The 68,164-nt window shown below is 33.3% G+C and overlaps 4 protein-coding genes and 1 pseudogene across 4 annotated transcripts; all 5 read right to left on the bottom strand.

Moving 5' to 3' along the window:
* Positions 1 to 16,712: 16,712 nt before the first annotated feature.
* On the bottom strand, positions 16,713 to 17,654 carry LOC101976717 (olfactory receptor 4K14). Its single transcript, XM_005342448.2, has one exon. The coding sequence runs from the start codon at positions 17,649 to 17,651 to the stop codon at positions 16,713 to 16,715; it is 939 nt and encodes a 312-aa protein (XP_005342505.2). The 5' UTR covers positions 17,652 to 17,654.
* A 10,434-nt stretch (positions 17,655 to 28,088) lies between these two features.
* Positions 28,089 to 29,030, bottom strand: LOC101956263 (olfactory receptor 4L1). Its single transcript, XM_005342455.2, has one exon. The coding sequence runs from the start codon at positions 29,028 to 29,030 to the stop codon at positions 28,089 to 28,091; it is 942 nt and encodes a 313-aa protein (XP_005342512.2).
* A 9,719-nt stretch (positions 29,031 to 38,749) lies between these two features.
* LOC101977264 (olfactory receptor 4K13) lies at positions 38,750 to 39,691 on the bottom strand. Its single transcript, XM_005342450.2, has one exon. It carries the CDS (start codon positions 39,689 to 39,691, stop codon positions 38,750 to 38,752), a length of 942 nt encoding a protein of 313 aa, XP_005342507.2.
* A 7,764-nt stretch (positions 39,692 to 47,455) lies between these two features.
* Positions 47,456 to 48,325, bottom strand: LOC101955663 (olfactory receptor 4N5). The gene has a single exon (XM_013366265.2). The coding sequence runs from the start codon at positions 48,323 to 48,325 to the stop codon at positions 47,456 to 47,458; it is 870 nt and encodes a 289-aa protein (XP_013221719.2).
* Positions 48,326 to 59,473: 11,148 nt separating this feature from the next.
* LOC101955369 (olfactory receptor 4K14-like) lies at positions 59,474 to 60,404 on the bottom strand (annotated as a pseudogene).
* Positions 60,405 to 68,164: the final 7,760 nt, after the last annotated feature.

Consider the following 68,164-nt stretch of genomic DNA (forward strand, 5'->3'; position numbering starts at 1 on the left):
ATTCTCATAAAATTGGTACTTTTCCTTCTGGAATCAATCAATTGAAACATTAGGGACATTGTATCACTCTTTTAGGAGTTCAAAAATAGACAAAAATGTTTCCCTTATAGATATAATGTCCTTCAATAAATATCACTTCCTATAATATTAACTCTGAAATTCTGTGAGGTACTCAGCATTTAATTTTTACAAAACGAACTTAGACCAGAAAATTTAATAAACTGCTTGAGGTAAATGTCAGATGTGATGCAAAGGGGTTGGGTTCCAGATCTTCCCATCATGCCTTCCTTTTCCTACATGTATGATTTTTAATCTTATTTCTGTAGTAACATCATTTATTTCTCAATATTATATATATAAAATATTATATATACATACATATATATGTATGTGTATATACATATATGTAAACTTCTTGCTCTATTTCAAATGTTCTCTTTCAGGCAATACTGACTTAGAAAGCATCTCTGAGACAGTGTATTACACTGGCTTGTAAACTGTTTTTGATGATAGAAATTCCAATAGAAATAAGAAAGGAAAAGGAGAAAAAAATTGTGAATCATTTTCTGAAAATGTTAGAAGCTCAACAAGTCATTCTTACTCAAATCATAGAGGGCATCTGTGAAACAGAATAATAGAAATATTTTTTAAATTATCTTAAAATAATCAGAAAAATGAAATAACTTACTAAATATTAATTATCCCCTCTCAGATTGTCTTTCTGATCATTCTTCTCTTCTGAAACATGTTTAAGGTGACATCAACGTTGTATAGCGACAGTATCTTTGGAAGTTCTTTTCCTCAGCCTGATATATATTTATTTACCTTCTGAAGTGGTCCCTTGGGCTTAATTTTCCTGTTCTACATCTGAACAGATCAGAACAGAACATAGAAATAATTTTCCTTGGACGTCTCTTGGGAACTTCTTTGTTAAGAATTTTCACTTGTTGCACATTCTGAAAATTTATAACAGGAAGTCAAGAAAATCTCATATAAGTTAACCCAGTGTTAAAAGTTAGTGGTTTTTAAAAATTATTATTTATCTAACTATAAGTGTTAAGAATACTTGTTAGGCAATATTAATTGCTTATTTTATCTTTATCTACAGATATGCTACACTGAAATTAATGTTTTAGTTTCTGTTTAGTACAAATCATAGCCTATGAGGTGTGATATATGCCCACCAACAAAAAACCCTCATATGGATCTGCATGTCATAGTCATCCAAATAGGTGGTTAGCCTTCATCAGCTTATTGATTTGTTTCCATGTTATCTGTGATTAATTGAGGTCCTGAATGGTTATGTACAAAATCTTAAGTTATTAAAATACTTTTATTTTTTTATGAGAATATGAATGTTAGTTTAAAATACATTTATTGAATTTTGACATCTCAGATTTTAATACGATTTTTGGGGGTGCAATTGAAATGTAATAAACTGCTCATATTTAAGTGTTCAGTTTAACAGGTTTGACACATGTATACAGCCATAAAATGATCATCACAGTAAAGATAAAGAATATGGGGGACTCAAAGATATTGGATTTATATTGGATTTGTGTGAGGAAGCATTTCTCTTGGCGGTAGAAAGTTAAACTCAAAGCAGCGGAAATACTACTTCTCCCTGAGGTTTAGAATGAAAAATCCTGACTGGAGGGGCAGTCTGACCTAGGTGAACAAGAGACAGTTTGACTGATTAATTGGACATAAATAAAACCTCTCCACATCAGTTTGTCTATTGTTCACCAAATGCGACTCAGGGGCCATCTTGGGACTGCCGCATTTTGGAGTCTACAGAATCTGGAAACCCAGATGTGAGTTTGCAGTTAGTTTGGTGTGGGTCTGTCTGAGCCTAGCAATCCACTGGAAAGTCAGAAATTAGGAGCATTTTGCCTAAGGGAACTAACACGGGTTAGAGAAACTGATGAGAACTGGCTTTCCTCAGCTTCAGGAGTCCTGAGACTTTCAGGGAATGACAGGCTGGCTATAGTGGATCAGAGTGAGAAGGTAGGAAGAGGGTGTGAGAGCATTTTGCTCTCTGCTTGACCAGATAGCAGGTCTGGGACCCACCAGCTTCCTGGGACCCACTCATGCAAGCACTAGCTGGGAGCACCAGCATAGTCTCTGACTTTCTCCCCAATTTGGCATCCTCTGATCCCCTGGTCCTGCTTCCAGCTCCAGGATCAATCTGGCACCCAACAGGTCCCTCTGGGTCTCCAGTTCCCAGTCTCCCAAACCCTCCTTAGTTCCTGACCTGGACCATTTCTTGCATCTTTACAGCTGGCCTACAGGTCATAACATCTGACTTTGATCTACCAGACAGTACAGGTAGACTTCTGTTGTGGCTGGGCTTCAACTCACCACACATGCTGCTTAGCTGCCAGACCCATCAGGTCCATCATATAACTCCATGATGAGTGCACAGGTCCTGGCCCCCAGCCCTCAGGACTGGCTGGGAGACAGGCACCTGAAAAGGAAATCAAAACGGTAGAAGAGGGAGAGACTGAGTTTGGAGACTGTATCAGAAACCAGGAATAATAGGGTCCACAGGCAACACAGGGAGCTATAGACAGGCTCCTACACTACCCAAGTGGAACCCAAAGAGATTCCTGGGATGCAATCTTCCAGTGTGGACCAGAAATTATTTGGTCCTGGAAGTACAATGACTTAAAATCTCCAGATCATTTGGCATTTAGAGAAGAGACTAGATCATACATATAGCCTACACCCTGTCTCCAGAGTTCCATCTATAGGATTAACCTTCTCATTCTAACAACCCCACCTACCCTGGGGGTGAAGCATCAAACTCAAGACATCCCCACCTAGATGCTGAGAAAAAAAGCTGAGAAACTTTTGAAATCCAATGAAAACAATTATCCAATTTTTCATTGAGTTTCTTTTTCTTTCATATTTGCACCATTTTTGAAACCAATTACTTTTCATGTATCAGTTTATTAAGGACTGAGATGTCTAAATTTCAGTTTTGTTTGTATTTTTTTATTTATACTTTTTCTTTCTATTTTAATTTTTTATTTTATTTTTAAAGTTTTCAATATATACTATATATATATATTCTCTTTCTCTCTCTCTCTCTCTCTCTCTCTCTCTCTCTCTCTATATATATATATATATATATATATATATATATATATATATATATATATATATTTGCTTCCTTCTCAGCAAAAGAAAATAACAATGTGGTAAACAAAGAACCTACATTTTTGCCACATGCATGTCAGAGCACTAATCTCCAGGATATATAAAGAACTTAAAAAACTTAACACCAAAAACAAAACCACCCCAATCAATAAAAGGGCTAAGGAGCTGATCAGACACTTTTCAGAGAAAGATATACAATCTGTCAAAAAATATGTGAAAAAATGTCCAACATCTCTAGTAATTAGAGAAATGCAAATCAAAACTACTTTAAAACTTTATCTCATACCTGTCCGAATGGAATTTATCAAGAATACAAACAATAAGTTTTGGCAAGGATTTGGGGAAAAGGCACACTCCATTGCCGGTGGGATTGCAAATTGATGCAACCAATCTGGAAAGTAATATGGAGATTCCTTAGAAAATTTGGAAAGGAACCACCATTTGATCCAGCTATCCAACTCCTCTGTCTGTACCCAAAGCACTTAAAAATAGCATACTACAATGACACAGCCACTTCATTGTTTATAGCAGCTCAATTCAAATAGCTAAACTATGGAACCAACCTAGATGCCCTTCAATAGATGAATGGATAAAGGAAATGTACTACATACACAATACAATATTACTCAGCATTAAAAGAGATTAAAATTACAGCATTTGCAAGTAAATTGATGGAGTTGGAGAATATCATGCTAAGTAAAGTAAGCCAATACTCAAAAACCAAAGAACAAATGTTTTTCTGATAATGGATGCTGATCCGTAATTCGGGGGAGGGGAGCATAGGAAAAGTAGAGGAAACATGAATGGGCAAAGCGGGGAAAGGGGGCAGAAAAGATGGTGGAATGAGATGGACATCATTACCCTAGATACATATATGACTGCACATATGGTGCAATGCTACATCATGTACAACCAGATAAATCAAAAGTTGTGTTGCAATTGTGTACAATGAATCAAACTGTATCTGCTATCATATATACCTAATTAGAATAAATAAATACATTTTAAAAATATGTATTTTACAAAATTATATATATAATTATATGTATAATTTTACTCTGTTTTCTTGATTCTTTTTCTATTTTCTCCTGCTAACAGCCAACTTCTATTATTCCTTTTTTCACTCTTCCTATAATTTTAACTATCTTTTCTCCTCCTTTCTCAAAAACATCATATCCTTCAATACTTATATTCTCTATTTGTCCACCATTTGAAATTATAAACACTTTTTCAAACTTTTGTTTTTATTTTAGGCAATAACTGAACATAATATTTTTGTTTATTGTGACAAAACTGTAGACATTGTAAGAGAAAATATTTCATTTAAGGCCATATATTATATGCATTGGATGCTGTTAATATTGGTCTCCCCCTTAAAGGCAAGGTACTGGAAACATTTAGGGACACTATAAGTCTACAGAGTAGAAACTGTACTGCCTCAGATTCACACTGCTAAATGGGTAAACATACAAACAGTATGAAAAAACAGGGGAATAAATCACCCCAAACAAACCAAGATAATTCTATTCTATTATTGGACAGAATCCATTGACACCACAGTGGAAGAAATGTCAGAGAAGGAGTTTAAAACGTACAGAGCTAAACTAGTCCATGAGATAAAGAATGATGTAAAGAGTGAAATCAGAGAAAAAATTCAGGAGGTGAAAGATCACTTCAGTAAAGAAATAGAGATTCTGAAGAGAAATCAGGCAGAAATGATTGAAATGAAGGAATCAATAAACCAAATTAAAAAGAGAATGGAAAGCATGAACAACAGACCAGACCATTTGGAAGACAGAATTTCAGGCAATGAAGACAAAATATATAACTTTGAAAATAAAATTGACCATGTAGCAAAGATGTTAAGAGAACATGAACAAAATTTCCAAGAAATATGGGATAACATGAAAAGACCAAATTTATGATTTATTAGGATAGTTGAAGGCATGGAGATACAAACCAAAGGAATGCATAATCTTTTAAGCAAGAGTACTGCTTCATAGCAAGGTGCTGAGAAACTATAGGGACACTACAAATTTATTGGGGAAGAAAAAATTTAAAAAAAGGAAAAGTGACAACCAGTACCCAAGTAGGACCAGCTAGAAATGAGCCCTTAGTTCTCACTCACAGACATCCACTCCTACAGAAAAAAGATAGAATTAAAACAAAGGCTATGGATACTTATGGATACTACAACTATGAAGGGGGTCTCAATCTAGATTGCCCTAGGATACTTTGGCAGGAGAAAGCCATGCCCTAAAAAGGTCTACATGTAAGAATAGAAGAGAAACCCATCTCAACAGATACATAAAACTCAACACAAGAATACAAAAAAAAAGGAAAATACAAGGTAACACAATGTCTTCTAAAGTTCACAATTCACCCATAACTTACTCCAAAGATATTGAAGTAATTGAAATATAACAGATAAAGAAATCAAAAGAATGATTATAAAAATAATCAATAGATTCCAAGAGATCACAGAAAAACAAATGAATGAATTAAGGAAGTTAGTACAGGATATGAATAAACACTTTGATAAGAGGATAGAGACACTGAAAAATAATCAAAGGGAAAATTGGAAATGAAAATACAATTAATCAAATAAATGTTCCATTGAATGCCCAAGAATAGATATCATGTTAAAACAGAATATAATAGAATCTCAGAGGGAAGACAAAGAGGCCAGCCTTGAACATTCAGGTAGTATTTAAGAAAATAAAATAAGTGATCATGATTAGAATATTTCAGAACTCTGGGACATCATTAAGAGGCTAAATTTAAAAATTGTCAGAATTCAAGAGCATTGTATGATGTAGCCTAATGGAAATGATAACTTTTTTATATAACTATTAGCAAAAAAGTTTTCAAAGGTTGAGAGTGAAATGTACATACAGATACAGAACACTTCAGAACTCCTAATATAAAGTTTTCAAAAAGAATCCTCCTGAGCTGGGCCTGGGGCTCAGTGGTAGAATGCTTTCCTAGCATGTGTGAGGCACTGGCTCAATTCTCAGTACCACATATAAATAAATAAAGTCCATTGACATCTAAAAAATATTAAAAATAACCCTCTGTGATACATTATAATAAAAATTACTAGCACACAGCACAAGTATAGAATTTTAAAAGTCTCAAGATAAAAAGTCAGATCACGTTTAAAAGCAAGCCAATTAGAATTACTTCTGATTTCTCAATATGAATCCTAGAAAACAGGAAGGATGTATTCCATGTCCTGAAAGAAAATAACTGAAAACCAGGATTGCTAAAATCAGAAATGATCCTTAAATATTAAAAAAGAAATAAAAACCTTCCAAGATAACTAGGAACAAATGTATTCTATGATTACTAAGCCGGCACTACAAAAATACTGAAAAAAACACTCCATGAAGAAGAAATAGAAAACAAACCCCAGAGCTCAGAATGGACAAATCTCATTTGAAGAGTAGCTAATCAAGTGAGAAACATGACCAAGTTACACATTAGAAATGAATTCAAATGGAAGAATAATAAACCTTTTGCTATAATAACATTGAATGTAAATGATTTCAACTATTTAATTAAAAGACAAGGGGTAGAAGGGATGGATTAATAAAACAAGACCCAACTATATGTTGTTTGCAGAAAACTCACCTTAGAGGCAAAGACAGCCAAAGACTGAAAGTGAATGAATGGAAATTGATTAATCATGTGAATGTAGCCCCAAAACAAGGAGGATTAACTATTCAAATATATGACAAAGCAGACTTCAAGACAAATTTAATTAGAAAAGACAAGGACAGTCACTTTGTACTGATAAAGAGAAAAATACAAAAATAAGATATAATATAGTAAATAATTATGCCCCAAATATTAGTTCATCTAATTATATAAAAGAGACACTATGCAAATTAAAGCCTCAGATAGACCCAAGTACAACACTACTATGTAGATTCAACTTGTCTCTCTTACAAATAGATATTGCATTCAGACATAATACCAGCAAGGGCTCTTTGGACCTGATAAATATTATAATCAAATGGACTTAAAAGATATCTATTGAACATTTCATGGAACAACACCCTAATATACTTTCTTCTCAGATGTTCATGGAAAACAGATACAATTCCTTGCCTCTTATCAGACCATAATGGAATGAAATTAGAAATTAAAACCAAAAAAACTCTAAAGAAACTATATAAACACATAGAGATTGAACAATACGCTTTGAAATAATGACTGACAATAGAAGTGACAAATTAAAAAAATTTTAGAATCAAATGAGAATAGCAATAAAATATATCAGAACCTCTGGTATACTATGAAGGCAATTCTGAAAGGAAAGCTTATAGTTATGATTTCTTACATAAAAAAATCAGAAAAAAATCTTAAATAACCTAATGATACATTTGAATGCTCTTGAAAAACAAGAACACACATATTGAAAGACCAGTAAAAAGAAGGAAATAATTGAGAGCTGAAATCAATGAAAATGAAACTAAAATAATACAAAAGATCAATTAAATGAAGACTTAGTTCCTTGAGAGAATACACAAAATTGATAAGTATTTAGCCAATCTAACTAAAAGAAAAAGAAAGAAGATCCAATTTAATAAAATTAGAGATTAAAAAGGAGAAATTGCCACAGTTATCACAGAAATCCAGAGGATCATCAGGAAACATTTCATAAACTTACACTCCAATAAATTGAAAAAACTAACAGAAATAATATATTTCTAGACAACACATAAAATCTGCCAAAATTGAATCAAGAGAATATAGATAATTTAAACAGACTAATATGTTATAATGAGATAGAAGCATTAATAAAAAGCCTTCAAGCAGATTACAAGGATTAAAGCCCAGGACCAGATGAATTCTCAGTTGAATTCTACCAGACCTTTATAGAACTAATGTCAATACTCCTCAATTTATTCTATGAAATAGAAAGAGATGGAACACTCCCAAATTAATTCTATAAATTCAGCATCATACTTATACTAAAACCAGATAGAAACACATCAAGAAAAGCAAATGATATATTAATATCCCTGAATAATTTGTATGTAAAAATCCTTAATATTAGCAAATATACTCAAGAACATATTAAGAAGATTGTATATCAAAAACAAGTAGTTTTATCACAGGAATTCAAAGTTGTCTTAATACACACACACACACACATATATAATTTATAAATTATCCCATTTGCATAAGTGGAATTAAGGACAAAAAATCACTTATTTATCCCAATGGATGTGGAGAAAGTCTTCATCAAAATTCAGCATCCTTTAATGGTAAAAATAGAAGAAACTGGGGATAAAAGAAACTACCTGGACATCATAAGGTGAGAGAGAGAGAGAGAGAGAGAGAGAGAGAGAGAGAGAGAGAGCGAGAAAAGTTAACCTTATAGTAAATGGGGGAAAAATAAAAACCTTTCTTCTAAACTCTGAGATAAGTCAAGCATGTCCACTCTCATCACTGCTATTTAATAAGTAGTATAAATTTGAGCCAGAACAATTAGGCAAGAGAAGGCAATAAAAGGGATAAAAATAGGAAAGGAAGAAGTATATTTGACATCTTTGCAGAAAATATGATCCTATACTAAGAAGATCCAAAAGACTCAATCTAATAGAGCTAATAAAAAATTTGGCAAAATAGCAGTTTACAAAATCAACATACAATAATCAATAGCTTTCCTATATACAAATAATGAATCTTATGAGAAAAAAAAAATCAGGGAAAGAATCCCATTCATGATGGTCTCAAAATATAAAATATCTAAGGAATAAACAATGAGGTGAAAAATCTCTACAAGAAAACTATAGAACATTGAAAAAAAATTGAAGTAGACACAAGATAATGGAAATATATGCCATTGTTCATAGATAGGCAGAATTAATATTGTTAAAATGGCCCACCATCAAAAGCAACACACAGATTCAATGCTACCTCCATCAAAATACCAATCACATTTCTCACAGAATTAGAAACCATAGTTCCAACATTCATTTGGAACAGTAAAAACTCAGTATAGTCACAATAATTCTAAGCCAGAAAAACTGATTTCCAGTTATTGCATAGAGCTTCAGTAACAAAATTGTATGGTATTGGCATAAAAGCTGTCACATAGACCAATAATACAGAGTAGAAGACAAATTCACACATCTATTAGCCATCTGATCCTTGACTAAATTGCCAAGAACAATTGAATAAAATAATCTTTTAACAAATAGTGCTAATAAAACTGTTTATCCCTATGTAGAAGAATGAAACTAGACCCATATCCCTCACTACACAGAAGTCAATTCAAAACATATTCAAGACCTAGAAATTAGAAATTATGCAAATCCTTGACAAAACTATAGGGTAAATACTCCAACATATAGGCACAGGCAAAAAAAAATGCCATAAGACTCTTAAAGATTAGGAAATAATGTCAAGAGTTAACATATGAGTTGGAATCAAATTATAAAACTTCTGCACAGCAAAGGTAATAATTAATTAAGAATGTGAAGAGAGAACCTACATAATGGGAGAAAATATTTGCTAACTATTCTTCTGACAGAGAAGTTATATTGAGAATACATAAAGAACTCAGAAAACTTCACACCAAAAATAATAATAATCTAGACTGAACAGACACTTCTCAAAAGGAAAAATGCAGATGGTCAACAAATATATGTAAAAAGTTTTCAACATCATTAACATTTCGGGAAATGCAAATCAAAACTACATTGAGATTTCATTTCCCTCATATTAGAATGGCAGTTATCAAGAATCCAAACGATAATAAAAGCTGGAAAGGATGTGGAGAAAAAGGAACACTTTTACACTGTTGGCAGGACTGTAAATTAGTACAAACACTATGAAAATCAGTATGGAGTTTCCTCAAAAGATGAGGAATGGACCCATCATAGGACCCAAGTATACCCCTCCTCAGTATTTATCCTAAAGAATTAAAGTCATCATACTATAGTATTTTATGCATACCCATGTTTACAGCAGCACAATTCACAATAGCTTAACTATGGAACCAGCATAGATGTCCATCAATAGATAACAAAAATGTGGTATTTATATATGAAAGAGTTTTACTCAGCCACAAAGAAATATGAAATTATGACATTTGCAGGAAATAGATAGAATTGAAGACATTATTTTAAGTGAAATAATCCAAACTCAGAGATGAAAATTTGTATGTGTCTTATATGTGAAAGTTAGGAAAAAGGAAAAAAAAATATGGATATTCCTGATGAAAGTCAATGGGAGACCAATAGAGTAGAAGAACAGGAATATGGGAAGAAAGGAAGGGTAGAAAAAGGGAAATACTGTGGAATAATATTGATTAAATTATACTAATATATTGCATGCTTGTACTAATATGTAACAATAAATCCCACCATTATGTACGAGACTACAATGCACCAATTAAAAAAAATAGCAGCCCTCTAAGTTTTCTTGTTCCTTGACAATCACTTTTTTCTTACCCTATTCACATCCACCCTCCATAGATGACCATAAATCTTTACCTATTACTAGTAATTTAGTTTGCACTTTTCAGTTTTTTATAAATAGAATAAAATCTTATGTACTCTTTTTGGGTATAGTATCTTTCACTCGGCATATTTACATTAATATTTACCATGTCATGTGAATATCAGCAGTTTGTTCCTTTTTAAATGTTGGGTAGTATTCCATTGTACCACAATTTGATCATTCATTCATCTGCGGAGGGGTATTTACATTGTTTCCAGTTTTGGGCTATTAAAAATAAAGCTGTAATGACTTTTGTACTAATTTCTTTGTAATTTGAACATTTAAATTTATTGAGTTTTTTATGACAGAAATTATGGTCTGGTCTATCAATTATTGAGAGCGGTGTATGGATGTCTCTGATCATAAACCCTCATCCAATCTTTCTTATAAACCTATCAGTCATTTTTTGTTTCACCTGTTTTAAATCTCTGTTATTAGTGATATTTATTCTATCTTTAAACCACTAGCTCATCTGTTGGAGATAATTTGAGTTGTTTCCTGTTATTGACTATTATGAATGAAGTTGAAATGTACATTTATGCACACATCTCTGTGTGACTTTAATACTAAAATTTAGTAAGTTTTTGTTTATAGCCCAGAACATGAGCTAACTTGCTGAATATTATTTGTGCATTTGAAAAAGATGGAGTAATCTGTGGGTTTTTGTAAAAACTTTCTACAATTTTCAGTTGCATCATATCGCCTCACATGTGTCTTCAGGTCTTCTGCATCTCTGGTTGTTGGAATAACTTTCAGTTTACAACTAACAGCTAGCAGCTATGGGCAGCTAGGAGGGCTTGAAGAATCTACACTTGTTCAGGCCTGATAGGAATGCCTATTCCTGTTAGGAACAGGATGGAATGCTCTGCTCTAGCGAGCCCTTAGTGAAACCACATCCTTAGCCCTTGTGGTTAGCGTTGCCAAGCTGCCAGGCCAGGTCAGGAGCTTCAGGAATGGAACTTCTAACTTAGAAATCCCCTCCCCTAGGGACAAAGACCCTTCCTGATGATAGCAATATTTAGAATATCCTCATAGTGTGCTTACATTAGGCATAAGATGATTGGCTTACGGATACTATCTTGCTTGAGAATGATTGATGGGCATGCCCCACTCGAACCCTGTAACAATTGTACGCATTCCAAAAATAAACTGAGCTCCTGAATACTGACCTGAGGTGGTCTTCAACCAGTTCTCTCACCAGCTTCCGGAGTCTGTGTGTTGATTCCGCGTCTCTACCCCATGTGACAAGGTAGCCCAGCAACTAGTTGACCAGAATCACAGCATCTGGCGAATTTTTGTTTACTTCTATTAATTATCAATAGAGGGATAGTACAGTCTTTTAGAATTAAAAGAAAATCTACCTCTTGTAGTTCTCTTAGTTTTTTTCCATGCATTTTAAAGCTCTGCTATGGAAGACATACATGATTAAAAATATTAAATCCTCTTGATTAGTTGACCCCTTTATATGGTATGACTGTAATATTCTTTTCTTGTGAAACATGATTTACTCATTATTGAAATTGAAGTCTTGATGTGTGTTAGCATCATAATTTTTTAAAAAAAGTTACAGACTGTTTTTGAGAGCAGCTTTACATTTCAGCAAACTTGGGTAGATAGTACAGAGAGTTCCATGTGTTTCTTCCTCAAATACAAGCCCCACTTCCTAATTATCAACAATCAACCCCATGATATTGCATTTATTACCGTACTTGAATTTACCCTAGCACATTATTCTCACCCAAAGTCTGTAATTGACTCTAGGGTTCAATTTTTAGATTACATATTATATAGGTTTGAACAAATACATAATCACATACATTTAATATTGTATTGTCACTCCAAATAATTTTCCTGCCCTTAAATTTCTCTGGACTCTGCCCATTCTTTTCTCATTCTTTCCAATCTAAATCCTGCTCCTGGAAAAGTGGATCTACTGTCTCAATGGTTTTGTCTTTTCTGAAATGTTGAATAATTAGACTCACAGTATACAGAGCCTATTTGGATTGGCACATGTGCTTATTAATACACGGTTTACGTTTTTCTGTGCCTTTTTATACCTGATAGCTCATTTGTTTTTAAGCCTGATTCTTTTTTATGAATGTGCCACACTTTATTTAACAATTCATATCCTGAAGAACATGTTGCTTATTTCTGTTTTATGGCAATTATGAAGAATACTACTGTAAATATCCAGGCTCAGATTTTTTATGGTGATAAGTATTCAGGCCATTTGGGTATACACGATGGAGCACAACTGCTAGATGGCACTTTGCCATCTTTGAAATGAAATAAAACATACTGATTCTTGTTATTTAGATCATTTGTATCCATTGACAGAATACACACAATTTTTTTCTGATTTCATTTTGTCTCTAACATACTGCTACCACTACTTGAAATGTTTTGTAAGACTTCAAAGTCTTCTTTAATAATTAAATTAACATCTTGATTATGATCAAAGGATATGCAAAAACAGAAAAAAGAGCTAAGATTAATATGTATTTATATTCTTTTGTTGTCAGTATTTCACTAAGACTACATTAAACTTATTAAATATGAAATAAATTTTTCCATAATCGCTAACATTTATGTCACACATCAAAGAAATGTATTATAGATGGAAATCAATAAAAAGTTGTCAATTAATATGGTAAAGGAACTAAAGAGAATCATGATTTATTAGTGGAATTAATAATGCTATGATGGTACTTTAATATTGTTAAAATAACTCCCTAGGAAACAATAATATATGTCATTTATTATTAAAGATAACATTTAAAAATCTACTTAACTGAAGGTAAAAATAAGTATCTTTACACAACATGTAAGCTTTTGGGGAGGGGTGATGGGAATAGAATCTTGTGCCAGATACATATTAGGCAAGTGATTTGCTCTACATTACCTTATTTTGGGGGTCATGAGCATAATTACCTGGTATTGGGATTTTGGGAACAGAAAGATGAGAGCAACATTTGATAATCTAGCACCCATAAGAACATCCTGAACAATTATGATTTGGAGGCAACAAGACACATGTGTTCTTTTTTTTATTCCCCCATTTTATTTTTTTATTTATTCTAATTATACATGAAAGCAGAATGCATTTCAACTCGTTGCATACAAATGGAGCACAACTTCTCATATCTCTGGCTGTACTCAATACAGAGTCACCCTGTTCATCCGTGCAGTCATACATGTACATAGGATAATAACATCTATCTCACTCCACCATCCTTCCCACTCCTCACCCCCTACCTGCTGCTCACTCCCCTCTGCCCAACCCAAAGTTTCTCCATCCTTCCCTAGCCCCCAGCTGCCTGCACCCCCTTATTGTGAATTAGCATCCACATAGCAGAGAAACCATTTGGTCTTTGGTTTTGGGAGACTGGCTTACTTTGCTTAGCATAATATTCTCCAACTCCATCCTTTTACTTTCAAATCCCATAATTTCATTTTTGAAGGTTGAGTAATATTCCATTGTGTCTATATTCCACATTTTTTCTTTATCCATTCATCTGTTGTGGGGTTGGTTCCATAGTTTAGCTATTGCAAATTGAGCTGCTATGAACACTGATGTGGTTGTGTCACTGTAGTATGCCGATTTTAAGTCATTTGGGTATAAATGGAGAGAGATAACTGGGTCAAGTGGTAGTTCCATCCCAAGTTTTCTAAGAAATCTCTGTACTGCTTTCCAGAAAGGTTGTACCAATTTGCAGTGCAGGTAGATCATGAAACACAAAGTTACTATTTTCTTAGGTGGTACCACATGTGTGTGCTGATGCAGGAATCAGTTTGCTGAAAAGATAGAAAGCCAACCTTGGGATCACAATAAGGGTCAAATCATTCTGCTTACACAGGAAAAAAAAAGTGCCAGACTTCCTAAAGTTGCAGTTTATTTTCCTTTAAATCAATGTCATTTCGATATCTTAAAATATACATGTACAAGCTTCTCTTAAAAATAGATTAATGGTGATTATACAGAACTCATCTTTCTGATTAATTTATATATACTAAGTTTGAATGGCATAGCAGGAAGTGACTAAAATATTTCAGTTTAGCATATGGACTACTTGAATATTGTTTTGCCAAGTCAGACTAAAGCATATTGTAAGCTGTGTTTTTTATTCTTATACCATTATTTCTAAAGATTCATGAAAGTATAAAAATTCCCACCTAAGGGCATACGGAGATATAAAGATACTCAGCATTCTAGATAGGAGCAAACTTATTTAAAATATATAATGATTATAACTAAGTGATTAAATTAGTATACTCATAGAAAATTTAAGATTATGAGTAAGCTAGAAAGTCAAATATTTCACTTCTAGCCCTTTAATGTTGTATGTGTACTGGCATACGCTCAGGCTTACAATTCAGTGAGCATGATCCAAATTGTTTACTACCCACACTCTATAATCAAACAATATTGTGAATTTTGACATTTCTAACAATTATCTTTTTATTTTGTGTGCTCAATAGGGACTTTTTGGAATTTTACTTTTTGCATGGGTTATTCTTTTATGTGCTTTGTGAAAATGTTTTATTGCACTCTGCAACGTCATTTAATAAATGAAGAGTCTTAAAATCAAGTTGTCTTCTGAAGCCTTATTTAAAGAAAATATGACTGTAGTTTTATGAGGAAATTTAATATTTATTTGACCTAAGTTGTGTTCAATAATTCACAATTTGAGGACAATAAGCAAAGTCTTTAAGATAATAATACATATAACATGATCAACAGAATAGGTAGTCAAGCTGATAAATGCATTAATTCTACCATTTTGTTATATTTTGCTCTCTTTTTAAAATAAAAATATAATTTGTTTATTCTCCATCTTTCTGCTTTAGGATTTTTATTATTTTTATAGCAATTTCAATCCATTTAATGTATAATTCTGGAAGAAATAAAATAACTATTGTATATACTTGACACTTTAAAAAATATTTTAAAGGCCAAAATGTATACTTCAATATTTATTGAGAAATAAATGACGTAAGTATTTGAATGGAACAACGGGACTGCATTGATTTTTTTGAAGTATATTTATTGTCTATTATGTATTAGCCAGTATGTTATATGTTGTATTTTAATAAGGTAACATGCTAAGCTCACTTTCCCTGAGATTATATTTTAGTATTTTACAGAAATGGTAAATAATAATTTAAAGAGTACATTTTAGTCCTTGGGACTGAGATAACTAAAAAAATAGCATTAGCTTTTATTTATGTATTCATCTATTTTATTTTAATTACATTAATGAAACCCAAACCAGTTATTCCCGGTGTAGTTGATGACTTTTATTTTATTCCCTCTTTATTTTTTCTGTTTTTTCCACCATTAATATTTTGATGGGAATCTAGAGTAAGGCAAAAATTACAACAGTGAAGTTAGCATTTGACAAAGTGTTAAAAGGAAGATTTGAGGGGAAGTGTTGAGGCACAGAATTTTTTGTGGTAGTGGGGGCAGGGTACTGGGGATTGAATTCAGGGACACTCAACCACTGAACCACATTTCCAGCCTTATTTCGTATTTTATTTAGAGACAGGGTCTCACTGAGTTGCTTACTGCCTCACTTTTGCTAAGGCTGGCTTTGAACTCATGATACTCCTAACTCAGCCTCCTGAGCTAATGGGATTATAGGAGTGCACCAGTGCACCTGCACAGAATAAATCTTAGAAAGTGAAGTTATGACAATATTCAAAGGAAGTTCCATGAAATTTACTCATTGGGATGGACATATGAGTTAGTTAAACCAATTTTAGGGTCTTCTTCACATTGTTAGTGATATAGGCAGATGAGTTCAATAATTTAACCCCCAAAGAAGGATCTTTCATATATGAATTTTATGGAAATATGTTACAGTGTTTCTGTTTGATCAGTAAATGTTAAATTCCTTGAATTACATTGAGTATATAATTGCATTTGGAGACTAGAAATAATTGTAGACATAAACTGAATTCCCTGAATTTAAGCCTATTTTATAGGATCAATGCATTGTCACCGTGAAGTACATGCAATGAGTTTTGGGGCATTAAGTCTTTCCCTGGGAACCCATGTAATAGCTCCAGAGTCTTTTCATAGCAATTTTCATCTCTTTATTTCTCATAGTATAAATAGCTGGATTGAGAAGAGGTGTATAAACAGAGTAAAACACAGCTAGAAATTTATCTAACCAGGTGATGTTGAGTGGACACACATAGATGAAGATGCAAGGTACAAAAAAGATCACCACTACTGAGATGTGGGCACTGCAGGTGGACAGGGCTTTAGATGCACCAGTTTTAGATTTCTGGTGAACACTGAGAAGAATATATGTGTAAGATATCAGCAAGAGAATAAAACAGGTTATGCCTACAAATCCACATTCAACATTCATTAAAAGGTCTAAATTATAGGAATCCATACATGCCAGCTTGATCACCAGAGGCAAATCACAGAAGAAGCTGTCAATTTCCCTGGGGCCACAGAAAGGCAGCCGCACAATTACAACTATGTGACTCATGGCATGTACAAAGCCAACTGTCCAGGAAGAAACCACCAACCCAATGCACTTTTGCAGGTTCATAATGGTGGAGTAGTGGAGTGGTTTGCAGATGGCCACATAGCGGTCATAGGCCATGACCACCAGGAGCACCATCTCACCTGCTGCAATGAAATGGGCAAAGAAGATTTGGCACATGCAACCTGCAAAGGAAATGGTTTTGTTCTCCCTGAGAAAGTCTGTGATCATCTTTGGAGTGGTGACTGAGGACAGCCACATATCAACAAAGGACAGGTTGGCCAAAAAGAAGTACATGGGGGAATGGAGATGAGGGTCAGTAATGATTAAGGTCATGATGACAATATTTCCAGTTACAATGACAAAATAAAGCATCAAAAATATCATGAAAAGTAACACCTTCATATTCCATGAGTGGCCAAGTCCCAGAAGTGCAAATTCTGACACTACAGACTGATTTTCTCCGTCCATTTCATTCAGTGTTCCCTCTGAAATAACCTAGAGAGGAGGATAGATTATTAAATAGTAGAATGAGAAAATGTATTTAACTTTCAGAATTTGATATGCACATTAAAATCTATCATCTATATCTGAAATTAGAAAGTCTGATTTCAGGAGAAATCTTGGTTAAATGTGAATTGTATTATGCCCTAAAGAGAAGCTAACATTCGAAGACATTAAGAGAGATTGTCTTGGAAATGATTTGCTGAGCAAGCACTTTCCCAAGAAGCCATTAAGGAAAGCAGAAAAGGATCATGAAAGCATTAAAAAATTATGGTAGTCACCTGGAAAATAGGTCTGAGTGTAGCACCAGCAATCATTATGCTATATAACAAAAATGAAATCATATACTTGGGAAGATGATGGGAAACACTTTGAAATTCAGTATAAATTATATGATAGAATCTTACACTTTCTTGTAATCTGTGTAACTACTTCAAGCCTCAATGGAACCTCTACTATATGACATCATAAAATTAAATTTTTAGTTGTTCCCTCAAAAATAAATGTTGGGACAACCTTTATGAGAGAAACTCATATAGTAAATATCTTCAAGGCCAAGTAATCAATATCCTGGCATAATGATCTGCATGCAAAACTGTGTGCATAATTTATCATTAATAAAAATTTTAAAATTGTTTATTTTGTGAACTGAATGGAATAGAAAAAATATTAATATAGAGTCACGTAGAAATGTTTTAACCAAAGTGAAGGCAATACAGACTTAGGTTCCATCTTTTTTTTTTTTAGTATTGCATTATTTTGCATTTTTCTTTTTTTTTAACTTTTATTGTTGGTTGTTCAAAACATTACATAGTTCTTGACATATCATATTTCCCACATTTGATTCAAGTGGGTTATGAACTCCCATTTTTACCCCATATACAGATTGCAGAATCACTCTGAAAGATACATATAATTCAAGATTATCAATAGAAAGTATTTGCCTTCAATTATATTAAAGTATTTAATGAAATATCTAGGCTTTGAAATATTAGTCTCCTGAACATGAAAGTTAAAAATGTCATGTATCTGGCTGTCTATCAACTATATATTATTCATAAGCTGAGAATAAATTACATACATATGTAAATTAAATACATTTTTGGTAATGCTGAGTATGAACGTGAAGTTAAACTTGTGAACACCAATATTTATCTCTAAATATTGCTAATATTGATGTCTTAAGTAAAATGACAATTTGTTTTTCAAGATTAATGGTAGAAAAATAATTGCCCATTTTCCTTCCTTACTTAAATCTGCTTGATATTATTTAACTTGTGTGTCTCATCTTCTTTTACCTCTGGAAATCACCAGGATGGGGTCAAGCATAGTATTAATAATAAAAACCATTACTGTTTTCTGAGTTAGTACCTCTTCCTCTTTTACTGAGGAGTTAGAAGAATAAGTATATAAGGAAGAAAGAAAAGGGGAAGATAGAAGAACAAACAGAAGGAATAAAGAACATTTCCTAAAGGATTAAGCAACACAAAGTTTGTGAGGGAAAAGGAGACACGGATTAATAGTCTCATAGCTTGTATTTACAATAAATATTTACACGTATTTTCAGCTCTATTTACTCAAATTATAAAGAAAATCAACTAATATTTCACCAAATAGATTCATTCCTCCTGCAAAATTTGAACAATCTGAACTTTTTATCAAAATTAATTTCTTGTAAACAATAAATTTTCAAATTTCATAAATTTCAACAAATTTCATTAGTATACTTTTCAAAACTAACTGTTTCTGTTGGAATAAGTTACATAGATAACAATAATGGAAAAAGCATAATTTCAAATGTGTTTGAGAGAATAATTTGCTAAAAGATGACTATGTATGTTTTTAAGATGTATTTTAAAGAAAATTAGTTTTATAACTGTTATATTCAAAATATTGATGGACAAATTATTAATATTACTATATTAATATTAGTCAATTGTGGTAGATATAATAGAATAATCTTAGATTTTAACATTATATACTACTGAAATCTCTGACCCTTTTGACCTTATAGCCTGTATTAAACCTACTTCTGTTTCCATTTCCTTATCCATAAAATGATCACAGTCAATCTAATACATTTCATAAATAAGTTAAAGAAAATATATACAGAAAACACATAATATCTTCAAGTACTGTGAGTATGTTAATAAATATTAGTTATTTCCTTTAACTTTTCTTTATAGTGGATCTCAAAACCATTCTGTTTCCAGAGCTATGGGCATCACTTTTACAACTCTGTTGAACTCTGTTAGCAAAATGTATACAATTCCGTTTCTTTAAAAGACTTATTGCTGATATTTTATCTAATGTCACATTATTCTATTCAGCAAGTGCAGGGTATTCAAATGTGATTGGTGTATTAGACATTCTGCTGGATTACCAAGAGCATAATCACTGTTTCACCTTTCACCTTTTTTTCTCCAGAAGGGGCTATTAATATTTTAGAGAAACTAGAGGCAATAGGACATTCTATTAAAACATCTTTGGAATTCTGATCTTTAATTTAGAAATAATTTTTATAAAAGGGGCTAATGTTACTTTTGGTACTAATAAAACTGAACATTGGAAAAGGAGACAGTTTGAGTTATTTTTTGAGGAGTATTTAAATATAGAAAAAAATTAATTCAGTAACAAAAGTATTTGTTTCTCTCTAGATGTAATAAAGTTTTTTTCTTGATCTGCAATTATTTTTTGACTATAAAATCTCTTAACTCTGTGATATTCTCAATATGTGTATTTTTGCAAGAATATATTAGGACTTAGAAAATATAATAGGTTGCCTGAAATACATGCTCACGAGATACACAGAACTAGTCTAGTAGCTCATAATACTTTTCTTTGTTCTAAGGTTATCCATTTTAATCTTATGACTTCAGTTTTATATCACTTCTCATTAGGTTTGCAATCCTTTCTACTTTTCTCTCTAAGCTAAATGTTATCTTATCTACTCTCTGATATTAAACAAACAGACAAAGGAAAACTTTTCTCTTTTAAAAGGCAGGGACCATTTGAGCGAGGGTAGCAGAAAGCTGCTCATGTTGATTAGAAAGCAGTAACTGTGATCTCCTGAGATAGATCTGACAACATCTCTGAAGCAGTACTTTTTATTGGTGTGTGCACTGTAAATACAAGTAGGAACAGAATAGTAGGAGAAAACCCATAAATAGTTTATTGAAAATGTCAAAAGATAAAAAAAAAGGTATTGTCAACTCCAAGTATATTGGACATTTTAAGATAAGGCATAAATTTGTTTTAAGAATTAGAAAACAAAATTAGAGAGATGAGATGACTTACTCAACCTTGTATTTTTGCTTAGATGAGATTCTCTTTTCTTCTCTTCTGATGTGTGCTTGTGATGACATCCATTGTTTGGTGGAGATAGTGTCTTGGAAATGCTCTCCCTCAACATGACCTATATTTACCACCTGAAGCCTTCCCTTGGGTGAAATTTATCTATTCTGTGCTCTGAACAAAACAAAATCATGGAAATAATTATCTTGAAATTCTCCTGGGGATTTCTTTGTTAAGAGTGATATTGAGTTTTGCATAATCTTGAACACTCAGGACAAGGAGTCAAGTTAAACCCCACGTAAATTAGTCCAATTTTTTAAAAAACATTAGTGAGGCTTTAAAAACTAAGCATTTGATCATAAATACTAAGGAGATATCTTCTGCAATTTTGATTTCTAAGTCTATCTGAATAATAACATTTAATTCAAATCTTATTTCCAATTTCAAGGGAGATCATATGCTGGACAGTGTGACATGTGACCACAAATAGAAAACCATGATATGGTTGAGTGTCCTAGTACATGCCAAGGTTTTCTAAGCAGGTAGGGAGTCTAGGTCAAATGTCCAGTATCTTTCAATTTATTCTGATAACATTAGATATTAATTGTTACAAACTGGATGTAAAATTATTAGGATATCTTAAGTTTTTTAAAAGGACATTAATGTGAGTTTAAAATACATTCAATTTAACCTATTAGGTATTAAAAACTCTTTATAATAGTACATTTACATATAACAAACTACTCATATTTAAAATGTTCAATTTGATAGGTGTGGATACATACGTACAACCATGAAAAAAATCATCATAGTCTAGATGGTGACATGTGCCTCAGCCCCCAAACCTCCCTTTCCAACTCCTCCACACATCCTATCTCCACAGACAACCACTCACCTGTACTCTATTACTAATTTTGCATATTTTGAAGTTTTATGTAAATGAAATCAAGTAGAATGTCCACTTTTTGAATCTTACTTCTTTAACCCATCATACTTATTTGAAAATTTGTCATGCTGTTATTTGTTTCAAAAGAATATATATGTTTTTAATTTGTATTGCTGAATGCTCTTGTACTTAAAAAACATAGTTTTGTTACCTGTTCACATACTGTGGGAAATTTATGTTATTCCCAGTTTGGAGATTTTGCAAATACAGTGCTATGTGTATTTGTGTACAAATCTGGGTAATTTAAATGCTTTTTAGAATTAATGAAGACTTGTTTATTTGACTATAATAATAATTTTCAAATGGCTGTGCCCTTCAAAGAGAATGAGTATTGTGACATTTTGGTCATATTTTCATGTATACATAGATTAGAGTGAATTAGTTGATCAAAGATGAATCTTTATTTAATTATATTAATTAGTGAGTGGTGATTATAATGCTTTTTAATACAAAATTTTGTGTGTGCCTCTTTCTCTTTGTAGTCCTATCAGTTTGTCACATAGTTTAAAACTCCATTAGAGACAAACATGATTATATCTGATATGTCATCCTGAATAAATGCAATTAGGCAAGAGAAAGAAGTGAGTGCTGTCTCTGTGAGATGAGCTTCTTTGTCTCTGGTAATGTTGTTTGTTCTGAAATATTCTTTGAGTGTTATTAAAATAGTCATGGGACTGGGGTTGTAGCTCAATGGTAGAGCGCTTGTCTAGCATGTGTGAGGCCCTGGGTTCAAGCCTCAGCACTACATAAAAAATAAATAAAAGTAAAATAAGGATATTATGTTCATCTACAACCAAAAAAAATTAAAAATCACTGACTTAAAATAATTTTAATATTATAGTTTTTTCATCCTTTCATGCATTCTCTTTTTTTTCCCTCAAAAGGCTATCTTTTCCCCATTGCTTGTTGTTGGCATCTTTGTTGAAAATAAATTGACCAAAAATGCATGAAATACTTCATGTGCTCATTATTCTGTTCTATTGATTCATGTGTATGTTTTTATGTCAGCACCATGCTTTTTTGATTACCACAGATTTTCAGTAGTGTGATACCTCCCGCTTTGCCAATTTGATTAAGATTTCCTTGGTTCTTCAAGGTCTTTTTGGATCCAAATAAATTTTAGGAAGGTTTTTTCCATTTCTTTGAAAAAACATTTTTGGAATTTTGATGGGGGTTGCCGCAGTCTGGCTGGACACAATTCACTCAGGAGCCACTTGTCAAGCAGAAACAAACTTTATTTTTAGAACACACCTGTACACTTGAGCTCTTCAGGAATTTCCTCAGAGCCCAACTGCCACCACTGGCTTCTGGGAGCATCTCAACACCTGACTCCTCCTGCTCTTGAGGCTGATTGGCTGGATCACATGGGCGGAGCCAAAAGAGTCCCCCAAATGAGCAGCTCCGTGGTCTGAAAGGGCGGGGAAACAGCCCAATGATCATCACCGCAGAGGAACCAATCAGCTGGAAGTTTGCTGGGGCCGCTGTGAGCCAATCAGCTGGAAGTTTGCTGGGGCCGCTTCACCTGTGGCTCTCAACAGGAGTTACATTTAACCTGTAGGTTTCTATGATGAATGTGGACATTTTAATAAGATTATTGTTTAAATGTATGAATTTTAGATATCTTTATATTTATTTGTATTTTCAACACAATCTTTAGTCCCTTAGTTAAATCTATTCCCTAAGTATTTTATTTTGTAGCTATTAAAATTGAGATTATTTCTTGACTTCCTTTCCAATTTATGTGGTTAGTATATATAAATAATACTGATATATATTGATTTTTGTATCCTGCAAGTTTATTAAATTCAGTTGTAATATCAATGAATTCTGTAGGATTTTATATATGGCTTCATGTCATTTGCAGAGACAATTTTACATATTTCTTCCCAATTTTGATACTTTTTATTTCTTTCTTTTGCCTAATTGCACTTACTCAGACTTTAGTACTGTATGTGAATAGAAATGGTAAGACTAGTAATCCTCTTTTTTTTTCTGTTCTTGTTCTTAGATGAAACACTTTAAGCTTTCCATCAAGCTAAGAGCTTATCATTTGTGACCTAATATTTTGAGTTTTTATAAGAAAAAATATTACATTTTGTTAAATGCTTTTTCTTCATGTGTTCATATGATCACGTTATTGCTCTCCTACATTGTTATTTTGCTATATCCGTTTTTTATATTTGCATATGTTGAACTACCTGTGATTTCTTAGAATAAATTCCTTTTAATAGATAAATGATCAATTGAATGTATGGTTAAATTCAGTTTGCTAATATTTTTCTGGTTTTTAAAAGGTCTAGTTTCATGTCTGTTTTTGTCTGTTTGATCTATAATATTATTTTCTTTTAGTGGCTTTCATATTGGTGTAATGCTTTGCTCAAAGATGAGTTTGGAAATACTCATTTTAAAAATTTTTTTGAGAAAGTTTGAGCAAGATTGTTATTACTTCTTCTTCAAAATCTTCAGTAGTATATCCATCAGGTCCAAGGTTTTGTTTGATGGGAAACTTTTTATTACTAACCTAATCTCCTTGCAAAATATTGGTCTTAAGAGATGAACCTGCTTAGGTGTTCATCAACAGATGAATGGACTAAGAAAATGTGAATTAAGCCATAAAAAAGAATGAAATTATGGCATTTTCTAGAAAATGGACTATCATTTGTTTCCATGGTTTTTATGAAACTTTATCTATTAGTTCTAATAATTTTGGTAGAATATTTTGGGTTTTATTTACATAAGAATATCATCTCAAAAAAGTGACAATTTTACTTCTTTTTTCAATTATTATTTTTTGCTATGCAAAATTACTCTGGGCATGATAGATTTTTAATTATCGCCTAATAGTACTCTGAAAAGACATTAAATTCAGATCAATGGTAGTGTCAGTACAAGGTTAGTTGTTGGCTTATTATGCATGTTTTCTTAAGTTTGGGAAATATGTCTTCTATAACTAACTCACTCATAGGTTTTTTTTCCACAAAGAGATGAATTTTTTGAAATGCCTTTTTGTGTACATTGAGATGATCATATATATTTGGCTTTCATTCTGTTGGTGTGGTGTATCACATTTATTTATTTGTGTATGTGGAAGCCTACTTAAATCCCTGGGTAAATTCCACTTCCTCATGGCAAATAATTTTTAATATGCTGTTGGATTCAGTTTGTTAGTATTTTGTTGATGATATTTACAACTATATTCATCAAGAATATTGGCCTATAATTTCTGTTGTTGTTAGTGTTGTTGCCTTATCTGGTTATAGCCATTAGTTGAAGCCCTCAAACTAGTAATGGCACAGACATGAGAATAAATGAATGTCTTGAAGAACTATAAAAATATTTTTGAGACATCAGCCTGAAGCAGATTAGAACACTTTCTGATATGGGTAATAACACTACTGCCAGAGAGACAAGGCTTGCCAAGGTATTGAGATAACATATCAGAGACGCTTTAAATTAGGTTCCGTTTTTATTTTCCTAAACCATACCATATTTATTGCAATTCTGAGACTTGCAGCTCTAATAAAGAACATGAGAAATTTCTATGTCTCTTTTACATCATGAGTATGAAGAAACAATTAAGGAATGGTTGAAGATTAATATATAATCTAGAGGCAGGGCAATGCAATACATTCTGTGTCTCTGGATTAGATTCTGCTCTAGATGTCTTTTTTCTTTTCTTTTTTTTTTATTGTTGGTCATTCAAAACATTACATAGTTCTTAATACATCATATTTCACAGTTTGATTCAAGCGGGTTATGAACTCCCAACTTTACCCCGTATACAGATTGCTGTATCACATCAGTTACCCTTCCATTGATTGACATATTGCCTTTCTAGTGTCTGATGTATTCTGCTGTCTGTCAGGTAACTGATCACAAAATTGAATAAGATCTATAGATTAAATTTTGCTAAAACATTAATGCAATTTCCTGATTTTAAAAATTGCACTGCTTTTGGAAATACACAAAGAGAATGTTAGGAGTAAAAAGGCATCCCATGTTAAACTTATTTCCAAAATTCAGATAAAGTTTTATATATTATGATATTATGTATACTTATAATTTATAAACATATGAATATATATGTATGTGTGTGAATGTATATATTTGATTTAGAGTTCCCCAGAGAAACACTATCAACATCTTAACTATATATATATATATATACACATGTTCTATAGTTAAGATATATATATATAGAGACAGAGAGAGAGATATTTGTTTTGTTTTGTCTGTTAGTTTTAAACCCAGAGAGGCTCTTAACCACTGAGCAACATCCCCTGTCCCTTTTAACTTTTTATTTTGAGACTCAATCTTTCTAAGTTGCTGAGACTGGTTTTGAACCTGCAATCCTCACATTTTTTAAAAGAATTGTTTCTCATGTTTGTAGAGGCTGAACAAATTCTAATGAGGTAGACTGGTAAACTGGAGGCTCAGGAGAATATATGCAGTTTGAGTTCCAAAGAGGGTCTTTAGGAAGAATTTTGCTCTGCTTGGGGAAGTCATGGAGGACGCTCTCTTTTACTGTTTACCCATTTTATTGTTAATTTCATCTAAAAAACACCTTCACAAAAATACCCAAAATAATCCTAGACCAACTATCTCTGTGTGTGCCTTGGGCCAAATGAGTTGACCTATTAAAATTAACTATAGAACATGTATTTATATTTATCCATAAATACAATTTTTATGTGTATATAATTTGGATACACGTAAATATCTATATTTAAATATATCAATGCATTCAAATATATTAAATATGTATCTATTATCTATCTTTACATATACATAAGCCATATCAAATAATATTTATATTATATCATAACATAAATATTAATAATGGTGAAAGATGATCTGAATCAAATGTGCTAAAATGTTCCAAATTTGAAAAGGGTACATATTTGTCAATATCCACATTTAACTCTATAATAAATATTTATCTTTAGAAATAGATACTTTTATGCCCTATGTTCCCAGGGGCTCTGTTCCAGTTTCCTCAATTCAGTTTTGAGAAACAAATTTAGTATAACATATGCCTTGCACATATGACTGTGAATTCATCCTTAGCTCTAGTTACTGTAGCTCACATATTGCATAAGAGACAGCGACAGAGAAGTATTGTATATAGCCTCTAAGAGATTATGAGGTCTTTAGTAAAGATGGACATTTTGAATTTCATATCAATAGGCCTAGAAAGTCAGTTCTAATATCCATGAACCACAGGTGTAAATTTATTAATTTAGTATACTTTATGACTTTCTTTATGCATCTTAATCCATTTGGATCTTCCTATTTTGTTGAGAGGTAAATGCCTGAAATTCATTATTGTTTCTTCATTTTTTCTTATTCACAAGAGGGATTAACACAAAAGTAGTGTTCTTATTTCCAGAGAGAAATATGAGAGCAAATATGAATAGAAAATTTAATACACAATTTATTTGTTATGTGGAATTTCTTTCAGTGGATAACATTTGCTTTATGGATATTACTGCTCATAAAACTAATGTGCCAGCCTTGTTAAAAAGTAATCTTTGGCTGGGGCTGTAGCTCAGTGGTAAAGTGCATGCCTCATATGATTAGCCACTGGGTTGGATCCTCAGCACCACATAAAATTAAATAAAGATATGGTTTGTCCATCAACAACTAAAAAAAAATTTACAAAATTAATCTTAACACAATTAAAAGACAAAAAAATCTAAATAAATGTATATGTGCCTATACATTCAGAATGATCTATATAATTTTAATTATATTTAGTAATCTAGAGAATTTAACTGAATGATCCATAATTAAAAGTAAACAATTTTACATTTTAATTTTTCTTTATGTGAAGAATATTTATATTAGATGTTTCTGGGTTACTAAATATAGTTAATGAGCCAGTATTTATACTTATTCTTTATTCCATTTAAAGAAACAATTTACTAATTTATTGATAAGTTTGAATTTTTTAAAACTCAATCTGAGTTGAATTTTAATGGGAAAACTTATTCTTTCAATAAAACTAAATATAAAAATATAATGATGGAACATGATATTAAATAATTTCAGTGTGCAATATGACTGATAGAAAACTTACAAATAAGACAAAATAATATCACCCTACTCTGAAATGTAATTTACATGAGATTTCCATTAATACCATTCATTTTCATGATTGTTGTCTAGAAAGTGTGTCTGAAGCTGAAACACTGGGTCCTCAGTCTGCTCATGGCTGATTTCATCTCCCGATTCCTCAGAGTGTAAATAATGGGGTTCAGTAAGGGTGTAATGACTGAATAAAACACAGAAAGAAATTTATCCACTGAAACACTGCTAAAGGGCCAAGTGTATATGAAGATACAGGGCCCAAAGAACAGAGTGACCACTGTGATGTGAGCAGACAGTGTGGACAGAGCTTTAGAGAGCCCACCCGAGGATCCATGTCTCACAGTCACCAGAATGATAGTGTAGGAGATGAGCAAGAGTGTGAAGCAGATGAAGGACAGGAGGCCACTGTCAGCAATTACCAGCAACTCCAGAACATAGGTCTCAGTGCAGGCAAGCTTTATTACCAGGGGAAGGTCACAAAATATGTCGTCCACTATGTTGGGGCCACAGAAGGGCAGGTTGACAGTGAAGACCATCTGGCTCATGGTGTGCACCAAGCCAACAGCCCAGGACAGCAGCACAGAGCCCACCAGCACCCTGCGGCTCATGATGGCTGTGTAGTGAAGAGGCTTGCAGATGGCAATGTACCGATCAACCGCCATAACTATGAGAAGAGTCATCTCACTACCCCCCAAGAAATGGAGGAAGAACATCTGAGCCATACAGCCCCACAAGGAAATAGTTTTCTTCTCCCTGAGGAAATCTGCTACCATCTTAGGGGTCGTGATGGTGGAAAGAGACATGTCGAGAAAGGAGAGGTTTCCAAGGAGGAAGTACATTGGTGTGGAATGAAGGTGAGAGTCACAGGTGACAGTGATCACTATGAGAAGGTTTCCTGCCATGATTGCTGCATAGGCCACCAAAAATATGCAAAAGAAGAAAATTTCCAGTTCCAGAGTGCTGGTGAGTCCTAGCAAAACAAACTCAGATATCGTAGAGATGTTCTTCATATTCATGCAGAAGTTTTCAGAAAGCCTTTAAGATGAAAATCCTCTGAAAAAAAAACCCTGATATTTTAATCAGGGATAGTTTACAGGGTATGGATATTTAAGCAGTAAATGTTGGTTTCTGTAGGAAGAGAGAAAATGAATATTTACAAATAAATCATTTTAATTAATACAAGTGCCATTAACTTTATTGCATGTTTTTCAGCCAGAGAGGCACAGAATATGAGAAATCTATTTAAAATTTCATACATCTTGTTTGCATACATTGATTGTATCTATATACGTTTGTGGCTTCTATTATGAGTTCATGCATTTATGCTCTTGTGTTCAATTTGTTTGATGAAGAAAAGGAGTCAAATGGCTAACGATCAAATAAGTGATTTCAAGTGGGTTAGAGCATAATCATTGAGGTTTTTGAAAACTAAGTGTTCACTTTTTCCCTCTGTCTAATATAATCAGATGGTACATGTGAATTGAGTTACATACCCAACTCAGCAAATCAGTTTAATGTACTTTCTTCTATTGGTGATGCTCTATTCCCTCCTCTGTCTTTCATTGTACAAATATAGACCAATAATTTCACCTTATTTCTGAAGACTTAAACTGAGGTATCTGTCATATGCACTTGCTCCTCTCTAAATAATTATACTCCCCTCCTAGAAAGATTCTGCATAGTAACGTTAGTGTTTTTCAATATTCAGGTCTGTTTTTTGTTATCTTATGGAGCAGGGTGTGATTAGTATTTTTTTGTGAGCAAAACTCCTGACCTCTCCTTCCAGTTCTCTTGCTTATTTTCATGAATCTGTTGTACTTGACTTCTGGCTGGGATTTGTCTTTTTTTGTCCCTTTGCATTCTCTGAGCAGACAATCTCATGACTACCACCAAGCATTTTCCAAGTAGTGTTTGCTTTTTTTCCCTCCTAAACACTGAACTTCTCTTTTCTGCAGCCAGTGCTGTCTCCTGGTGTTTCATGCCTGAGCAGACTTAACTCTGGACTTATCTACTGGCTCTTTAATCCTGACATTTGGATTCTGTTTTCCCACAGCAATCTGATACTGTCAACTCACTTCTATCTTAATTTTAATTTTGATTTGAATCTTTTGGTCTCTGCTTTCTTTTCTTTTTCTTTTTCTTTCTTTAGAACTACTACTGATACCACTTACAGAGATAAAAAAAGCAAACACACACAAAAACACAGATGCAAAGGCACAATCTTGTACCATGTCCTGATTCTAAAGCACCAGAACAGAAGCCAGAAATTTATTCTGACTTTTAATTTTTTGACTTAGTAGTTCATCAAATATTCAGAAAACATTGTTTAGCCTACAGTTTTGGAATAAATAATATCTGCAGAAATAGTGTTTAAATCTCAGTCTGGACCTCAATATTCATAAGGGAAATATACCTTTAACTCTTTTGGACATTGATTATTTTTTTCTGTAAAATTAGTTTAATACGCACTCTTTAAATACAAACTATTAAGAAGTATAAAGCTAACATATTGAGCATCTTAGTGTATTTCATTGACTATATACAAGTATGTGCACTGATGATATTCTATTCTTTGAATTAGTTTCTTTTTTTGGTAATTACAAAGAAACTCAACCCAAAAGAAACCACAGAAGCACTTCACAACAGACAATTTGTAAGGAATAGTTAGCTTTGATTAAAATATTGTGCTGTATTTAATGCCATTGACATAATCACCTCGTTGTCAATTTTATCAAAAATCATTTTTATATTCATCATTAGCTCACTCACACAATAATTGAGTCTATATATCAATCTTGACATTATTTTTGAAACTATATAGTCCTCAATCTCAAAAAAATGACAGGTAAAAATCTGTAGACAACACAAAAAAATAACTTTTTAACTTACTAGGTAAAACTGGAAAATCAAGAAAAGAAAACAGTACCCATTACTCTAGGTTTTTAAAACTTTTAATAATCATATTTGTGTATTTTGTAAGCAAAACTTTATAAATATTTAAGAAGCATGTTTTAAAAGCATATTTAAAAATCTTCAGCTCTCATATTCACCTATCTATAAATAGATGGACTGAAATCCTTAATTATTCATCATGAAAATTTGTTCATATTATCTGAGATGAAATATTTTCAAAAGTATAAACATTTTTCACTCATAAAGTTAAAACAAACAAAAACCCCCAAAACAAAAACAGACCTTCCTAACTAAAACTATTGCTAAACCTAAAATGGAAAATTTAAAGTTTTGAATAGTGTTATACAAACATCTGTAAACTAAAAAGTTGTGAAATGCATAAAATTGGGTCAGAAAATGTTTGGCTTTGCTCAGGCAGAAACTACATCTGAGAATGGGGTAAATGGCCTATTATGGTGGAATGAGGGAGGAGGGATTGCTCATTCAATGCCTTTCACATGGGTAAAAAATGAACAATTGCCTCACTGTTTTCAACTATAATCACTTTCTTACAAAACAAAAGCTATGGGGTCTCCAGTGCTGTTTGCCTGTGTTCTGTGGCCAATATGTATCCACAAAAGCACTTATGTAGAACAATTAGTGTATATGGAAATGTGTAAAAGAAAGGTTTTTTATTAGAATATGTATTATATGTTTTTCTATTCATCATGTGGTTTCGCTATGTTACCTTTTCATGAAATTGTTAAGTTATAAACAAATAAGACAATACAAAGGTAATATTCACTTAATACTAAAAAATTTGGGGAAAGTGAAAAGTCAAATATACTGGGAAATTTTCACTGTGAGTGTTTTTCCTTATTAAAATAAAACACTTGTATATTTAATAGAAGAGCTCTATATTACAAGTGCAAAAGGCTTCATTTTCAAATATTGAAACAGTTAATAAAGAAGATAACTGTATATATTAGCAGTAGAATTAGACATTTGTATTTATGAATATATTATATAACCAATCAAGAAAAGAGGTGTTGACTTGAGAAAATTTAAAATAAAATTGATTTGAGTTAATTACCTCACATGTATCTATAACTGTTTTTGCAATTAAAGTAAATAATGAAGGAAACTAAAAACACAGATAATTACTATTAGAGCAAAATGAGTCAATAATTCTGACTTTTCTTGAGATATTATTAGATGAAATGTTAATTTATTATAGATGGTAACTATAGCCAAGAAAGAACTTAATTTACCATTATTTTAGCATGTTGTAAATTATTTTCTCCTTTTGTCTCCTGTAGATTAAACTAATGCAAGTTTATATTCTGAAAATTAAAACTAAGAGTATAAAAATGACACCAATGATTGGGAGGCTATTTCTAGAGAGAGTGTAGAGGCTTTTAAATTCTTGTTGCAACCAGATACATTCATCCAGATACTATTGGATCTAACTTGCCTTTTACTCTTTCCCTCATGATCAGAATAATATGGTTTTCATTCAGTTGCAAGCTCTAGGTAAAATATTTCCTCTTTTACTAAAGCCCATAATTGTAAGGTGTTTTCAGCACTGCTATTAAACCTACCAATTGTTCTGAGGAGTCACTCCTTCAAAGACACGTAGACACAAAGAAATTCTGAAGAAAAATTGGCAATTGTTTACAGCTTAAAAATGCTTTTAAGAAGGAGACAGAAAAGATGCACATAAAAGGCAGACTGGTGACCCACCCCTAGGGGGAAATATGAAAATAAACATGTTGGTTTTCCCTTGAGTTCAGAGCAAGGACTTCTTTCTTATTATTTAAGTGGATCATGAAGTCACCAAGTTTATGAATCATGTGAACTTTGTCTAGAAAGTGCTTTCTCTGGAAAGCACTAATTGAAGTTGTTTGATTAATGTACCTTGGGAACATTCCCAGAAAATAATCCAGTCATAGATGATGAATTTGAGGAAATATAATTATCTTAATTTTATTTCATAAATATGAAGGGTAATAATCAGTATAATAATTGAGTGGTTTATCCAAGTAAAATTTAAAAATATGCCATCTACACTGAGTAAGGCTTATAAAAAAACTCACAAACAATTGACCATTTTTGAACATTTTTTTTAGTTGTAGGTGGACAGAACTTTAATTACTTATTTATGTTTATGTGGTGCTGAGGATCAAACCCAGTGCCTCATGCATGCTAGGCAAGCACTCTACCACTGAGCCACACCCCCAGATCTAACCATTTTTTTACCATACAGAAAAATCTCCATTTACCATGCAAGATAACTGAGGGTGGACAAAAGTTCAGAATCCTAAATAAGTTTTATTGGCTCACTTTTATTTATTAGTGATAATCAATATAGTAATAGATTTCAGCAGTGAATCATTCTAAAAATTTATAACTTTCATAAGTTCTTAACAATTATGCCAAACTTCATAATGAATTGACAACATTAGAAGAATATCATGGAAGTGACTCTAGTATAACTTTATCATAAAACTAACTAATTAACAGATGAAATTCAAAAGGCTAACAATGCATGCTACAAGATTATTTCATTTGTTGAATAAATTTTTGTTTATTTTTATATGTAATCCCACTGTGATTCTCCAAAATAATTATAGCTTTCTTTAGAATAATAGAAAGAAATTAAGGTAGAAAACATATTTACAAAAATGCATTCCATGCTCAATTTTAAAACTGAGAGCAGACCCTGCTAACAAATTCTCACTTTGGTGAAGCCTCAGATTTTTATTGATAATTAATTGATACACAGAATTGTATTTATTTATGGGACACTATGAATGTATTAATACATATATACATTGTGTATTGTTCAAATCAGGATAACATATTATTTTCCCTCAAACACTTACCATTTATTTACCTGTGGTGAAAACATTAAAAATCTTTTATTATAGCTTTTAGAAATTTATTCTACATTTTATTTTAGAAATTTATTCTATGCCTACTCACTCTAGTATACAATAGCATACCAGAACTTGTGTTTCTTATTTAACTGTAACTTTGTAGCAGTTGGCCAACCTTTCCCCATTTCTTCACTCCTGTAACTTCCCCAGACCTTGTTAAGCAACATTCTAAACTCCACTTCTATGAGATCAACATTTTTTTAATTAATATATGAGTGAGATCATGCAGTATTGTTTCTGTGACTGGCTTATTTCGTTTAACCTAATATCTTCCAGTTGTATCCCTATTGTGGCAAATCAGAGATTACATTATTTTTATGACTGATTAGTATTCTATTGTGTATGTCTTCCACCTTCTTTTATTCATTCTTCTATTAATGGGCAGTTAATTTGATTCCATGTCTTTGGTACTGTAATTAGTGCAATTAATTAGTGTATTTAATGAACATGAGAGCATAGTTCTCTTGTAATATATTTATTTCATTTCCTTTGAATATATACCAGCTAGAGGGATCCCTAGATAATATAACAGGTTAATTTTTTTAATATTTTGAGGAAACTCCACATGGTTTTCCTTATGGATATGCCCATGAACTATGTGGAAATGTTGTCAGTTCTCCACATCTTCACCAGGACCTATTATCTTTTGCCACCATCATTGCTAACCCCCTGTCCCCTCCCTTCCCCTTCCACCCCTCTGCCCTATCTAGAGTTCATCTATTCCTCCCATGCTCCCCCTCTTTACCATTATGGGTCAGTCACCTTATATCAGACAAATCATTTGGTATTTGTTTATTTTTTCCTATATCTCATTTATCATTTTTTCATAGTAAAACTTTCAAAATAATTTCTTCCTGCTTTTGGAAATGTAGAGTACATTTTTGTTATCTAGAGTCATACTATGGTTCAATAGCACAACAGAACATTTTGCTTACTAAAAGATCTGACAAGAACAATTGTAGAGGAGGAAAAGCTTATTTGGAGGGTTACAGTTTTAGAGATCACAATCCATTGTCTGCAGACTCCTTTCCACAGGGCTCAAGGTGAGGTAGAACATCATGGCAGAAGAGTGTGGCAGAAGGAAACAGCTCACTTCATGATCAGAAAGCAGAGAGACAGGTCTCTACTTACCAGATACAAATATATACTCCAAAGCCACGCCCCCAATTTCTACATCCTCCAGCCACATCCAACCACTTCAGTTACTAGTTAATCCCTATTAGGGGGTTAATTCATTGATTGGTTAAGAGTATCAAAACCCTACCATTTCTCCTCTGAACCTTCTTGCATTGTCTCATGTGTAAGATTTTGGATGATACCTCACATCCAAACTGGAACAAAGGTTTTGTTTCAGTGTCACTTCCCTTTTCAAAAGATAGTTAAGTGTTTTCTAGAGCAATACATGAGGGACCAACTATCTTGCCTCCGAATCAGAACTGTAGAGACTATACCTAAATGAATGCTGTTAATAAAAATTCCATTCTCTGGGATTTTTTTTTTGTAATTTATGTGTTTCATATTTTTTTATTTTAGGAAAATGAACTATTTTAGTGTGTAATTTAAGAAACTATCTCCAATTTTGAGACAAAAATTATTTCCATTTTTATAAAAAGTATAACAGTGTGTTTTGTTCGCAATAGCTAACAAGACATAAATAAGTGGCATATAGACCCTAATATTTTAGATAAACCAGAGAGTTCTGTATTCTGTAGAACTATTTGTTTTATATCAGGCCACAGTCTTTTTTCCCAAGAATTTTTCTAACTAAGGTTTATGAAATATTGTGTGGCTAAATAAGTAAAACTTTAGGTATTCTAGGAGTTAGGGATGTGATATTATGGTAATAAGACATAAGGTATAAAATAGGATCCATAATATTATTTACATATATAATATCTACATCTTTACTTCATTTTTTTCCTGTTTTCATTTCTTTTTAGTTAGATGTTTGATCATATGAAAAAAAAATCCATTGTTTCATCATTTCTGGGTAAAAAGAACTCTATTCAAGATCTAAGAATTTTACTTAAAACCAGTCTTTAAGTTTTTAAAATAAAAGTCACCCTAGTACTTGTTAGGTCCATAGGCCAAAGTAACTCCATTTTGATAATCAGCACCTGTCCACCCAGGCAGGACCATCCCATTAGAGCCAACCTGAAAGAGTCCCTAACTACCAAAACCACAGCCAAGAAATCAAGTAACAATCACAAAATCAAAGAGGTTATTTTTTAACTACTCCATTGTACTGGAATATCTAATTCGGCTGTCTGCTTCACATTGCAGAAGGGCAGTCTGGAAGATATTCTCAGTCAATGAACGTTTGCTTGAACTCAGAAATGTGTCTCTGATGGATATTTGTGCCAGCTACCCTAACAGTACTGAAGAAGGAATCAGATGATTGTAGACAAAATTCAATCTAAATGAAACAGTCATGTCTTTCCCCAGTCCACATTGGATCATAAGTGAAAACTATTCTTAGTGGAACATTAACGTATCTTTAGATAAATCGAATCTCTGATCCATCTTCTGTTATTCATTCATTCATCTTTGTTCATTCACAAGGAAATTGTAGAATTGCACTTCCCTGAGCTGCTGAACACATCAACTTCTTTCTAGCAGGAAGACTATGGCTTAATTAAGTTACAGGAAAGGACTTCTTCCTTTGATTACTCAGTTTCTTAGAGTTTGGAAGAAAATTTAATATATATACACAGAAGAGTCATATGTTTTAAGCTGTGGTCTAAATCATAATAAATGGTCATTTATTAAAACTTTAGTTCCATTAAAGAAAAAGTGTACAGAAAAAAATAATTTATTGGTGTATTGAAATTTATTTTGTTGCAAAAAATAGCAATTTAGAAAATACAATCCATTACAACACATTAGTGATTTACATTTAATGCATAAGGCAAACTTACAGACCAATTACAAATTAAGGCAAAGAGGAAAATGAAAGAAAATACAAAAAAAATAACAAGATGTCCCTAAGCCCAGCAAACAAGAATTTCTTTCCCCTTTACCTGCTTTGTCTTTGGGAAATATAATTAGCCACTGGCTATCAGAATGCAGAGTTGGCTAGAAATTACTTAAGGAAAGATTTTTAAAAAGAGGTGTATGATAATGAAAAAAGACACCGCTTTTTTATAACTAATAGGGTATCTACCATATGACAATTTTTGTTGTTGTTGTTGTTGTTGCCTATATTTTGAAAAGATCTACCCTCAACACTATTTTAAACTAGTACATTCTTTTGGATTTGCTATTTTTTTCTTACCAATTGACTTCCATTACTATTATATGAGAATTGATCTGCAGATACTAAAGTTCAGACTTTTAAATGATAAGATGGAAATTTTTCCCCTAATAAATGTACCTAAAATTATCACATTTATCAAATATCAAATATTTTTCTGAAAGTTAAAAGTTTCCTTTATACACTTTGCAATCAGTATCACTAGACACAATAACTATTCTTATATCTATGATCAAGTATTAGTTATTAAATAAAGATAAACAATTTAAAAGACATGGTCTAGGGCCAAATTGAAGTAGAGAACATAAAGAGGTAAAAAGTGAAGATATGTAAGCTTGATTTCCAGGTATAGGACATCACCTGGAAATGGTCTGTTAGATTTTATTTTTTGCATAATTGTAGATTTTTATTTACCTTTAAAAGGCTTCATTATACAGTTTCAATAAATTTACTATCATTTAACAGATCAGGATAAGAAGAAAAGCCAGCTCACTTCCCTTTTTCAATTATCTACTTAAGAAGATAGAGCTGTATTAAAATCAAAGGTTGCTATCTCTAATCCCTCCCATTTAAATTCTTTCATTTATAATTTTTATTAAACAAGAGGATTTACTACTTACATATTCTGAAGTCTTCACCTGTATTCAATCTCAGTATTAAACTTGCCATCTTTAATTCATAGGACTTCTTCATAAAGGTCTATCTTAAGTAGACACAGTTCTTTTGACTCCACTATAGCTATATAGAATGACACTTCTGTCTGAATATCTCTTCCTCTCTCTAATGTGCTGTTATGCAGTTTCCTTAAGTCTTATATCCTTGGTTTAAACATCTGATTCTCACAGTGGTTTTCTGAGATCCCAATGAATAACATAGATCTCTCATCCCACTTCAATCTTGTAATCCTCTCTGGGACAGGAACTAGACATACATCACTAACAATGTTTTATATTGTTTGAAAAGGAGTCTGGTTCTTAGTAACTATAAAAAAGGTTGCTTTACAAACCCTTCAATTATTATAAAGAACATTGAACAATGCTTGTTATTTAGTATAAAACATATATTGACATAGAAAAAGTTTTAGTTATTATTACTGCCATTGATTTTGAATTTTAGGAAATGAATTCAGAACACAAAGAAATGTTTGAAAAATTTTCCTAATTTTTATATCATTAGTATAATTACAATGTTGAGGCCATAGAATTGAAGAAAGTTTTTATAAATTTCTAATTTAATACCACTGAGAAACCTTCATAGTATTTATATATAATGGAAGATATTTTTAAGAACATTAAGTTAAAGAACACAACTGTAGAAGTAAAAATTTATCACCATCTTTGACATTCTTAATAAAGTAAATAGTTTTCAATTTCATTCACCAAAATATTACAAAGATTTTATAAGGAAACAAAGTGTTTACATATTTTTGAAATCTTAAGTCTCCTGCTATAAAATGTTTGTTTTTCCAGGAACTGTATTTCTGTTATGAACATTTTAAATCAAAACACTTAAAGTACATTAATATATAGAATATGGCAGGAATTTAACTGACATCATTTAGTATTTTTATTTCACCTACTTGATTAAGTACTTAAGACTCAAGTCTTTAAAATAGTGAAGGCAGACAAATAAGCAAGAACACAAACAATATCTAAGAGAAAACACAGGAACCAATCTGTTGACTGCTCAGTCTCTTAATGGCTGCCTTCATCTCCTGATTTCTCAATGTATAAATAATTGGATTAAGGAAGGGGGTGATTATAGAGTAAAACACAGACAGAAACTTATCTACAGAATAACTATTGAACGGAAAAGCATAGATGAAGATAGCAGGGCCAAAGAAGAGGGTCACTACAGTGATGTGAGCAGAGAGTGTGGACACAGCCTTGGAGGAGGCACTGGAGGAGTGCTGCCAGAGGGTGACGAACATGATGATGTAGGATATGACCAAGAGGATGAAGCAGACCAGGGACAGGAGACCACTGTCCGCAATCACCAGGAGCTCCAGGATATAGGTGTCAGTGCAGGCCAGCTTGATGACCAGAGGGAGGTCACAGAAGATGCTGTCCACAACATTGGGACCACAGAAAGGTAAACCCACTGTGAAAACCATTTGACTTGTGGTATGAATGAATCCAACTGCCCATGACAACACCAGAAACCCAATGAGCATCCTGCGATTCATGATGATCTGGTAGTGCAAGGGCTTGCATATGGCCACATACCTGTCGATGGCCATAGCTATCAAGAGAGACATCTCACCACCCCCAAAGAAGTGCATAAAGAACATCTGGACCATGCAGCCCCACAATGAGATGGTTTTGCGTTTTCTGAAGAAGTCTGCAATCACTTTGGGAGTTGCAACAGAGGAAAGACATAAGTCAAAAAATGATAGATTTGCCAGAAGGAAGTACATGGGTGAGTGAAGATGGTTATCAAATATCACAGAGATTACAATGAGGAGGTTCCCCACTACAATGGCTACATAGACAAGAAAGAAGATAACAAAAAAGAATATTTGAATTTCTTGGGAATGAGAAAGTCCAAGCAGGATAAACTCAGAAATACTTGTGTTTTTACTTACGATATCCATATATTTACTTTTGTGAGTCTGTCAGAAGTTGTCTAATAGAGAAGAAAACACAGAAAATCACAGAGAAAAATAAGACAGTGTTCCTATTCAATACTTCTGCATTTCATTTTATAATTTATTCAGAACATCAACCCTTAAGTCTGTCTTCAGGTTTGGCTCTAGATCAGACCGTGGTTGAATTCTTAGTTTATTATGAATATAAAGAAGGACTTTGAAAATGAATAATGAAGTACATTTTTATCTTAGAGTTTTGCAGAAATTCATTGAGTGAAACATTCAAATCCCATCATCAGTATGCATTTAAAAAGTTTCATCATTTTCACATTAAAAAACAGTGTTCAAACAAAATATGCATTGTATATTACTGAAAGTAACTATATGAGAGAATACTCATCATTAATGTAATGTTTAATGTTAATACAGTTATATTTTTAATTGAAATTAAAGTCAGTATGTTAGGAAAGACAGTGGTTTTAGATTGAAATTATTCCTATTGCCTCTATAGACATTAATGCTATTCAGTTTATTTAGCCAACAAAATAATTGCTTGCAAGTGTTTTACAAAACTGGATTCAAAATCTGAAAGTGAATTTTCCATTTAGTGCATAAGTCTTTATACATCAATCATACACAGAACTTCCAAAATCACCACCTTAAGAATAGAATGTACCAAAGTTCATCATTATTGTTACTCAGCTTTTCTCAAAGAATTTGAGAAAAAAAAACAAAAGAGATGAACCATTAATTTTTGTATATTAAAAGAAAAAAGAGACAATACCACAAAAATTTAGATGCACTGTGTATACTGTGTCATGAAAGTGATTGTCGCTTTGGATCCTGGTTTCTTCTCAATTATTTTCACAAAGGCTTATTTGAACTTAAGATTTTTCAGGATGAATTAAATCAAAGACATTGTGACACTGACTGAGGCAGACTAAGCTAAGTGAATTAAAAAACAACAACAAAAAAAAAAGGATTTACATTTAATGATTTCAGGACTTGATCTACTTTAAGCCATAAAGTGCAGAGCCTCCCCTTTCCCTTCATGTAGGGCTCAAAGCAATTCTTATTAGAGGTCTGTGAATTATTTCTAGAACTTTTCTTGTGTTTATCAGAATCTTATAACTGGAACCAATAATGATTATTAAGAAAGAAAATTAGATACATGGGAATTTTTTCTGTAAATTTTAACCTGTAAGTTACATGATTTAAATGTGAAAATACAGTGTATCTCTAGCTAACCACACAAAGCATGCAATTACATACCTTTCCCTTGCATAGGTAGCATTAAGGCAAATATCTTAACTGAAGTGTCTCATATACCAACCATTATATTTGACTCCATCTTCCAGAGTTATGTAAAAATTAAATGAGCAGAATTTGAAAGTGGAAATGTCTCATTATTCTCACTGGCCACCAGGATTTTTGAATGTTCTTATACTCTTGCAGTAAGACTATCATGTGCAGTTCTTTCCTCTGGACAGTCTATATTTCTAGGAAGTATTAAATAATATACTTACAGGAGCACATGAGCCGCCAAACTATTGATTGTTTTCCAGTTGAATTAGTGTTTAAATATTTACCCATTTTTAGACTGTTTCTTATAGATGTTAGATTTTCTCTTATGTCATTCCTCTTAAATTTTAATGAATATAACAATAGTAGCATGTGTGGTAACATGTTGTGACTTTCTAGGCTATGGATCAGGCATTTTATGCTTGCAGTCTTGTTATATATCCACTTTTAAAAATTACTGCATGCCTTAAAGAGAGTTGGTAAAGATTCTTATATCATGTGATAATATAAAACCATTCAATCTTATCAGTGTGGGCAAACAATTTAAACACAACATCTCTTTTCTAAACATGACTTATTCAGCTAGGAATATTGAATTAATTTCTTAGCACCCAATATACAATGTATTTTTATGTTTTTTTCAAGTTGAAACAAAGTCAAATTTATTTCCATTTACTTAGCACTTTTCAATCCCCTCATTCTTTTAGAAATTTGGCATTTGTATTTATTATTTAGTTACACATTCAACTTCAAATAGTGTGGCATATGTAGGTTAAAGATAGGGTAATGTGTCAGGGTCTGGAAACCTACCAGTTTGTACTTGGACTTTGGAAGTAACAACTTTATGAAATCCTGAAATGCTTAGTCTTCATCATCCAGTGAACTTGTCTGCTCTGGATTAAAAGAGAACAGTATTTAAAAGTATCCTTTGGTAAGGGAATTATTGGAGAAAACAAATTTGATAGTTATTAGATCCCTCAGAGACTAGTGTAAAAATACACTGGGGATTTTTAAAATATCCTTTTGCCATTACAGAAAATATGATTATTTTTATGGTGAGAACACTTGAAATAAATTCAGTAAGAAATTTTTAAGATGATAATATAAAATTTAAACTGTGGTCTCCTTGATGTATAATAAACGTTTTAAATTTATTCCTCTTTTATAACAAAATTTTGTGCTCTTTAATTAAACTATCATTATCTCATCCTCTAGTAACCACTTTCTACTCTGTATTTCTATTTAGTTGACGTTTTTCTTTCCGAATATAATTAAGATCACATGCTATTTGTCTTGCTGTGCCTGACTTACCACATTTAACATGATATCTTCCAGGTTCATCCATGTTGTAACAAATGACAAGATTTCACCCATTTAAATTCTAAATATTATTTCACTGTGCATATATACCCACATTTCTTTATTCATTTGTTGATAAACACTGATGTTGATTATGTATCTTGGCTATTGTCAATAGTGTGCCAAATAAGCATGGGAGGGCAGAAAAATCTTCAGATATTGTTCTTTGGATACATAGTCAGTAGATAGGTAACTGGACTATGTGCAGCTCTATTTTGAATTTTGAGAAAACCCCCATATTTTTTCCCATTTAGGTTTACTAATTTACATTCCCTCAGTATTTTCCATTAATAGTGTATAAGAGTTCCCTTTTCTCCACGTTACTCTCATCTTTTTGATAGCAGCCTTTGCAAAGAGGTGAGAGGTGACATCTCATTTGAGTGACTCCTGATGACTAATGATAAAGGAGATTTTTCATATACATTGGCTATTATCTTTATCCTTCTTCTGAGAAATTTCTACTCATATATACTGCCAATTTTTGAACTATTTTTTTCTTAACATTGAGTTGTTTGGGATTTTTATATATTTTATCAGATGTGTATGTGTTGCCAATATTTTTTCACACTCTGGAATGTTTTCTTACTTGAATTCTTTACTTTGCAGAATCTTTTAATTTGGCTCAATCCTTTCTATTTCTGTTTTTTTCTGTTTATTTTCCTGTGGTCATATTCAAGGAAATATTGGCCAGAGTGATATGATAGCATTTTCTTTATTTTTGTGTTCTAGAAGTTTTAAAGGTTGAGCTATTGCCTCTGATTTTGTGTATCTCTGAAAAACATATTGTACAAAAATGAACATAGACTTACAGAAGTTCATGAGACTGTAAAGACAGTGTCTCACTATTTAAATATTTTTTGATTAATGAGTGTTTAAGTACTTACCATTTTTTGACTGTTTTCATAGGAATATTAAATTTTCTCATCTGTTGCTCCTCTTGAGTTCTAATGATTGTAATGAGATCATCAATATTTTATAGTAGTAACATTCTGTGATTTTCTAAAGTATTTTATCCTTACAGTCTTATTATTTATCTATCTTTACAAAATGGCAGCCTAAAAGAAACATTTATTTATATTATATAATATAACATTATAATCAATTTTTAATGTTTATTAATAAATCACAATAATTTAGAGAATAATGCAACATATATTTCTATAAATCTTGGTCTCAACATTTTCATCAAACAATCAATACATTATTTTGTTTTATGTGTGCCTCTTTAAAAAAAAAAAAGACTTCTGTTTTAAAATGACCTCGCTGCCACCAGCATCACTCTTGCTTGAATGAAGCTTACCTAACACAAGCATTGGTCCCTGAGGCATATCACAGGATCCTTGTGTTTTGGAACATTCTTAGCACTCTGATGGGGGCCCTTTAAACAGAAGAATCACCAACAATAACTATAAATACATGGAAAACAGTGGTGTGAACAGACTGTGAAAATGACACTTGTTACAGGAAAAGAGCTGAAAGAAAACTCAGTGTCACTTTGTGCCACCTTAGCTGGGAGTGCCCACACAGGGTGATTCAAGTATTTTTGGTTTTGTTTCTGCTGTTCTCTGCATGTCCTCAAATCACTCCAAAAGCATAACAGATGTTGACTTGGGGTTTCAGATAAATTTCCTGAGAAGGCAAATAAACAAATATGGAACCCATGAACAACAAACAACAACTGTATTTATTCTATTTCAAACTTCCCTTTTATTTCAACTTTTTTCTACCCATTTATTAAGTATGTGAAAGCATTCATGCTTGAAGTTTAGCAATTCCAGATTTTAAATGAAGCTTTTAATGTTTATTTTTTGTAGTATGTTTACTTTTCTATCTGTTTTTTTCTTATTTCAAACACTCTTTCTTTCTTCTTTCTAGCTGTTTTCAGGCAAAGTAATCCTTTTCAAAACTTGTCCTGAATTTTATAGTTAGAAGACTTCTTATTAGTATTTTACAGGATTTCATAAAGATTAAACAAATATCCAGATATTCTACTCGAAGTATTAGTTTGACCAAATAATTTAATATGTTCGAATTATAGAACACTTAAATTCCTTGTTCATTGTTTCTTTCATTGTTCATGACTCTTGTCATGTGCACATACAGACACATAATATGTATAATATGTATATATTACATATATGCTATATGTATTTACTGTACATATGTATGATAAAACCTTTAAAATACACTACTGTTTGTACAGTCAATAGTCAGTCTATACTTATTTACATGTATCAACTTGACAATTAACAATACGTATTCTTTATTCTTTCATTTAATTTATTGTTTCCTTTCAGGATTAGGGTCTCTTTACTGAAGAACTACGCCTAATACTGATTTAGTACAAATTCTCAGGCAACATATTTTCTGTCTAAAAAATGTCTTTCTCTTAACTTAAACAGTTTTCTTTATCTAATAACAATTTTTTGACTTGTTTTGTCATCTTTCAGCAATTTCAAAATATCATTGTACTCTGATTTCCATGTTTGTTTTATGGGGAAAAGCTGTCCTTACTGTTTATCCTTTGAAGTCAATATGTGCTTCCTTCTATTAGCAGCTTCTAAGAGTCTCTGTATCACTGACTTTTATCTGCTTTACATTCATGTGTTTGAGTCTTCTTTCTCCAAACTTTATTCTACTTATGGACCAAAGACTTGTGGTCCATGTGGTCCATGGCGATGCCCTTTATCACTTTATAGAAGTTCTCAGCAAATATTGCATCTTTCCCATTTTCTCTTTTTCCCACACTTCTTGGATGTCAACTATACATAGGTAGGATATTTCCATTGTATCTTACATATTTCTAATACCCTTTCATTATTTTCCTTTTTATCCAATTTGCATTTAATTTGAAATTTTTTATTCCCTTTATTTCTAGATAACTTTTTTGTAATTTCCTGTGTTTAGTCAATTTAAAGTTATGATGAATTCTTACTTTAAAAATTTTTAATTAATATAATTTTAGTTGAAGATTTCTTGAATTATAATTTTCTGTTGAAATTCTTTATCTTTTTTGGGGAGATGGGGATTGAACTCAGGGACACTAGAACAATTATCCACACCCCAACCCTATTTTGTATTTTATTTAGAGACAGGGTCTCACTGAATTGCTTAGTGCCTTGCCTTTGCTAAGACTGGCTTTGAACTTGTGATCCTCCTGCCTCTGCCTCCTGAGCCACTGGGATTACACTCGTGCCACATGTCTGATATTTTATCTTTTTTTATACATTATTTTCTGCCATTTGAACACAGTCATCATAGTTAGTTTAATGATATTATTTTCTTTCATACTCTGGATGGTATCGAAATACATACAAATTATTTTTTCTTATATTTAGATAGCATACTAATATTTTCCAGTGTTTTTAATTATACTATTAATACAGTTTTTTAAAAATCATAGGCTGCATAGGCTCTGGATTATGTACTATTTGCAAAATGAGGTTGTTAACCATATTACTATAAGATCTACACACAGGAAGCTAATCTTCTTAACCCAGAGAGAAACAAGTGTGGGCAAACATTACCTCTAGTAGGTTGAGGTCAGTTGTGCTACCCAGCAATCTACAATGCACAGGGCAGTACTGCACAACAAACAATTAGAAAGCCCTTGTTCATACAAAGAAGACCTAGGTTGAAGCTGATTTCCAGTCTCCTTAATACAGAATCCAACTTTGTCTTCTCCAAAGGTATCATGGATAAAAATTAGACCCTAAAGTCTTCTTACAACTTCTGATTGACTTAGTAAGTCTTAACTTCAGAAATCAGGAAAGTGGCATAGGGACTGAAATATAAGGTTTCCATTTTATATGGAAATATCTACTATCTACTAGTGCTAGAGAAGCTCTGAGCTATTTTCCTGAGTTTTGCACATAGTTTCAGTTCTGTGATCTTGTAGCCTGAAATAGAAAAATAATTGTTGTATGCTGCATATTAATAATTGCTATGAGGACAGGATTTCTTTAATTGACCCAGTTTGCGCTCTCTCTCTCTCTCTCTCTCTCTCTCTCTCTCTCTCTCTCTCTCTCTCTCTCTCAATATAAAATATATAAAACTTGACTCCAAGTTCATAGGCTGCTTTTACCACCCATTCAACTATTTCAAATATAGGATACCTGGTATTACAATCATCCAAGCAAACAAATAAACAAAGAAAGAAATTGAAGTGGTTTAGTCATCTATAACTAAATAAAGATTGACATACCAAATAGCTAACAGAATTATATTCAGGATGAAATCATTTAAAGGGATCTCAAATTCATCTCCAACATTAACCACAACAGTGAGGGAAATCATAAGACTTTTCAAATTTAAGAAAAACTAACTAATTAAGGCTCTATTAAAATTACTTAACTGTATGAATTTTTTCTACTTAATGAAATTTTATTTCCCATATTCCTCCAGAGTCTTGAGACTTTTTTGTTAAGGCAAGTAGAAAATATTAATACTCTCCAGTTGAATGCCTTTTATAACCATATTTGAGGATTAAATGGCGTGAACTTTTTTCCATTGCTTGAAACACTTCAGGAGAATTTTATCTGCCAAACTCTCTTCTTTTCAATTTTTGCCACTTTCAAACGCTTCAACTCCACTAAGCTACATTGTTCTTCTTGTGGTCTTCAAACTTACCAAACTTATAAAATTGTGTATCCTTGTATTAGTCTCCCTTTCTTCCTATAATATCTCAGGTAATTGTGTGGTTACTTTTTCAGATCATCTTGTATCAGCTGAAACCCAAGGATCAGCTGGTTTGTGTCAGAATACCTTATTGACAATAAAAAGCAAGGTATTTAGCACCTTCCCAGTCAATCTACTGTGTAGCACTGCTGTTGACATTTTTTTTTCTGATTTAAAAGGTTCACCTGTATTTCTTCACTTGAATATAACCCTAGGTCAACTGGATGTTGTTTATCTCCTTCATATGCCACACAGCCCAAAAATTGGTAACAGTATGCTTACCTAATGACTCATTTGTTCAATGCATAAAGAAATAATTTATTTCATTTTTATTGGACTTTCTCTGGTGTTGATTTACTCATGTTTCTACTCCATTTAGAACACCCTGTGTTGACATAACAGCTTTATCATGGAGTCTTTCACTTCCTGGTTTCAAAGTGTATATATTACAGGGTTTAGCAAAGGAAAGATGACTGTATGAAAGACAGCAACCACTTTGTCAGCTGGGAAAACCCTGAAGGGGCGGGTGTAGTTAAAAATGGAAGGTCCAAACATGAGGAACACAATGATAATGTGGGTGGTGCAAGTGGAGACAACCTTGCTCTTCCCTTCTGAAGAGTGTCTCTTTATTCTGCAGAGAATCATAGCATAGGAGGCCAGAAGTCCCAGGAAGCACAGCAGGGTAAGCAGGCCACTGTTGGAGACCATCAGGAGCTCCACCACAAAAGTGTCAGTGCAGGCCAGCTTGATGACCTGTGGCACATCACAGAAGAATTTGTCCAGCTGGTTTGGCCCACAGAAGGGCAAGTGCAGGATAAGGGCCACTTGCACAATGGAGTGAGCAAAGGCCCCAAGCCACAGAGCCAACAGCAATGCATAGCAGACCCTGGGGCTCATGATTGTTCCATAGTGTAGAGGCCGATATATGGCGATGTAGCGGTCAAAGGCCATGATAACAAGGAGGAATATCTCCCCTACACCAAGGAAGTTCAAGAAAAACAGCTGGGTGATGCAGCCTCTGTAGTAAATTACTTTCTTTTCAGAGAAGAAGTCCACCAGCATCCTGGGAGCCACAATGAAGGAGTAGGAGGCATCCAGGAAGGCCAAGTTGCCCAGGAAGAAATAGAGGGGAGCATTAAGTCTAGGATCTGATCTTATAGTAAGAATGATAAGAACATTTCCAGAGAGGATGATGAGGTAGAATATTGAGACAAGCACAAAGAGCAGGATTTGAGCACCTTGAGATTGGGTCAAACCAAGGAGGATGAATTCTGTCACCACTGTGCTGTTTCCTGTGTCCATCACTTCCTAATCCAGAGAATCACAAAAAGCAAATTGTTACCTGTTAGGACCAACATTTTCTGCTCAAAAGAACCTCTCCTAGTAAAAATAATATTTGCTACATCCCAAATTAGCATAGCTGAAAGCAACTTATGCCCCATAATTCCCCCGAACCCTAAGTTTACCCTTATTTCATTCTACTCATTCCTCACCAAGACTCGGGTCTTCTAACTACACTTTCATTCCCATTTAACCTTGAGTTTCTATATAACTGTGCTTCTGTAGGACTCAAGGATATTTTGCTTACAATGTCTTAAGAATTTACTCACTAACACACAACATGAACTTTAGCAAGATTCTCTGTTTTGGGGTTATTGATGACTAATCTTTGTTGTTAATGGTAACTCACTGTTTCTGATTGTCAGAATATGGGCAAAGTGTGGGTCCCTTCTCCTTATTGACACATAACAAAGTGTTTTTTAAAGTCCTACAGAAGCCCAAGTCCTTGCTTGTTATCTTTCTGTTTGTTTTCTGAATTGCAATGATGATTCTGATATCATGCTCTGCATAGATAGCCTTATGAATTCTCAATCTAAACTGGTCATCAGGCACTTAAATCAAGATCTGTACCTTTGACCTGACTTAGAAGTATTACCCTGGTTATATACATGACCAGGTGCCAATCCTGTTTAGGCACTATATCCTGTTCCTAAATTCTAATTAGTAGTCTGCTGAAGTCTGTTTGGGCACAAAATAACCAAGCCACCACAAAAGCCTTGTAGATTCCAATAGCAACTCTTTATTCCCAAACTCTCACAGACACTCTACATGCACGTTCTGGGAAAAATACTCTCCCTTCACCCGGCTCTGCATACCAATTCTCCCAAAACCCCGCGAAAAGTCCACGGGAACTCAAGGAGTGGGCGCCTGAGGCAGCAGGATATGCCCTATTCCCAGCATGATCCACCCTAAACCTGGAGCCACCCTAATCCAGCAGGATCCATCCTAAACCTGGAGCCACCCTAATCCCTGAGCAGGGTCACCTTTCAAAATGCCATGCGTCATTCCTACTTGGCTATGGCTCTCAGCATCTCCCCTCTTCTGATTAATTAAACAACAAGCAATGTCGCTCTAGGGACCGTGCCTGTTAAGTTGTCCAATTCAACAGATGGTTCTTACCCGTCATCTGATGAGCTGACCTCTAGGCGTCAGCCTCCTGTCTTAGGTTGGTACCACTGCAATTGGATCAGACCCGTCATTGACTACCGGTCCAGCATACAGCCATACTTGTGGATAGGCCTATGCACCAGTGGAGGGGGTGAGGTTCTTTGCCTCACCTCTGTTGGCTCCCAAATTTGGCCTTTGCACCAGTTGGGGGGTGAGGTTCTTTGCCTCACCTCTGTTGGCCTCAAAATTTGGCCTTGGTGCCAGTGGGGGGTGAGGTTCTTTGCCTCACCTCTGTTGGCCCCCAAATTTTAGACCATCACTAAGCAGAAGGGAGGAGGATACAGAAATACCATGACACCAAGCCAATTGACGGCTCTTTTGGAAAAATTTCAGGTGACACCATCAGCAAAGATATGCCAGCACTACCACAATTTGCTGCACCAACAGATAGTTCACAATGCATACAAGTGATACATAGTCCAGGCAAGTTCTGCAAGCAGTTCAAAGCGGAGGAATCTATCAATGTGTTCATTTCCTCCCAAAATAAATGGACTCCTTGATTGAGCATTACTTGTTGAGTTATTATTCACTGATGTATCAGTTGATACAGTTTACTGTGGTAGCTATCATAGAAGCTGTAGTTTGGTTTTTGTCTTCACTGGCCCTGGGATGAAGATAGGAATTCTGGCAATGATGCTAAAAAGAAATTATGTAACATTCCAACAGGTACTAAGAAAACAATTTTCTGAACAATTTACATTATCCTGAACAGAATTATTAAATATAATGAAAAGGAAAGGTGAAAGTAAACAAACAGATCTGTTAACCTCCTTTAAAAACAATCCTTAACAGCTGTTTACCTAATTTAAATTAAACTATTTAAATCACATGAATAAAAAAAATTCGATACCATTTTTTCATGAGTGCTCCTCATATATGAAATATGGACATATGTACAAACAGTCATACAACACAAAACAGAAGAGTGCACACAAACATACAAACATAAGACAATAGTAAAGGCCTTGTAGCTTTACACAGGTGAAATCTCCATTGCAATGTTTAAAAACTCCACAGTCAAAAAATAAAACTGATCAGAAAAACATTAACCTAGGTTTGTATGAGCTAAAAAAATAAAATAGAACTTTATGATGTGGGAAAAGGCAATAATAAAATAGATATTGAAAAAAGCATCCTGGTTAATCACTGTCACAGATGTAAGAATAGCCAAGCTGAAGCTCTGGATATCAGCTGTTATGGATTTAAGTCAAATCATCTCCTTTTGGGTCTGTAGAAATTGCTTTGGTTAGTCTCTCTGGAATCCAAATCGGCTGCTGTTCTCCCTGTGGAAATACACAAACAGAACCCTGACTCCAGACAATCACTGGGTCAGGAGCTTTCCATTTTCCTGTTAGAATATCTTTCCAAAGTACCTTAGGCTTATGTACATTTTTTGGATACATATGTCTTTCAGCAGCACTAAGTCCTGATGAATCCAAATTTAAAAACTTTAGAGTAAAAAGGGTTATTTTAAGTTTATCTTTGGGAGATATATACCCCTGTCCAATTCCCTCTTTTTGCTTTCATAAGTACATTTTAATAGTTTGATGAGCTCTTTTAACTATGCCTTATCCCTGTGGATTGTATGGGATTCCTGTTAAGTAAAACATTAACTGATTTTTCTTCAGGGATGATGTTCCAAAATATCCTATATGCATCCTTTGGAAATTTAAAGATCCTTTTAAATTCAAGTCTTCCAAAAGCATTTTGCCTTAGTTTTTAGAATTATTTTAGTCCTTTTAATTTTTTGATGTGGTTTTAAACCAATTTCCTTCTAGTTTAACGTTTTCTAAATTGGCTCTTGTCTGTAAATTTTAACACCCTCATCTGAGACTTCTAATTTCTGCACCACCAGAAATTAAAGTTGATGGGCTTTTTGAAAAAAGTACTAATAATCTCCTTGTTCTTTTATTGTATCCAATATTTGACTTTAAACTTCTCTCTTCTACCTTTTTCTATCTTGAATGTCTGTATCTAATAGTTGTCTTAGCTTTTTACATTTTCTATCTGAAATACCTTTACTTGACATTTTCAACCATTTTCTCTTATTTCTATCTTCTATTTTTTTAAGGTTTATATATTCACCCTTAGTTGCTTTTTTTCCTCCTAGATTTCTTTTGTTTCCTATTTTGTAGGTTTAAAATTCTTGTCTTCCTACATCTTCTCTATCTTCCTACATCTTTTCTATCTTTTTTTCACCTTTCTATTCTGTCTTCAAAGTTTTTCACTTCAAATTTCTAATATTCTTTCTCCAAATTGCTTTTATCCTATTATCTTCCCATTTTCATGGGTTTTATTTTAAGTAATGCTTTTAAGATTAACTAGGCTTTGAATGATGCAATCTTTTTTCCACCATGAAAGTATCTCGACCACCTTCAATTTAACCTTTTAAAGCCTTCCAATTATCATGTATACTGTACTTTCAAATGTACTTTTTCACCACCTACACCTTCACTCTTTTAAACGAGGCTTAGATTCTGTTTAAATCACTTTAATGTTAGTTTAAATGGCTGCCCTTCAACTAAAGGCTTTTTTTTTTACTCCATTAAGAAGCTTTGTCTCAATCTGCCATGTACAAATACCTTTTTTTTCTTTCTTTTTTTCTCAAGCATTTAAAGTAAGTCTAGTTTCCTCAAAATCTTTTTAAATGGCATTTTACAACCTTTTACTTTACCATACAGAGATTATCTCATCTAGAAACATTTCTTTTTTTTAACCTTTATAGTAAAATATATTTTCACATCTTGAATCTTTTTATATCTCTTTTGTAGCCGATAACCCTTTTTAAAAATTTACATTGTGAAACAACCCTTATAAAATTTCTGAATTTAGATAAGTTATTCCAGTTTAATAAGATGAAATATTTTTATGTTTTTTATGATACTATAATAATATAATTGAAAACCCAACTGAAACTTCTTATACTCTTTGTATATAAATTACACCTGATAGAATCTTAAGACTTAGTAACCCAGTTTCAGCAAAGACAGACCAAAGCAATATTAAACTTTTTTTCCATTTGCCAATTTATGAAAACACACATAATGTTTAAATATATTACCTTATGTAACTTAATAAGTAAGAGTACTTGATTTTATATTTAGTGGTTGATATTTTAACACGTTAGCTTTGTAAATTAATCAGATGTCTGTAACTTATATTATTGAATATTGTTCTTCTAACTAAATGTTGAACCATGATACAAAGAAAAGACCATCGCTTGATTTTTGCTTTAAATTAAATTAAAGCAAGCTTGTATTTGTGTACACAAAAGCTGGCCAGCAACTGTCTCTCCTGAAAACACCAGACTAGAGACCAGCACCCCAGCTCCCCAGGAAAAAGATTTTATAGCACAAAAAGTTGCAAAAGAGGAGTGTCTTGAAAAGTTACAGCTAAAAGGATTTTACAAGCATAATATAAAGGCAGATAGTAGGTTAATGATCTACATGTTATGATATTTCAAGGTAGGGAGTAAATTCAGATCCCAACATTAGAATTTCTGAGGGGACTCTGAGGTTTCAGAGAGGGTTGTTATCTGGTCAGGGAGAGTTCAAGGCATGGGTGAATTCAAGGCATGGGCAGGAATTCCAAACAAGTTTAGATATCTCAGTAATTTATAGTGAAACAGAAATTAATTTTCATGACTTTGTGATGAGATGGGTCTCAATCTTAAAATGGAATTAGGCTGGGTTCATCTTAAAATAAAATGTGTACGTGTGTGTGTGTGAAGAATAAAGTTCAGAAATGAAAATTGAAGGTCAGCATTGGTATGGACACCTACATGTACATCTTATTTTTTTCTGAAATTTATCAGGTCTTAATTTATGTAAAATAAATGAACAATTCCTATGAATATAGTAAAAGTACAACAGGGGTCACTTGATGTTTTGACTCTATCCTTTGTTGCTTTGAAAGTTACATGCTTTTTTTTCTTTTTCCCAACCTTCGTCTCTCTGATCTTCTCCTGAGTAATGATGTCTTATTTGGCTTACAGTTCTGAAGTTGAGATGTGCAAGATCAGGCAGCTGCCTCTAGTGAGGTCCTTTTTGCTCTGTGGGCTGTCTGCATGTGAGATAGAACAAGCTTTCTACCTTGGGTCCTCTCCCTATTATTATAATGCAGTCCTGGAGGCCCCACCCTCATGACCTGGTCTACCTACCTCCAAAAAGCCCCACTGCAAAATACTATATAGCTTTGAGAATTAATTTCAACCTGAGTTAAGGAGACTACAAATACACAGACCCTCACTGGCAGTTTACCTAAATATGAAATCCTTGGGTCTGGTGTTCTCTAAATTTCTCAAAGTTTTGCTTCAGTGCCACTTCCATTTTCTTCATGATAAATAATCAACTTCTGGAGCTATACATGGCTGACCAACTATATTCCTACCCAATTAGAACAGTAGGGCTTACAAGTCTAATGAAGAATTTCTTCATCAGGGTGATTATTTTGTAATTTATATATTTCACATTTTTAATTTTAGTAAAATGAGTTATTTCAGTTTGTAATTTAAGAAGCAGTAGCTGAAGTTTATTTTAATAAATAAATCATTTCCATCTTTTCCAGATATATAGCAAACAGACTTTTTTACTCAGGAGAGAAAACGCGGCATAAATGGGACAAGTTGAATCGAATATTTTTGAAAAGTCAGAGAGTTTTTGATAGTGTAACAGAATGGGTGACTAAAAAATCTTATTTTATGTAATAATAAATTAATAATATTAAAAGCAGTTGATACCCAGGAATTTGAAGGGGATGTAAGTGGGGGAAGCCATCTGTGATTTATATGAGAGTCATCTCCAGGTATAGTGGCCAGGGAGATTTGGGTTTGGTATTGTGAACTATCCAACTACCATGGCTCTCCCAATAGATTGCCCAAAGCGTATAACTTCTATCTCTGCTCTGCTAGGAAGTTCCCCATAGTAGCTCATCAGATGGATGTAACCCATTGGGAACTGGACAGCCTATCTTTAACCTTTTTGATGAAGAACATTCTATGGAAGGCCTTTGCTATTTCCTAATATAAATAAAGCAGGCCCGGGCTCCATTTTGTCATAGTATAGAAGCTCCATCTGTATGATTGAAATGCCCATCCTGCCCCCACTCTTGAAATTACTTTCTGTGTTCTGTGATATTTTGCTGTTTTATTTCTCTTAGCTTTTATTTCTCACCCAACCCATTCCACCAAGGGGAACCCCATTTCCATCACTTGAGCTGGAAGAGGGCGAGATATAAATAGAAAAGAAACCCAGAAAACCTAAATTCACATTGGTGTAGCTGAGGCAGATGCTGTAGGTTCAGCTGTGAATTTGGTGTTGGCTGGCTGAAGCAGAGGCAGCAATGAACATCAAAGCTCAGCTAGGAGGTTCTGTTCTACTTGTCTCTCTCATGCACCTGACTTCTCTGAGCCCCACTATATCATGTCCTCCACAGTTCAAGTTAGCTCTATGCTTTCTAAAACTTTCTTTCTACTTTAGTTCTTAAATTCTCATGTGATTTTGAAGTTAGCCATATTTCATTGTTTTACAATGATCGTTTGTTTGTTTTAGGATCCATAACATTATTTAGATATGTATTACCTATACTTCCTTCATTTTTTTTCTGTTTTTATTTCTTTTAGGTGGATGTTTGATCCTATGAAAAAGTGTATTGTTTTATCATTTTTTTAAAAGAAAACTATTCAATATCTAAGAATTACAACTCAAAACCAGTCTTTAAGTTCTAAAATTAAAAGTCACCTTAGTAGTGAAGAAGGAACCAGATAGATGATTGTAGGAGACTTTGAATCTAAAAGAAGCAGCCCTGTCTACCAGCTTTCCACACTGGATCATGAGGTGCAATCTCTATTTTTAATGGAACATCAGAACATCTTTAGATAAATTGAACCTCTGGTCTTGCTTCTGTTACCCATTCATCTTTGTTTTTTCACAATGAAATAGTTGTAACCCAATTTCTTGAGCTGCTGAACACATCAACTGGTCAAATAAGAAGACTGTGGCTTTATCTAGTTACAGGAAAGGATTTCTCTCTTTGATAACTCTGTGTCTTAGATTTGGAAGAAATTTGATATACATACACAGACATAGATGAAAAGTTATGTGTTTTATTTTTTTTTAATTTTTTAAAATTTTTTTATTGGTTATTCAAAACATTACAAAGCTCATGACAGATCGTCTTCCATACATTTGATTCAAGTGGGTTAAGAACTCCCATTTTTTTACCCCAAATACAAGTTGCAGAATCACATCAGTTACACATGCACAATTTTTACATAATACCATATTAATGACTGTTGTAATTTGCTATCTTTCCTATCCCCTACTATCCCCCCTCCCCTTCCCTCTCATTTTCCCTCTCTACCCCATCTGCTGTTGTTTAATTCTCTCCCTTGTTTTTTTTTCCCCCTTACCCTTCACAAACTCTTATATGTAATTTTGTGTGTTTTAAACCATAATGAATTTGGTCTAAATCAAAATGAATGATAATTTATTCAAACCTTTGTGCCAGTAAAGACAAAGATTACATAAAAAATTAATTTATTGATGAAATGAAATTAAGTTCGTTGCAAAGAAATAACAAATTATTAAGTGAAGTTAGCTAACCCCCCCCCAAAAAAAACAAATGCCAAATGTTTTCTCTGATATAAGGAGGCTGACTCAGAGTGGGATAAGGTGTGGGAGCATGGGAGGAATAGATGAATTCTATGTAGGGAAGAGGGGTGGGAGGGAAAGGGAGGAGGCAAGAAATTAGCAAGGATGATTGCATGTGATGGACACCATTATCCAAAGTACATGTATGAAGACATGAATTGGGTGTCAATCTACTTTATATACAAACAGAGATATGAAAAAATGTGGTATATATGTGTAATAAGAATTGTAATGCAAAAAGAAAACAAAGCAAAGTATATGTAAAAAGACATAAATTGATGTAATTACACTTTATATACAAAGATATGAAAAATTGTGCTCTATATTTGTAATAACAATTGTAATGCATTCCGCTGTCATGTATTTTAAAAAATAAAATCAATTAAATAAATAAAAGAAAAAATTAAGGACAAGGCTGGGGATGTGACTTGGTGTAGACTATTTACCTGGCAAGTGTGAAGCCCTAGGTTTAATGCCCAGCACCAGGGGCTGAAAATGAGGGAAATAGTATGTGTGTAATAATTTGATTGCAAGAGTGTGCTTTACTCCATTGTTTATTATTTAACTAGATTAGGAAACATACTTACAATGAATTATTCTCAACCATTAAAAATATTATGGAGAAAATTTTAAGAAATAGTAAATTAGAAAACACTATCAATTAAAATACATTGGTGGATTAAATTTAACACATAAGACACAATTGCATACAAATTACAAGTTAAGACAAAGGACGAAAATGAAAAACTACAAATAAATAACAAGATGTTCCCTAAGCCCAGCAAACAGGAATTCCATTCCCAGTTGCCTCCTTTGACCTTGGAAAATATAATGAGTCACTGACTATCATAATACAGAGTTGGCTAAAATGTACCTCAGGGGAGATTTTTCAAAAGAGGTTATGATAATGAAATAAAGACACTGCATTTTAATAATTAATACTATATTTACTATGTACCCAATTTTTTTGACCTGTATATTGAAAAGATCTACCCTGAACATTTTAAACTATTTTAAACCAGTACTTTTTTTGTTTTGCCATTCTTAATTCCTGTTATTATATGAGAATTAATTTGTAGATATTAGGGTGCAAACACTTAAATGAAAAGATTAAAATTTTCCCCTCATAAATGTATCTGAAATTACCACATTTATCAACTACCAGATATTTTTGTCAAAGTTAAAAGTTTCCTTAATCCACTTTGCAGTTAGTATCACTAGAAAGAATAACTCTTCTTATTTCTATCATTAAATATTCATTTCTCTATTTTTTTATTCCTATTAAATAAAACTTTGACAGGATTTACTCTTGTTTTAAATATCTCCTTATCAATATAAATAATGTTTTAGACATATCTCTATACTGTTCTTGTATCAATTCTCTTTTTCTTGCAGTTTTCCCTGTGTGAGTATACTGGAATCCATCTTTATGTCTGCCTCTCAGATTAGCCAAGCTTACACAACTAGGAATGAGAATAGCTTGGGAAAGTAGATGGTAAATGTGGATTTGTGGCTGATTCACTGAGCAACTTGGTGGACAAGTAAGACTCAGTCCCAGGGACTATATGGATTCCAGTTCTGGAAGAAGATTCTTGATTGATAAAAGATTTCACTGATGATCCTGGGCAAAAACAAACAAACAAACAAAAAACTATTTTTGGTCTTTGTCTTTAGTGCTGTTTTTAAATTTAGTTTCTTTCCAATTGCCCAGTCTGGCCTTGAAACCACAATCCTCCTGCCTTAGCCTGCCACCAAGCCTCACTGGAAAAAATATTCATTTGGAAATGAACACCCCTGCGGGAAGTGATTCAGGTGTTCAAAGATTAGGAATAGTTACTCCATTCCTATAGGGGAGTTGTTTACTCATTGCTAAACTGCAGGACTCCCTTCAGAGGAATAGTGAACAGAAGGCTACAAACAAGTACTTAAAGGTCCAGTGTAAGGGTCTGAAGAAATGTTTGGTAGGAAAAAAAAAAAAAAAAACAGAAGCTTATTTCCTGTGGTGAAGGGATAGTACTTACCTACATTTAACATCTAATGCAATAACACAGCTCCAGAAATGTATAAGCACTTATCCAGATATGAGTGTTGTTGGGAGTTTCCCTGAGGATTCCTTGGGTTTTTCTCATAATGGGTCCATGAATGTAACATGGCAGCGGGAAAATTGCCAATGGGAGGATAACAGGTTATTTTAAAATTTTTTCAGTTGATTCACCCATCTGGGCTTGTGAACAGCTCATGACCCCATGAATCCCATGCACCACAGATGATGACCTGACCGTTACTATGATTGGTCCCAGGGGGTTCCTGTTTTAGGATAACTGACTTTCATTTCCCTATATAAGCTGGCAACAGCTTGCAATAAAGTGCTTCATTTTTGTCATTGCTATCTGTGTGTGTGCATTTTAATCTCTGACAACGAGTCTTCACTGTTCATCTGGTGCCAAAACCCAGGAGGGGGAGTTTCCTCATTCTGAGGACCACCTCTCTCAAGGTTTGCCCTTCTCCTTCACCTTTTTGAGCGCTGCTGCTACATTTCACCCAACATCGGCTCTCCAATAGGTAATTCCTTCTGATCGACAATCAGTGAGTTCCCCTTCCCCTTTTTGGGAGTCCATCTCCAAACGGCTATATGCAAAGGCTTTGGCTGTGATCTTCCAGCAAGGCCCTTGACACTTAGTGTGGAGGAGAGAACGCACCCCTCCACGACTTTCACAGTTAAGGTGGACTCTCTGGATGCCCATTTCATGGTTGACAAGTTATAGGAACCCAAGAATAAGCGCTCTCTGACTCTCTTCTTCCAAATTCTCCTTCTCCTCTCCTGGGAAAAGCCCTGATGTCAGGTGGCCTGTGACTCCCTGCCTTGAGAAGGTCTCACCTATTGGGCTCTTGGGTGACGACTCATTTGCCCTCTAGCAGACATGCCTAATGTGGTTCACATACAATGAGGTTTTATTTGGTGTCTTGTACTGATATGATACATGCTGCAGTGGGGATGAATACTAAAGTCACTATACTTGTTTGCAGGTTCTTTTTCATATTATTAGTGGTGTAGAAAGACTGAAAAGATGATTTTTCCATAATGAAGAATTGTTCTTGTATGGATTTCAGGGAAATAATTCACAACACTGGCCGATTAGTAAAATTTAAGATCTCTGCATTGCCTCAAATCTACAGATGTATCTGGAAACTGGAACTATTTATAGCTATAAACTATATTCCTTGAATTTTAAACTATATTATAAGGTCAGTGTATTGTCAATTTAAAGTACATGCAATGAATTTCTGGGCATTAAGCCTTTTCCTGGGAACCTACATAATAAATCCTGAGTCTTTTCAAAGACTTTTTTATCTCTTTATTTCTTAATGTATAAATGGCCGGATTGAGGAGAGGTGTAAAAACAGAATAAAACACAGCAAGAAGTTTGTCCAACAAGGTGATGTTGAGTAGCAACACATAAATGAAGATACAGGGCACAAAAAAGATCACCACAATTGTGATGTGGGTACTGCAGGTGGACAGGGCTTTAGATGCACCACTTTTAGATCTCTAGCAAACACTGAGAAGAATATATGTTTAGGATATCAGCAAGAGGATAAAGCAGGTTACAGCCACAAGCCCACAGTCAACATTCATTAAAATGTCTAAATTATAGGAATCCATGCAGGCCAGCTTGATCACCAGAGGCATATCACAGAAGAAGCTATTTCCCTGAAGCCACAGAAAGGCAACTGCCCTATTACAGCCAGGGGACTCATGGCATGCACAAAGCCAGTAGTCCAGGAAGAAACCACCAGCCCAGTGCACCTTTGCAGGCTCATAATGGTGGAGTAATGAAGTGGTTTGCAGATGGCTACAGAGCGGTCATAGGCCATGGACACAAGAAGCACCATCTCACTTGCTGCAATGAAATGGGCAAAGAAGATTTTGATACATGCAACATGTAAAGAAAATGGTTTTGCTCTCCTTGAGAAAGTCTGTGATCATCTTAGGAGTGGTGACTGAGAAAAGCCACATATCACAAAGGACAGGTTAGCCAAAAAGAAATACAAAGGGAAATGGAGATGAGGGTCAGTGACGATTAAGGTCACGATGATAATATTTCCAGATACAATGATTACGTAAACAAAAATATCATGAAGAGTAAGACCTGCATACTCCATGGGTGTCCAAGGCCCAGAAGCACAAATTCTGAAACTGTGGACTGATTTCCTCCATCCATTTTATTGAGTATGCCCTCTAAAATAACCTGGAGAAAGTAGATGAGCAGTTAGTGGGAGGAGAAAGGAGACTAAATGTCACATTGAAATTCTTCATATCTAACATTAAAAGTTGTGATTGCAAGGAGAAACATTGGTTAAATATTAATAGCATTATATCTCCAAAAGAATAAAATTGTGAGCCTGAATTTTTTGTCTGTGAAATGTAATTTTTATTTAAATGATTTGCCTAGAAAGCTCTCTCACAAGAAATGAGTGAGGAAAGCAGAGAAGCAAGGTGAAATCTAAACAATGATTGTGGTTTCACCTGGTATTGTGGTTATGTACACTACTAAGTGAAAAAAAGAAACCTGAGCCTGAAACTCACAATCATCACATTTTATTAAAAAAAATTAAATTATACTGGGGAAGATAATGGAGAACTGATATTGCAACCCAGTACAAATGATTTGACATACTCTTACTGTTTCTATGTCCTATGTTTAATGATTTCAAGTCCTGATAAAACGTCCTCTTAAAAGATGATAAAATTAAAATTTTACTTCTCTTTCTAAAATACATCTTCAGCCACCCTTCATGGGAGAAGCTGAATTGAGGGCCATATAATAAAAATTTGGCATATGATTTGGATACAAAACCAGGCATAAAATTTATCAGCATTTAAAATCTATTAGAGGATAGAATGTATTTAGTAAAGTGAATGGGTTAGAAAAAATATGTTTACTATAGAGTCACATAGAAGAAGATGAACCAAAGTGGATGGAAACTCAAACTTAGATTCAAATATAATGAGCTCTGAATGTTCCAGATATCTTAAGGTTAGCAAAAAAATTCATTTGCCTTAAATTGTATGAGTGGATGCTAGAAAATCATAGGCTTTGAAACATTAATTTCTTGACCATCAAAAATACAAATCTCTCTCTCTCTCTCTTCTGTTTTTTTATCTCTCCCTCTCTTTATGTATCCATCTCTCTATATATGTATATATACATATATATGTACATTTATATGTTTACAAATATATATATAATAGTTACAACAGATTTTATTGCTTTCTACATAAATATATATACGTATGCATATGCATGTATATGTGTGTATGTATGTGTTTGTGTATATATATATATATATATATATAAATAAATTGGGAATAAATTGCATTTTAATACATGTGTAAATAAATTGCACCTTTGGAATGTTAGTACTGAATGAATGTAAAATTAAACTGTCAAGAGTAAACACCAATATTGCTTAGCTTGATCTCTTAGCAAATGACAATATTTCCCTCAGGGAAATAACCCATTTTATGCTCAAGCTGGATGGTGGGACCATAATTTCCCTGCACCATAATTATTTCTTGGCATTGTTTTTCTCATCTTTTTCTAGCCTTTAAAATGTCACCTTTGGACCAAGGAGAGCAGGTGAGTAACAAAATCCATTACCTTAATGTGACTAATTTTCCCTTCACTTTCACTGAGGACTCAGAAGTACAGATTAAAAAGAGAAAAAATTGCAAAATCAAACAAAAATTTGCTAGGGAGAAGGAGATATATGATAATAGTCTCATAAGTTGCAAATAGACGTTATATTCTGTCATAGAGATTTATCAAATTTCTAAGGAAAATAAATCAATATTAGAACTAATTGATTTATGCCTATTGCAAAATTTGAACAGATTGAACTTTTAAGCAAAATTTAGTTTCTTTTTACACAACATTTTCTGGGCTAAATTTTCAAAAGATAATTCTATACCCCCTGGAATAAATTAAGTAGACAGTACTGTCACAAATACTACTGCAAATATGTTTGAGTTAGAAATTTACTAAAAGATAACTATGCATATTCAAGAGAAACAAGTTGACCTATAAAAACTCATATAGCTACTTAAAAATAAGTTTTGGAACTATTATTTTTGAAAATGTTGGTGAATAATTACACACAACAGATTTATTGATTAATATTTGCATTTTGCATGCATATATAGGACTTAGATGATTTAATTAATTTCGTGATAACTACAGGTGAAATATGTAGTTATATTCAATAGTTTATAATTATACTCTTTATTCGTAGGCTGTTAGTTTAAACATATTTTGTAATAACCAGGTTTATAACGTTTCTGTGTGTTTTATTTTTTCTTTATGCTAAGAGATATCATCATATACAATGCATTCTTTGATAATAAAAATAATTTTATCCTCTTAAAAGTCAGGGATTACTTGAACAAGGTTTACTAGAACCTGTTCATGTTGATTCATGGGGAAACGACTATGCTCTTCCTACCTGGATCTGAGAGTATCTCGGAGGAAAGGCATATTACAGTTGTGTTTACTTTTTTTATTTTATTTTTTAAAAATTTTTATTTATTTATTTATTTATTTATATTGGTTGTTCACAACATTACAAAGCTCTTGACATATCATATTTCATACATTAAATTGAAGTGGGTTATGAACTCCCAATTTTATCCCAAATGCAGATTGCAGAATCACGTCGGTTACACATCGACAAATTTACATAATGCCCTATTAGTAATTGTTGTATTCTGCTACCATTCCTATTCCCTCCTGTCTCCCCTCCCCTTCCCTCAAATCTTCTCTCTCTACCTCATCTACTGTAATTCATTTCTCTCCTTGTTTATATTCCCATTCCCCTCACAACCTCTTATATGTAATTTTGTATAACAATGAGGTTCTCCCTTCATTTCTATGCAATTTCCCTTTTCTCTCCCTTTCCCTCCCATCTCATGTCTCTGTTTAATGTTAATCTTTTCTTCCTGCTCTTCCTCCTTGCTCTGTTCATAGTTGTTATCATTATATCAAAGAAGACATTTGGTATATGTTCTTTAGGGATTGGCTAGCTTTACTAAGCATAATCTTCTCTAGTGCCATCCATTTCCCTGCAAAGTCCATGATTTTATAATTTTTAAGTGCTGTGTAATATTCCATGGTGTTTAAATGCCACATTTTTTTATCCATTCATCTATTGAAGGGCATCTGGGTTGGTTCCACAGTCTAGCTATTGTGAATTGTGCTGCTATGAACATCGATGTTACAGTATCCCTGTAGCATGCTCTTTTAAGGTCTTCAGGGAAAAATCCGAGAAGGGAAATAGCTGGGTCAAATGGTGGTTCCATTCCCAGCTTTCCCAGGAAACTCCATATTGTTTTTCAAATTGGCTGCACCAATTTTCAGTCCCACCAGCAATGTACAAGTGTACCCTTTTCTTCACATCCTCACCAGCACTTGTTGTTGTTTTAATTCATAGTGGCTGCCAATCTTACTGGACTGAGATGGTATCTTAGGGTGGTTTTGATTTGCATTTCTCTGACTGCTAGAGATGGTGAGCATTTTTTCATGTACTTGTTGATTCATTGTCTGTCCTCCTCTGAGAATTGTCTGTTCAGGACCTTGGCCCATTTGTTGATTGGGTTATTTGTTATCTTATTGTCTAATTTTTTGAGTTCTTTGTATACTCTGGATATTAGGGCTCTGTCTGAAGTGTGAGGAGTAAAGATTTGTTCCCATGATGTAGTCTCCCTATTTACCTCTCTTATTGTTTCTCTTGCTGAGAAAAAACTCTTTAGTTTAAGTAAGTCCCATTTGTTGATTCTTGCTGTTAACTCTTGTGCTATGGGTGTCCTATTAAGGCATTTGGAGCCCGACCCCACAATATGTAGATCGGAGCCAACGTTTTCTTCTATCAGACGCAGAGTCTCTGATTTGATATCAAGCTCCTTGATCCATTTTGAGTTAACTTTTGTGCATGGTGAGAGAAAGGGATTCAGTTTCATTTTGTTGCATATGGATTTCCAGTTGTCCCAACACCATTTGTTGAAGATGCTATCCTTCCTCCATTGCATGCTTTTAGCCCCTTTATCAAATATAAGATAGTTGTAACTTTGTGGATTAGTCTCTGTGTCTTCTATTCTATACCATTGGTCTACCCGCCTGTTTTGGTACCAGTACCATGCTGTTTTTGTCACTATTGCTCTGTAATATAGTTTGAAATCTGGTATCGCTATACTGCCTGATTCACACTTCCTGCTTAGAATTGCTTTTGCTATTCTGGGTCTTTTATTTTTCCATATGAATTTCATGATTGCTTTATCTATTTCTACAAGAAATGCCATTGGGATTTTGATTGGCATTGCATTAAACCTATAGAGAACTTTTGGTAATATCGCCATTTTGATAATGTTAGTTCTGCCTATCCATGAACATGATATATTTTTCCATCTTCTAAGATCTTCTTCTACTTCTCTCTTTAGGGTTCTGTAGTTTTCATTGTATAAATCTTTCACCTCTTTTGTTAGGTTGATTCCCAAGTATTTTTTTTTTTTTTTGAGGATATTGTGAATGGAGTGTTTTTCCTCATTTCCGTTTCAGAAGTTTGGTCACTGATATACAGGAATGCCTTTGATTTATGCGTGTTGATTTTATATCCTGCCACTTTGCTGAATTCATTTATTAGTTCTAGTAGTTTCTTTGTAGACCTTTTTGGGTCTTCTAGGTATAGAATCGTATCGTCCGCAAACAGTGATAATTTAAGTTCTTCTTTTCCTATTTTTATGCCTTTAATTTCTTTCGTCTGTCTAATTGCTCTGGCCAGTGTTTCAAGAACTATGTTGAACAGAAGTGGTGAGAGAGGGCATCCCTGTCTTGTTCCAGATTTTAGAGGGAATGCCTTCAATTTTTCTCCATTCAGAATGATGCTAGCCTGAGGCTTAGCATAGATTGCTTTTACAATGTTGAGGTATGTTCCTGTTATCCCTAGTTTTTCTAGAGTTTTCTAGAGTTTAACATAAAGGGATGATGTACTTTGTCAAATTCTTTTTCGGCATCTATCGAAATGATCATATGGTTCTTATTTTTACGTCTATTGATGTGGTGAATAACATTTATTGATTTCCGTATATTGAACCAGCCTTGCATACCAGGGATGAATCCTACTTGATCATGGTGCACAATTTTTTTGATATGTTTTTGAATCTGATTCGCCAGAATTTTATTGAGGATTTTTGCATCTAAGTTCATTAGAGGTATTGGTCTGTAGTTTTCTTTTTTTGAGTTGTCTTTGTCTGGTTTTGGAATCAGGGTGATGTTGGCCTCATAGAATGAATTTGGAAGAGCTCCCTCTTTTTCTATTTCCTGAAATAACTTGAAAATTATTGGTATTAATTCTTCTTTAAAGGTTTTGTAAAACTCCGCTGTATATTCATCCGGTCCTGGCCTTTTCTTGGTTGGTAGTCTTTTGATTGCTTCTTCAATTTCATCCATTGATATTGTTCTGTTCAAATTGTGTGTATCCTCCTGACTCAGTCTGGGCAAATCATATGACTTAAGAAATTTATTGATGTCTTCACTTTCTTCTATTTTATTGGAATATAGGTTTTCAAAATAATTTCTAATTGTCTTCTGTATTTTTGTACCATCTGTTGTGATATTCCGTTTTTCATCCCATATGTTAGTAATTTGAGTTCTCTCTCTTCTTCTCTTCATTAGCATGGCTAAAGGTCTGTCGATCTTATTTATTTTTTCAAAGAACCAACTTTTAGTTTTGTTAATTTTTTCAATAGTTTCTTTTGTTTCAATTTCACTGATGTCTGCTCTGATTTTAATTATTTCTTGCCTTCTGCTATATTTGCTGTTGTTTTGCTCTTCCTTTTCTAGGGCTTTGAGATGAAGTGTGAGCTCATTTATTTGTTGTTTTTTTCTTTTTTTTGAGGAATGACCTCCAGGCGATGAATTTCCCTCTTAAAACTGCTTTCATTGTGTCGCATGGATTCCAATAGGTTGTGTCTGTATTTTCATTTATCTCTAAGAATTTTTTTATTTCCTCCTTTATGTCTTCTGTAACCCATTGATCATTCAGTAACATATTGTTAATTTTCCATATGATGTAGGATTTTTCCTTCCTTCTTTTATCATTTATTTCCAGTTTCATTCCATTATGATCAGATAGAATGCATGGTATTATCTCCACCCCTTTATATTTACTGAGGGTTGCCCTATGGCATAATATATGGTCTATTTTTGAGAAGGATTCATGTGCTGCTGTGAAAAAAGTATATCCATTTGATGATGGTTGATATATTCTATATATGTCAGTTAAGTCTAGGTTATTGATTGTGGTATTGAGTTCTATAGTTTCTTTATTCAACTTTTGTTTGGAGGATCTGTCCAATGGTGAGAGAGGTGTGTTGAAGTCACCCATAATTATTGTGTTGTGGTCTATTTGATTCTTGAACTTGAGGAGAATTTGTTTTATGAACATCGCAGCACCATTATTTGGTGCATAAATATTGATAATTGTTATGTCTTGTTGGTGAATGGTTCCTTTTAACACTATATAATGTCCTTCCTTATCCCTTTTGATTAACTTAGTCTTGAAGTCGATTTTATTTGATATGAGGAATAAAAGGTCCTGCTTGCTTACGAGGACTGTATGCGTGCTATATTTTTTCCCATCCTTTCACCTTCAGCCTGTGTATGTCTTTTCCAATCAGATGTGTCTCCTGGAGGCAGCATATTGATGGATTTGTTTTTTTAATCCATGATACCAGCCTATGTCACTTTATTGGAGACTTTAAGCCATTAACATTTAGAGTTACTATTGATATATGGTTTGTACTTCCAGCCATGTTTGATTATTTATCCTTTTTTTAAAAAAAAAATTTAGTTTGTTTCTCCATGATTATCTTTCCCCTCACCCTCTATCTTTACCGAGGCACTTCCCTCTGATGGTTTTGGTTATTGTTTTTCATTTCTTACTTGTGTAGTGTTTTGCTCAAAATGCTCTGCAATGCTGGTTTTCTGGCTGCAAATTCTTTTAACTTTTGTTTATCATGAAAGATTTTTATTTTGTTGTCATACCTGAAGCTTAATTTTGCTGGATACAGATTTCTTGGTTGGCATCCATTGTCTTTCAGTGTTTGAAATACATTGTTCCATGACCTTCTTGCTTTCAGCGTCTGTGATTAAAAATCCGTTGTTAACCTTATTGGTTTACCCCTGAATGTAATCTGCCTCCTTTCTCTTGTAGCTTTTAATGTTTTCTCTTTGTTCTGTATATTGGATATCTTCATAACAATGTGTCTTGGCGTTGGTCTACTGTGATTTTGTGTGCTCAGTGTCCTGTATGCATCTTCAATTTGTATATCTGTTTCCTTTTATATTTCTGGAAAGTTTTCTGTAATTATTTCATTCAACAGGTTACTCATTCCCTTGGTTTGAATCTCTGTACCTTCTTCTATCCCGATGACTCATATGTTTGGTTTTTTTATATTATCCCATAACTCTTGGATGTTTTTCTCATGATTTTTTACCAGGCTTTCTGAGTTGGCTAGACTCTTTTCAAGATGATATATTTTGTCTTCATTATCTGACGTTCTGGCTTCTACTTGCTCCACTCTGTTAGTGATACTCTCAATTGAGTTTTTAATTTGGTTTATCGTTTCCTTCATTTCTAGAATTATTGTTTGATTATTTTTTATAATCTCTATCTCCTCATAAAGATGCTTAACTTCTTCCTTTATCTGTTTATGTAATTCATTCTCAATGTGTTCTTTTGATGATTGAATTTGCTGTCTCGTATCCTCTTTAAGGTTCCATTCCATCTGTCTAAGGTGTTCCTTGAGTTCTTTATATGACCATTTTTCTGATGACTCTAGGTCCTCCTGAATACTTAGGCTGTCCTGCATTGTTTGTACTCCTTTTCTTCCTTGCTTTTTCAAGCTGCTCATGTTACTTCTTGTTCTGTT

Source organism: Ictidomys tridecemlineatus, chromosome 5 (genome assembly GCF_052094955.1).
Source record: "Ictidomys tridecemlineatus isolate mIctTri1 chromosome 5, mIctTri1.hap1, whole genome shotgun sequence".
In the NCBI taxonomy this organism is placed as follows: domain Eukaryota; kingdom Metazoa; phylum Chordata; class Mammalia; order Rodentia; family Sciuridae; genus Ictidomys; species Ictidomys tridecemlineatus.

Coding starts and splice junctions, on each gene's coding strand:
- LOC101976717 (XM_005342448.2), bottom strand. CDS start 17,651: ATGGACGGAGAAAATCAGTCTGTAGTGTCAGAATTTGCACTTCTGGGA.
- LOC101956263 (XM_005342455.2), bottom strand. CDS start 29,030: ATGAATATGAAGAACATCTCTACGATATCTGAGTTTGTTTTGCTAGGA.
- LOC101977264 (XM_005342450.2), bottom strand. CDS start 39,691: ATGGATATCGTAAGTAAAAACACAAGTATTTCTGAGTTTATCCTGCTT.
- LOC101955663 (XM_013366265.2), bottom strand. CDS start 48,325: ATGGACACAGGAAACAGCACAGTGGTGACAGAATTCATCCTCCTTGGT.